At 47.1% G+C, this 71,438-nt stretch overlaps 2 protein-coding genes across 2 annotated transcripts in view; both read left to right on the forward strand.

Moving 5' to 3' along the window:
• The window catches only part of LOC146349076 (BPI fold-containing family B member 3-like), a 19,888-nt gene extending 10,818 nt beyond the window's left edge, over positions 1–9,070 (forward strand). The window contains exons 8-13 of the mRNA XM_084851826.1: positions 1–156; positions 1,160–1,227; positions 5,317–5,359; positions 7,070–7,133; positions 7,246–7,322; positions 8,789–9,070. The exon at positions 1–156 is cut by the window's left edge and continues 12 nt beyond it. Of these exons, the coding sequence (XP_084707952.1) occupies positions 1–156; positions 1,160–1,227; positions 5,317–5,359; positions 7,070–7,133; positions 7,246–7,322; positions 8,789–8,827 (447 nt within the window). The 3' untranslated portion in view covers positions 8,828–9,070. The remainder of the gene's footprint in view (positions 157–1,159; positions 1,228–5,316; positions 5,360–7,069; positions 7,134–7,245; positions 7,323–8,788) is intronic.
• A 10,133-nt stretch (positions 9,071–19,203) lies between these two features.
• On the forward strand, positions 19,204–44,943 carry LOC146349077 (BPI fold-containing family B member 4-like). The gene is made up of 15 exons (XM_084851827.1): positions 19,204–19,315; positions 21,327–21,813; positions 23,334–23,438; positions 26,411–26,554; positions 28,084–28,144; positions 29,653–29,713; positions 31,033–31,124; positions 33,247–33,459; positions 33,876–33,929; positions 35,507–35,677; positions 38,845–38,912; positions 39,491–39,533; positions 40,314–40,377; positions 43,341–43,417; positions 44,581–44,943. Exons 1-15 carry the CDS (start codon positions 19,204–19,206, stop codon positions 44,602–44,604), a joined length of 1,776 nt encoding a protein of 591 aa, XP_084707953.1. The 3' UTR covers positions 44,605–44,943.
• The last annotated feature ends 26,495 nt before the right edge of the window (positions 44,944–71,438 follow it).

The raw sequence follows: 71,438 nt of genomic DNA on the forward strand, positions 1-71,438 counted from the left end.
GTACCATCAGATCTGCCCCTGGTGGTCAGGATTAGAATTAGTGATGTTCCAGCAGTGTCTTTGCACAATGGGAAGGCCACTGTGATCCTTGTGGCCACGCTTGAAGTGCTAGCTCCTACAGAATCTGCTTTCATGCCCCTCTTTGCGCTGGATGCTGTAAGTAGCAAATGAGAGAATCGGGGTCATTGCTTACACATTCTCCACTATCGACTCTTTGTTGACTCATGTACTTGGCTCCTCTCTTCTAATCCTCCAACTTCCTTGTCCATAGTTATCATCTTTATCTGGACAGAGCCACTGTCACAGCAAATGGATCTTCAGTGGTTCAGAAGCTAGGCACTTTATCAGCACATCTTCTCTTAGTCAGACAGAACAGCAGGCCCATAACAATTGTGATTACAACCAGTGCCAGAATCTAGAGACGCGTTCATGCCTACACTCTTGAACTGTAGTAGTTCATTGCATAGCTGTCAAGCCCTTCACTTCTGTATTATCCTACTGCCAACCCAGTTTACTTCCTGCTGAGCTGGCAGCATGGACAGGAGAGAAGCAAAGTACTTTACTACTGCTGCAATACACCACTTGTGTTTGAGAATACGTGGGCAGTAGTGAAGGAAATATGGGTACACTACCACTTGTTGGGAGTGTAGATGTGAATAGCTCTTAAATTAGGATATGGGAATCTGCTGAAGACACCGATGGTTGTCATAAGGTCAGAAAGTCGGAAACAGTTAAATGCATTGACATCCAATCTCCTCCCCACCACCATGAGATGGGATTATCCATGCACCCTCCCCCACGCCTGCAACTTACGCACTGCAGAAGGTGATGGCAGACAAAAAGATCCCAGTGGTTTAAGTGAGTGAGCAACGGCAGTCTCCCCACCCTGAATATCTAGAAAATTAGGTCTGGATGAGAATTTCTTCCTGGCCCCAGGTATGTTGACCAGACAGAGAGCAAAACTCTCCCACTTAGTCTTCCCAAAGGAAATTTGGATTGCCTGTTGCTGAAAGCCACTAGATTCCCCAAGATCACATGTGTGGTGAAGAATCACCCATCCTGACCATGATGAGACACACGATGCTAGAATAGTAGAGGTGGGTTTCCAAAGGCATCAGAGAAGGAATTGGTCTCATGCATGATGATCTTGTGATTGCAGAATATCAGCCTGAATGGAGCCCTCACCATTACAGGAACAAAGCTGGGCATCTCCTTATCCTTGCAGAGGTAAATGGATCCTTAATGCGTAAGATATCATTCATCCTGCCCTACGGAATAACAAAGGGCAGACAATGTCCTCTGGTGATGAGTATTTATTGATATGCTGTATCTTTCAACAGCACACCTTATGCAGAGATTCCATACATTCCAATCAGGCTTATACAGGAGAACCTCCATTGGACCATGCCTTGTTTCTAGAGTCCAAGGTCCAATGTGCTTTGGGTGTGTCCTATTGCTTCTAGAAGCTTCTTAGAGTGGATTGGTGAGAGGTGTGGAGCCGCCTTGCACTGAAGATCCCCGGGGAAGGAACCCTGTTTTGCAACTGGGCTCCTTGCATGTTGGCAGTGAGTCAACCTACAACATTTCCTGGAACATTTCTAAGGCTGCATCCTTGAAGTGATTAACTGGATAAAATAATCAGTTAAAATCTTTCTAATCATCTTAAAAGGCATCCCAATTAATTTGGCTTTTAAAAGAAAATTAAACATTAAACATTAGAACATGTTTATTGGCCATGCTTGCTGGGGATGATGGGAGTTGCAGTCCAACAAAATCTGGAGGGCCATGCATTCCCCACCCCTGATCTAACTGCATGGGAAAATGCTTTCTCCCCCGTCCCCCACAAAAATGTATAGATTTTGTCATTTGCCAATTGATACAGATACAATCAATTACTGATTTGATTAGTGCTTAATTAATTGTAGATACTGCAGCATGAGTGTAATGTACTCCCAGTGAAGTATCACATGTGTCATCATCACTCACCATCTTCTCCTACAGCAGTTGCAGACTCCAAACAGTAATCGAGATAAAGTATGCATCTATTTAACTCAACAAAAATTTGAACATTTTAAAACATTTTGTTATTTATTCATTATTTATTTATTTACAATATCTATATACCACTCCACATCAAAAGATTTTGCAGCAGTGAACAGCAAAGATAAAAGAAGAAAACACCATGTTAAAACAATTCAAAAATTTTAAAAGAAACAAATTCTGAATCTAATAAACCTTGGCTTGTCACTCAAGGAAGGCCTCTCGAAATAACAATGTCTTCAGGAGGTGCCGGAAGCAACCTAATGTTGGCACCTGCCTGACCTCCAAAGGCAGGGAGTTCCACAGGAAGGGGCCACCACACTGAAGGCTCTTTTCCTGGTGGACTCCAGCCGGGCCATGGATATATGTGGAACCACCAGGGACATGCCTTCAGATGACCTCAGGTTAGTAAGGGAGAAGGAGCTCTTTCAGTTATCTTGGTCCCAAGTTGTTTAGGGCTTTGTACACTAGTACTAATACCTTAAACCTGGCCCGGTAGTGAATAGGCAGCCATTGCAGTTCCCTCAAAGGAGTTGCATGCTGAAAAGTGGAAGCTCCTGACAACAGCCAAGCTGCTGCATTTTGCACTAGCTCCAGCTTCCGGACCAGCCTTAAGGGCAGCCCCACATAGATCGCATTGCAGTAATCCAGTCTTGAGGTTATTAATGCCTGTACCACTGTGGCAAAGCTATCCCTGTTCAGGAGAGGACGTAGCTTGCAAAGGAGCTGATGCTGGTAAAAGCCACTTGGGCCTCCAGCAACAATGATAGATCTAGGAGTACCCCCAGACTACGAACCTGATCTTTCAGAGGAAGTGCGACCCCATCCAGAACAGGCAATGAGCCTGTCTCCTGAACCCAGGAACCACTTACCCAGAGGGCTTCCATCTTGCCAGGATTCAGCTTCAGTTTATTGGCCCTCATCCTGACCATTACTGAGTCTAGGCATTGATCCAGGACTGGCACAGCCTCTCCCAATTCAGATGTCACAGGGAGACAGAGCTATGTGTCATCAGCATACTGATGGCATTTAGCTCCAAATCCCCTAATGACTGCTCCCAGCGGCTTCATATAGATGTTAAACAACACTGGGGACAAGATGGTACCCGGCAGCACCCCATAGCTCAACTGCCAAGGGGCTGAGGAATAGTCACCCAATGTTACTCTCCGAAATTGGCCCCGCAGGTAAAATCAGAACCACTGCAACACAGTGCCTCTGATACCCATCCCACAGAGTCAATCCAGGATGATACCATGGTCGATAGTATCAAAAGCCAATGAGAGGTTGAGCATAATTAACAGGGTTGCACTCCCCCTGTCCCTCTTTCAATAAAGGGTGACCAAGGCTGATTCAGTCCCATAACCAGGATGAAACCCAGATGGAAATAGGTCTAGATACTCAGCATCCTCCAAGGGTGCCTGCAGTTGCTCCACCATGGCCCTCTGAAGTACCTTGCCTAGAAAAGGGGCATTTGCAACTGGGCAGTAGTTGTCTAATACCGTTGGGTCCAGAGTGGGCTTCTTCCGGAGTGGCTGCACTACTGCTTCCTTAAGGACACCAGGGACCACCCCTTCCTGCAGGGAAGCATTTATCACTCCCTGGACCCACCCAGTTATACCCCCTCAGCTAGCTTTTATTAGCCAAGAAGGGCAGGGATCGAGAGGGCATGTGGCTGGTCACATTGCTGCAAGCACCTTGTCCACATCATCAGGCTGCAGTAACTGAAACTGATCCCACAGAATCAGGCAGATGGTGGCATCAGACACCTCAACAGGAACTGCATTCAGCATTGTTGCTGCAATCTGTCAAGAAGGTTGACTAGAGAGTCCAGCTCCTCTACTTCTGATGCCTTGCAGTATTCATTGTCCTAATCCCTTTTTAATCTCTTTGGCCTGCTATGGAGTCTCTCTAGCCCAGATGTGTCGCCTATAAGGAATGATTTTGTCAAGTTCACCTCTAGGAGAGTGATTCCTATCCCCAGTATTTAGATAACATGAAGTTATCAGCTAATTGATATACATTCTCCTATGAAGAAAGTATAGCTTGTCTTTATTGTGGGTCTAGTAAGCATTTGTATTAAATCAAAGGTTTGAGATACAGTCTTTATTAAAAAAAAAGCCTAACTACTTCAAACTATATAGCAATACTTATATCGGGACAAGATATGGTATATGTGAACACAGAACATATGCAAAAATACAAAGTGGTAGATGAAATAATCAAAACACATTTCAAAAAGCTTTCTAAGGAGCATGCCTCTATCCAAAAAAGTGTAAAAATGTCTTACCCACTACGGTATTCCTGAGCTCTTTCAAAAGGAGGTAAAGATGAGGACCAATGTTCTCATCATGAAATCTCACAGGTCTGCCCCTTTATATGATTCCTGATGCACTTGTACATGATGGGCCAACAAAGAAAAGAACTTAAAACTCAGCATTTTTTTAATTAATTCTACCAAAATTTCCACCTATGGGCAGGAAGTAATATCTTTATTTCATATTTTGGTCCGCACTTCTGAAAACAAGGGCCTTGACTTTGGGTCATATCTGAGTTTACTTCTTTTGACCAACTATTGTCTTTAGGCTAGCTTAACCATGAACTGGTTTGGATTCTATTCACTACTTAAAATGTTTCATCTTATCTTCACTCATTTACGTCAAAAGCAGAAAATATTAACAATGCTATCTTTATTATCTAACCAGCTAGCCATGTCCTGAACTCCTTATCTGATCCATGAGTTATTTTTTCCTGGGTTTAGTTGGAAAAAAAATCAGCCTTGTCTGTTGCTTGGTGCTTAGGTAAACAATGACTAAGGGTGCAATCCTATGTATGTTTAGCTATGCTAGCTGGGGAATGCTGGTAGTTGTAGGACTTATTTCTTTCTAAACATGCTTAGGATTGCTCTCTAGGAGGCTAAGAGATCCAAGGTGAAAAATGCTGTGAAAAGTTACAGTGGGAGTCAAACTGAATGAATACATCTGCTAGAATCAGAATGCTTTCAGTTTAATAGATGAGGTTATCATATTTTTATACTTCCTTTAATATCCTTTATAAGATGTAGAGAACAATAAAAAGGTAAAGATGATTAGTGAACATGTTTCACAGAATGCAAGAATCTTATGAAGTTCAAGAAGACACAAAGTGCCAGAATAAAAATATTTAAACTACAGTGCAAAGATTCTGGGACAAAAATAAATATAAGAAAAACAGAAAGTAAAAATGAGTCCATATTTCCTCTGATGTCAATGACACTTTGATTTTCATTCTTTTTCACAGCATCTCCCTCAGAGTGTCTTCTTCACAAATCGGGTCTTTTGATGTAAGTTAATGTCTTCCACAAAATGTAAAATACAGACTGCACAGCACCCAGTATACATGTATGACAGAAGCCATATTTCATTGATCCATGGACCTGAAAGTCGGTTGTGTGCTTTTGGCCATCTTTGAGTTTACATCTTACATTGATACACAGATGAACTAGCAGGGCTGCGCTTGCATACCACTTTGGTCCAAAGCCCAAATAACACGTCAAAGCGGGCTGCTTTGGAGGTGCCTCTGCATGATATGAGGTGGAGCAGAACAGTAATGAGGTGCCCCAAAGCGAAGCGGCTTGTGTACAAAGCACCTCGTCTGATGCGGTGATTCGTTCTGAGCAGCCCAGACAGCCTGGTACCAAAAGTATCAACTTGAAAAAGTCCAGCGAGGGGTTGAAGGGGAGGGAGGGGGTAAGGGATGAGGAAGAGAAGGAGGAGGGAGGGAGAGAACTTTGGCGAATGGAAACTCCAGCTGCCAAATCAGGGCTGAACATAACCCATCAATCTCCAATCAGTGACAGTGGTGGAGAAGGAGCGGAAGACTGAATAACTGGAGAAAAAGTCTGCATTTCAGAGACAGAGATCATTCTGGTGGTGTTACTTAGGGATGTGAGAACCTGCCCCTGTCTGTGTTCTCCAGATGCCCACCCACCCAACCCCTGCTCCACTTGCCGGTCCCTCCTCCACAATCGCCATGTGCACTCTTCCCTGACACATTTTTATGCTTTAGTCTATGGGAGGAAAGTGTGCATTTGGGGTGCATGCTTGGAAAAGTGTGCATTTTTCATGTGTGAAAATGTGCACTTTTCCTGTTGGGGAAAAAAAGAAGACTCTTATGTTCAGGACCAAGAATGAGATGAGCACTGAGGTGGAAAACAGAGAACCTTAACAAGCTCAGAGTAAACTCGTTCTCCTCTCATCCTCAGGTACTTAGGTGTGTAATTGCTTTTGTCAGTCTTAAGAACAGGATAATGAGGAGTTGTCTCAGTGTTTGCTTGAAAGTTGATTTTATGCAGCAGTGAGAGAGTGGAGATGTCTTTTCCAACTGAGATTCTTTTAAATATCTTCCAATTATTGAAAATGCCCCAGACGTTGCTACTTTTTTCTCTATGTATCAGTTACCAGTCTCTAATGATAACAAAACAGGATGTCTGTCTGTCTCTGTCAGCACCAAGACCATGAAACCTAGGCACCCTAAGGGAGTGGCTTTGTGAGGAATCCCTGAGGGACAAATTTGGCCCTGGGGCCTGAGCTTCTGCACCCCGCATTGTAGATTATTATTTATCTGTGCATGTCTTCTCCTGTTTTACTGCTTTATTGGTTTAGGACTGTATGATGGTATTGTTTTATTGGTGTTGTACCCTACTTAGGGATCATTTTGTAGTGAAAAATGGGTATTGGATTTTATAAATACAGACAGACAGACATATTTTAACAGTTAACACTCCTAAAACATCAGGATCCTTGTTGCTGAGCTTCTGCCCTTCCTCTGAGCTATAGCCCCTCCCCAAATAGGAAAGCTACCTGGTGTAGAACCCAGGCCCCTGTTCAAGACAGAAATCACGTAGCCACATGAACACTTGAATGTTTGTGGTACTAATGGTGAAGTCACATCATAACAGTGGGCAACATTGCAAAAATATTTCAGATGAAACCAATGGGACAGCGCTTCTTCTCTCCACCTGATTTACCACAACCTTCTCGCTTTGTTGCAGGTTGATGCCCTCAAAAACTGGATCATGAACATTCTACAAATTGGATATCTGCCTGTGATAAATGGTAGGCAACCATATTTCTACTGTTATGTGTATAGTATCAGTGTCAAAGTTCTACATTTGGGATAGAACAACCATGTAACATGTCTAACACTGGTTCTTTGGTTTTATTTCAGGTGCCCTGGATATAGGAATCCCGCTCCCTAACCTCTTCAGTTTGAACTTTGCCAGTGGTGTTGTGAACACTACTGAAGTAAGAACCCAGTTGTTCATTTCTTGAAAACTATTGTTTAATAGTTTGCCTGGAGGTGACGGACTCAACCTTGGGGGAGCTGGGGGTGGTGACAGCCAACAGGAAGCTCTGGCGTGAGCTGGTCCATGAAGTCACGAAGAGTCGGAAGCGACTGAACAAATAAACAACAAATAGTTTGCCAGCCATTATCTTGAATTGGACACCTGAATATATCTGCAATGAGCTTCAAAATCCACACAGGACTACTGGAAGAGTAGATGCTACCCTTGTACAACTTCCCAAAATAAATTCACTTGCATTTTTCAAATCCCAGAATTTAAATTTGGAGACTTGAAAAGGTCCGTCCAGATGACCTGAACATTCAGAGTTTTAAAATGTTTCAGAATTTAAATTTTTCACCCCAGAATCTATTTCTGCATCCAAAAGTCAATCCCTTCATTCCCCAAACAGTATCTGAAGAAGAAAGTAATCATCTCTAGAATCTGAGGCCCAGTCCTGACTTCTGAATGGGGTGTGTGTCAGGGGTCCCTATGTGTTCCCTCTACAACTTCACCCTTCCCAGTTGATGAACCGCAAAACAGAACACAATGAAAAGATGTGTCTCTTGTTCGCCTGTGTGTGGGGATCCCAACTGCCTGAGCCAATGTGACATTGCAAAGCAGTCACATAACATCTAACTGCTGAGGAGGGAGGAATCCATCACCAAGGTCTTGAAACCAGTGCAGTTACTGTGAAGGAAGTGGAAGCCCGTTCGGCTGGTGGGGGAAAAATTGCACAGGGCCAAGAGGCGAGAAGTGCACACGTGGAACTGGCAGGAAGGGGAAGAAAGATGGTCTGAGCAGGGGAGGCAACGTCCCTGAGGGGAGTTGGACCTAGAGAGAGGAACGTCACCAGGAGTGGAGGCTGGTGGCTCCAGTGTCAGTGGGGTGGTGAATCCACTCTGCGTTTCAGTCAGAACCGGTCAGAACGCTAAAGGAGCTCTCCAAGTTGCTTGGATAGGTCCTTTAGAGTTCTGACTGGTTCTCACAGAAACTTGGAGCAGATGCACCGCCCCACTGGCATTGGAGCCACCAGCATCCGCTGGTCACAAGTTCTATGAGGAGGCAGTTGAACAGGGATGGAATGGGCAGCTTCTCGCAAAGCAGGGGCCTCTCGTGCTCACATCAACAGTGACTTGAGCAGGACTGACGGCTTGTTCCATGAAGCCCATCCTCCAACCTGGTACCCTCTAGATGTGTTGGACTGCAACTCCCATGCTGGCTACAAATGATGGGAATTGCAGTCCAACACATTGGGGGAGCACCAGGTTGGGAAAGGATGAAGTAAAGAGCATCCTTTACCTTTAGGTTATAAGAGGCAACCGAGTGAGACATGGAATGAACAGGAGAGAAAAAAGAGCCGGATCGATTTTATTCCAGAAAGGGGAGCTGACTGCATCTTGACCATGTCACTTTTGTTCTTGACAGAACACAGTCATGGTAAATATGACTCCTAAACTTCTCTAGAGAAGATAGCTGTGGAATGAGCTCTGAGGCAGAAGAAGACACCTCACTTCCTGCTGTTCCCAGTGACATCTTGGCTCAAGGCTTGGACTGCAGAAGAAGCATCGTCTGATCCGACTGTAGCTTCTCATTCAGTTGCAGACCTGCTTCAGGTCCCACCTCCAGAACTGTAGAGCTCTTTTGTACCATCTGACACACACAGCTAACTTAACTTGTTCAGTAAAAGATGTCACCTTTTCAGCATTTATAATGTGTGTGTGTGTGTGTTTGTTCCCTCTACTTTAATCCATTTTGAATATGCTCAAGGGATGTAGATGCTTTGCCCATGGAAAACCTCAGCGAGTTGAAACACATCCATAAAATAATATTGTCGGATGAGCTGATGGCTCCTTGAGAACCGCTGGTGAAACCGTCGAAACGTATGCACATTCTTGCCCCCTCAGTGTAAAACTGGCAGCTTGGGTTTTTTCATAAAAGGCCTTTTACATAAATGGCAGCTGTAAAGGGGCCGTTTATGCAACATTACAGATGTGGATGGACCATTCACACCTGCAATCTTGTGTAAATGGCTGCTTTATGGCTGCATTTACGTAAAAGGCCTTTTATGGAAAAAACCAAGCTGCTTGTTCTACACAAAATGGAGGATTGCTGTTGGGGGGGTGGCTGGCCACATGCCATGCACCGGGCACCTGCGGACCATGCAGCAGCTCATCCAGGGAGCTGAGCAGGGGCAGGTAAGTGGTGCTGTCCACAGACTGGAATTTGAAAGGCCGGGGGGGGGGGGAGTCCACTGGACCCCTCCCCCGTCTCAGACTCCTGCAACATCCCTACCTGGCATCTCCTCCTTCACAAAATTATCCTTTCACCAGATGAAAACAAATGCTTGAACGGGGTAGTGTTATGTGCTCTCTGTCTTCTCCTGGTGTGCTGTGGGTCGCTGGCCCATTTCAGTAGTTGTACTGCTGTAACTAAAGTCAGCACCCACTAGCATTTCTCATAGGGCGGGCTATGGTGTGGTTTTACAGAGGAGAGATTATGTTGTTTTTCTCCTTTTAACTGAGGAAAATGAGCTGATGGCATTTGAAATTGCTTCTGTTTGGGAAGGTTACATCCCTTATTGCATAACACTTGTTCAAGTGGGGATTTAATTGCAGATTTTATCTTGCCAGGGTATTAACTGTTTAGTTTATTAGGATAAAAGTGCCATTGTGATCGGATGGCAAGTTTAATCTGTACCTGACATTAATCTTAGCACCTTTCTGAGAAAGGCTCCAAAGTGTCAACATGGAACGTCCATCAGTTCTACTTCAGTTGGGTGGACATCATGGATCTTTTCAGAATAATCTCAGGAAAAGCTGGTCAGTCTAAGAGACAGACTATCCCAGAAATGTGACACTTCACAGTGGACCAGTGTGGATAGCGTAGTCTGGAAAGAGCTTTTATTGGCCCCAAGTTAATATCCTTATTATTTTGGAATCCTTCCATATTACCTAATTTTTTCTCTTCAATTGCTCTGAGTTGATTCTACAAACCTTTTCATCCTCCCACTATCCCTGTGTAGTAGAACATTTCAGAGGCAACTTTTTCAAGGCTCAGTTCAGTTACCTTATGAGGAGAGTGATCTAGAGACTGGTAAGTGTTTGTGTAATATCTGTTTACTTACAAATATATACAGTGAGCAGATCATGGAGGAAAACAGACAATGCTAATGTTTTAAAGCACCATCATTTCCCCCAAAGCAACAGCCAATCTTTGCAATGAGCCAATACTCTTTCTTGCCTGCAAACCCCCAAAGTTTTGTCTCCTTCACGGGGTATATTTTTTCCTCAGCCCCCTACCCAAGCCGGCAGGGTGTGTTCAATAGTAGCCACCAGCCATCAAAGGCCACTAGGCAAGATGTTTTAGGCAGTAAACTATACAGAGGTCTTAAAAGAAAGGCATTTTGCATATCCAAAGAGGATAACTGCAACAAAATTTAATGCACTTTTAAAGGCAGCATATCAAAAAGGCAGTCAGCCAACAGGGCTGCTCCATGCTTATATGACAACTGTGGCTTCAACAATACTGTTTGCTGCAGTAAATATATAGTGTATGGAAGGGAGACACAGAGCTCCAAGCTGTGAACAGTGCCAGGGAATCACATAATGTGTGACGAGGCAATTTGTTATCCTGTGTAAAAAGCATCTTGTGCTTTCTGATCCTGAGGTACATTTTGACTAAGATCCGACTCACACAAAACTCGGCACAGATAGCCAAGACTGACTCTGGGCCGCCTGAAAGCCAAATGTCACAGGTAACATCCTCTTTTTGTTACTCAAACTAAAAATCAATCCCACATACATTTTTTTTAATCCTCAGGAATGGAAGTAAAGGCAGACCTATGAGCATCCTTCTCCCTAACCCCTTCTTTCTTGGGTGAGCAAATAGCCTTTTATATACCTTCTCCAGCTCCACACCCTCACCCAAGTATGGCGTCAGCAACCTTTTTGGGCTACGGGCACATTTGGCAATTTCTGGGCACTACCACAATATGGCTGCCATTTCCTGGGCACCACCACAATATGGCTGCCATTTCCTGGGCACCACCACAATATGGCTGCCATTTCCTGGGCACCACCACAAAATGACTGCCATAGAAGGCATGGCAAAGGACATGTCACTTGCCCAGAAGACTGACTACAAGGCAGAGGTGGGGGTCTGACCCCCAGCATACTAAACAACTCCTTTGAATCCACAGTTTTCAGCACCAACAGAAACCTATTTCAGAGCAATCCTAGCTGCCAGTAAGAAAATGTGCTAATTTTAAAAACAAAAAGAGGGAGGGCAGGGCACCTTGGTGAGAACCAATAAAGGTGTCCAGGGGCACATTAATGCACATGGGCAGCATGTTGCATACCATTGCCTGTTACATGAAAAAAAATGTGAGCAAAAAGGAACCTTAAACATGGGCGCACTTGCAATGCTGCAGACATTTAACTAATAAACACAGTTCACCAGACACACTGAACACTGTTGAATAGGCAATAGTGTCTCCCATGGAGCCTGGATGCCCTGGTATTAGGAGCACATTCATGAAAAAAAATAAAAATAAAGAACAACTGACAACCCTATGAACAACAAAAATGCATTTATTAGGAGAAATGCGCAGCAAAATGCATCCTGATTTTCATGTGAATATTTTAAAAAGTAACACTTGGAATGCGTCCTTGCAGCATTGTGTGAAATGTTGTGAATTGTTGGGTAAGGGCAACATGAAAATGTCCTGAACACTGAGATGAAAGAGATGTGGAGCTCCAAAACACAGGACCAGCCCTACCATTAGGCAGAGTGAGGCAGCTGCCTCAGGCAGCAGCTGCCACTGCCAGGAAGCAGGGATGGTGGTAATGTGTTGGGGGACAGAGCTGTCTGTGCCACCCAGCTTGCCCTCTACCCCCTAAGCGGGTCCGAATAGCCCTGAGGCAGTCCGAAGTGAAGTGGGTCACCCGTGAAATGCCTCGGTGCGACTCGGAGATTCAGAGCTATTTTGAAGCCATTCTGAAGCCCAGACAGCCTGACTCTAAAATGTATCAGCCTGTGAAAGATCAGGGAGGGGGCAAGGAGGAGAAGGGAGGGGAGAAAGAGCGAGCCTTGGCGAATGGCAACACCAGTTGCCAGATTAGGGCTGAACTTAACCCAGCAGTCTCCGATCGGTGACAGTGGTGGAGGAGGGCAAAGGCGGGAATGCTGACTATAACTGGAGATCTGTCTGCTTTCATTTCTCTGTGAGAGAGAGCTGGTTACGAAGAGAGTTGGCCAGCGAGATCTGTGTGGCGTCTGTGTTCTGCTGCAGCTTCACCTGTCGATCTTCTTCCTTCCCACCCAGCCCTTCCCAATTCCGCTGTTCCCATTAGTCTTCCTTTTCTTTCTTTTCTAGATTCTTTATTTACCCCCCAAAATTAAAATTCCTTGACTTGTTCTTCAGCTCCCCCCTCCCAATTCCTGGATTCCTTCCCTTCCCATTTCACCTCTTACATATACATAGAACCATAGACTCATAGAATAGTAGGCTTGGAAGGGGCCGACAAGGCCATCGAGTCCAACCCCCTGCTCAGTGCAGGAATCCAAGTCAGAGCATCCCTGACAGATGGCTGTCCAGCCTCGTCTTGGATGCCTCCAGCGTGGGAGAGCCCACCGCCTCCCTAGGTCATTGGTTCCGTTGTCGTATTGCTCTCACAGTCAGGAAGGTTTCCTGATGTTCAGCCGGAATCTGGCTTCCTGGAACTTGAGCCCGTTATTCCTAGGGATGTCAGAGAATTCCGCGACGGATCTCGGTGATCTCCCCCGAAATCCGTCGCGGAACGAAGCCCCCACCCCCCCACCCACGAAAGATGCACTGGACGAAGTCCCCACCGCCCCCACCCCACGAAAGGCACGCGAAACGGAGCACTTACCTGCTCCCGTCCGCACTGCTTTGCGAATGGCGGCCGTCCTGCAGCCGCCATTCTCTTCCTCCTCTTCATAGCCATGATAGGCTATGTAAATACTTACGTAGCCTATCACGTCTGACTTTAAAAAAAAAAAGTGTGTACGCAAATGGCGTAGACGCTACGCTATTTGCGTTCCCCTTATTTTCGCCGTCTTAGTCTATGTAAATCTTGACGTAGACTAAGACGTACCAAAATAAGGAACGCAAATGGCGGCGGCCGTGGCCACCGCTATTTGCGTACGCGCGTTGTTGTTGTTGTTGTTTTAAGTCACATTTACGTAGCCAATCACGTTATTTATTTATTTATTTATTTATTATTAAATTTATTAATCGCCCATCTGGCTGGTCACCCAGCCACTCTGGGCGATGTACAACATACAATAAAAACAGTTTAAAACAATAAAATTCTACAATAAAAACATTTTCTAAAATACCCTAACCCACCCCAAATGCCTGCTTGAACAACAGCGTTTTTAATGCACGACGGAAGCTCATTAAAGAGGGGGCATGACAGAGTTCCCTAGGGAGGGAGTTCCACAGAGTGGGGGCCACCACAGAAAAGGCCCTCTCCCTCGTCCCCACCAGTCTAGCTGTCCTGGCTGATGGGACAGAGAGAAGGCCATCCGAGGCTGATCTTGTTACGCGGCCTGTCTGGTGCTGCTGGAGGCGCTCCTTAAGATAGGCTGGGCCGGAACCATATAGGGTTTTAAAGGTCAAAACCAACACCTTGAATGTGGCCTGGAAAACAACTGGTAACCAGTGCAACTCCTTCAGCACTGGAGTGATGTGATCTCGCCGGCGGCTGCCTTTAATCAGGCAAGATTTTTTTTAAAAAACTTAGCCGTGATAGGCTACGTAAATCTTCACGTAGCCTATCACGTTTTGTTTTTTTTTTTAACTGGAAATGGTGATGGTGGCAGCCAGTCGGAAGACCGGCCGCCACAGCCGCCACCGCCGAACCGCCGCCGGAGCCGCCGCCGGAGCTGCCGCCGGACCTGCCACCGCCGCTGCCGCCGCCGCCAGAAAGATCCGCCCCCGGTAAGTATTGTCCCGGGGAGGGACGGGGGGGCAGACTGTTCCACCACCGATTTCAGGGGGCTGATTGCGCTGGCATTCGGCCTCCCCAAGATCCATGGCGGAATTCTCTGACATCCCTAATATTTACGTAGCCTATCATGGCTCAATACAGGGACGCAAATGGCAGTGGCTAAGACAGCCGCCATTTGCGTCCCTGCAGGGCAGCCCAGTGGCTGGATGTCCGGCTGCGGGCGGCCGGAGCTGGCTGGCGGCTCTGCGGCTTGGCCGCGGAGCAGAGCCAGCCAGGCAGGATTCCGGGGGGAGGGATGGAGTGCCTCCCCCTTGTCGAGGATTCCGGGGGGAGGGATGGAGCGCCTCCTCCACACCGCGGATTGCCCGGCGCGGAGCCAGGTAGGTGTTTCGTACATCCCTATGGACTAAAATGACCTCGGATTTCTAAGAGTCCGTCCTGAGAAATCTGCTGCAGAGCGATCCCCTCAAGCAGCACAAGTTTCTGCTGAGGAAACATTAGATGGAATGGGGGACAATACGCTAAATATTACGTACTAAGGTAAATTATGTAAATACTTATGTAAACAGGTACATAATTACGTGCGTATATTTCCATACAATGAAAAAAAAATTGCCTCTGTCAGTGGGCGGATGGCAGAATAAAAGGCATCTGACAATCCACGAAACACAGACAGAGCACAGTGTACACAGTGTGTACATCCCTAGTCATTGAATCATAGAATCATAGAAAAGTAGGGTTGGAAGGGGCCATCGAGTCCAACCCCCTGCTCAGTGCAGGAATCCAAGTCAAAGCATCCCTGACAAGTGGCTGTCTAGCCTCATCTTTCAACCTTTCAAGCACTTGAAGAGCGCTGGCCTATCTCCCCTCAGTCTTCTCTTCTCAAGGCTAAACATGCCCAGTTCTTTCAGTCTCTCTCATAGGGCTTTGTTTCCCGTCCCCTGATCCTCTTCGTTGCCCTCCTCTGAACCCTCTCCAGCTTGTCTGCATCTTTCTTGAAGTGTGGTGCCCAGAACCGGACACGGTATTCCAGATGAGGCCTAGCCAGTGCTGAGTAGAGGGGAACTAGTACTTCCCGGGATTTGGAACCTATGCTTCTATTAATGCAGCCCAAAAGAGCATTTGCCTTTTTTGCAGCCACATCACATGGTTGGCTTATATTCAGCTTGCGATCTATAACAATTCCAAGATTTTTCTCGCTTGTAGTATTGTTGAGGCAAGTATCACCCATCTTGTAACAGTGCATTTCATTTCTTTTTCCTCGGTGCAGAACTTGGCATTTATTCCTATTAATTTTCATTCTGTTGTTTTCTTCCCAGTGCTCCAGCCTATCAAGATCACGTTGAATTTTGTTTTTGTCTTCTAGGGTATTAGCTATCCCGCCCAATCTTTTATCATCTGCAAATCTGACAAGCATTCCCTGCACCGCCTCACCCAAGTCATTAATAAAAATGTTGAAGAGCACTGGGCCCAGGACTGGGCCTAGCAGTACCCCACTTATTACCTATCCCCAGTTTGAGAAGATCCCATTGATAAGCACTCTTTGAGTCCGGTTCTGTAGCCAACTGTGGATCCACATGATCGTTGTTTCCTCTAGCCCACTTTGAGTTAGTTTGCTCATCAGGATATCATGAGGCACTTTGTTGAAAGCTTTGCTGAAGTCGAGGTATATTATGTCTACAGCATTCCCACAGTCCACAAGGGAGGTTACCTGATCAAAAAATAAGATCAGATTCATCTGGCAGGATTTGTTCTTGACAAATCCATGTTGGCTTCGAGTAATCCCTGCATTGTTTGCAAGGTGCTTACAGATGGATTGCTTTATCATCTGCTTCAGAATTTTCCCAGGGATTGGTGTAAAATTGACTGGTCTGTAGTTCCCAGGTTCCTCCTTTTTGCCCTTTTTTGCAGATAGGGACAACATTAGCCCTCCTCCAGTCATCTGGCACGTCTCCCATCCTCCATGATTTCTCAAAGATAATAGACAGTAGTTCTGAGAGTTCTTCTGCCAGTTCCTTTATTACTCTAGGAGACAGTTCATCTGACCCTGGGGATGTGAACTCATTCAAAGTAATGAGGTGTTCCTTGACCGTATGCCTATCGATCTCAAGCTGCAATCCTGCCTCTTCAGCCTGTACTTCGCCTTTGCCAGGGTTCTCATAGACCCTCTTTCGGGAGAAGACTGAGCCAAAGCAGGAACTGAGCACTTCTGCCTTTTCCTTGTCATCTGCTATCATTTTGCCATCCTTATTTAATAGTTGAACCACCATTTCTTTCCTCTGTCTTTTACTGTGCACATATCTGAAGAAAGCCTTTTTGATGCTTTTAGCATCCCTCGCTAACCTCAGCTCGTTCTCAGCTTTAGCCTTCCTGATGCCATCCCTGCAATTCTGTGCTACCTGCCTGTACTCTTCCTTTGTTGCTTGACCTTCTTTCCACTTCCTGTATCCTTTTTTGTTTTCAGGTCATCTCTAAGCTTTTTGTGAAGCCACATTGGCTTCTTCTGTTGTCTTCCACTTTTCTTCTTCTTGGAATGGTTTGTAACTGTGCCTTTAGAATTTCCTTTTTTAAAACCCCCACCTGTCTTGGACTCCTTTTCTCTTTAGAGTAACTTACCATGGGACCTTACTTATCATTGTTCTGAGTTTATTAAAATCAGCTTTCTTAAAATCCAGGGTATGCATTTGGCTACACTCGGCCTTTGTTTCCTTCAGAACCAAGAACTCAAGTATAACATGATCACTTTCCTCCAGAGTTCCTGTAACTGCTACTTGATCCACTAAGTCATCTCTGTTGGTTAGGATCAAATCAAGGACAGCCAATCCTCTAGTTCACGGGTTCCCAACCCCCGGGCTGTGGACAAGTACTGGTCTGTGGCCTGTTAGGAACTGCGCTGTAGGGGCCCACGGGGGGGAGGTGATCTGTCCCTCCCCCCTGGAATCCTCGCTAGCGTGGCCGGCTCCACTCTGTGGCGAGTCTGCGGAGCTGCCAGCCAGCTCTGGCTGCTGGTGGACGTCCAGCTGCTGGGACTCAAATGGCGTCCGCTATGCGGACGCCAATTGCATCCCTGTTCTTCAAGTAATAGGCTACGTAAATCTTTACGTAGCCTATTATTGCAAAGAACAGGGATGCCATTCACGTCCCAGTGGTTGGAAGTCCACCAGCAAAACCATCCCCCCCCCCCCCGGTCCATGGAAAAATTGTCTTCCACGAAACCAGTCCCTGGTGCCAAAAAAGTTGGGGACCGCTGCTCTAGTTCCTTCCTCTACTTTCTGTAGGAGGAAATTATCAGCAACATAAGTCAGGAATCTCTTGGAGGGGCCATGTTTTGCAGAATTTGCCTCCCCACAGATATCGAGGAAATTAAAGTCCCCCATTACTACTACATCATGCTTCCTTGAAACATTGGTTTTTTGCTTTTCAAAAGTTTCATCCTCATCTTATCCTTGATTAGGTGGCCGGTAGTAGACTCTGACCACCATGTTCCTTTTATGCTTTGCTCCATTTATTTTAACCCAGATGTTCTTGATGGATCTACCAAGCTCCTCCTCCTGTATTTCTGTGCAGAGATAGGTATTTTTAACATATAGTGCAACCCCGCCTCCCTTTCTGTTCCTCCTGTTCTTTTTGAACAAGTTATATCCTTCAATTGCTGTATTCCACTCATGGGAGTCATCCCACCAAGTTTCAGTTACACCTATCAAGTCATAATGTCCCTCCTGTATTAAGAGTTCAAGTTCGTTCTGTTTGTTTCCCATGCTCTGGGCATTAGTATGTAGACATCAAGGACCATGTGCTTTGTAGTCTGGCTTTCTTCCTACACGTTTTTGAAGACTATTATTCAGTGCTATTAGAGCTGTTCTCTCTGTTGCAGTGCATGAGCCTTCGTCCATTGTTACCCCGCACTTTACGTCTTCCTACCCCGTAGTATTCAGTTTGAAGCTCTCCTTCTGTGGCCAAACACATTCTTCCCAGCCCTTGTGAGGTGCAACCCGTCCCTTACCAACAGTCCATCTTCCAGGAAGTATAGCCCGTGGTCCCAGAATCCAAATCTCTAGTGTCAGCACCACCTTCGTGGTGCTGACAGTCATTCACCCGGAGTGTTTTTCTTTCTTTTTCTTGGGCCGGCCCTGCCAAAACAGTGCTCCTAATCTCCTAATCAGATCCATCTGGATAAGTTCTGAAAGGTGATAGGCGTTTGCACATGTAGTGTTCATAAGAGAAAGAGGATGCACGATCTGAGACCCAGGGAAGCATTCTTTTTGGATGATAAATCTTTCCCCCACTCCATCCCTCCTGCCAAGTGCAAGGAAAGGCATATCAGCATTCTGAAACCCGGAGTGCATTTGATATCTCTTGCTTAACACCAATTCCAGATTTACAAATAATTATTCACACTGCAATATGGAAGATACTTTGAAAACAACAACAGGACAACACTGAGCCCATTATCTCGATCTTCTTGGCACCAAGTTCTTGTCCTCCCACCACTCGCCACTGATATAAATGGCTGTTGCCACCTCCCCATTGGCAGAGCCAGAAGAAGGCAAGAGCAAGGAGGCTATGGAGAACTCCAAACACTCCCACTGATCGAGAATTAACTAAAACAAAGCCAAGCTACTCTTTTACCAATCAACCTCCGGAGGAAACACGCAGGTAAAACAGAGTAGGCTCTCCATATATGGGGTGAACTCCTTCTGCAGAGCACTCTGGATGGTGGTTTTCTTTTCTTTTATTACTGATCATTTCTGAGGTGCTTGAAATCCTACCATTCACACTAACCTCCCCCAATCTTACTATTGCCTGAGGAAAGTCTATTGGTGGTAAGAATTATGTTCCATCTCAGCAGGTGGAGGCCCTGTCAAGATGTTAGCAGTCCTGAGCGTCTCCATCTTCTGTGGTTTGCTGGCCCCATCGCAAAGCCAGTTGCTCCCAACAGATGCCGTCATCAGGGTCAATCAGGGTGTATTGCATAATGGTAAGTCAAAATGTACGAGCACTGGAAGGGACTACAGACTAAGGTCATCTAGTCTGATTTCCAAGTGAAGGCACCATCATTGTGCAAAACTCTGCAGACCAGTGTGTGCTGGTCTTATCAAAACTGTCTTTTCTTCCTTCAGAATCCCTTGGATGTTTTACCCAAGCAGGAATTTCCTAAGGAAAGAAAATTGTTCAGTGGCATCTTGAGACTAACATTTTAATTATACATGGCATGTATGTATACTAATCTGGAACTCAGTTCCAACTCAGCATTTGATGAAGTAGGTTGTTGTCCATGAAAGCTTATGCCATTTCATAATAAAAAGTTAGTCTCAAGGTGCTGTTGAACAAATGTCTTACATTTTATTATAGAAGACCAAGGCTTCAATCCTTTGCACACTTACTGGGTGTAAATCTACTGAATTCAATGGGATTTTCCTCTGAGTAGACATGTCTAGGATTGCATTGTGACACAGCGTTCATAATATAGCAATTTCCAGGTTTGCCATGAGATTTCACGTGGTGGTAGCTCCAAGGAAGACCATAAGCCGATCCACCACTCCTAAACTGGCATGTGGTTTGGATCGCAAATTCTACCACAAAAAAGGAATAGATTTACAGTGACAAGGAGCCTGCAAAAGAAAGAACTCTAGATGATTCACACAAGTGAGGCCAACCTAGGGCTTTGCATCTGGAACTTTATTGAGAATTCTTGAGGCGTCATCCAGTTTCAGATTGCCTCAAAACAATTTTCTCTAAAGTGAAATCTGGGAGAAACCTGGACCCTGTTCAGGTAATATTCACTGAGCAGCAGTCACAAGCCGTCTGTATGCCACACAGAGAATCAGCTGCATTCAGACTGTGCATGGAGGCATCCCCGAGCCAAGAGATGCTTGCCGCAGTCCAGTGAACCTGCTGGTACAACTGACTGTGCCAGAGCATGCAAGTTCACAGGGGGTTCATCCATGCTGGGTATTCCCATGTCATGCCATTTCTGATTTAAAAGGAATAAGTAGAATCGCCACTTACATTATTATTTTTTTACTGCATGAATACTGTATTGCATGGCTGGCAGAAATTCACTAGGGAAAACTTTTCCCACTGCTGAATCTCCAGTTCGGGAATGGCTGCTTTCAGACTGAATTTCTGCTTGCCAAGGAGAAAGCCTGGGGAAAAAACTAAGATCCTGAAATGCAGCTGCCTGTCTAAGGGCGCAATCCTATGCATGTTTAGACAGAGAAAAGGCCGACAACTCCCAGCATTCCCCAGCCCGCAAAGCGGGCTGGGGCATGCTGGGAGTTGTCGGCCTTTTCTCTGTCTAAACATGCATAGGATTGTGCCCTAAGACTCTGAGTAGGCAGTGCTGGGCTAGACACCCCAATGGTCTGACTCCGTGTAATATACTTAGGTGCCTCATATTGATCCCCACTGCCCCACAGAATTAGTCTGCGCAGGATCTTTTCTCTACTTATCCCGTCATCCTTTCTTCCCTTTGTTCAGAACACCTTACAATTCTGAGGTGCGTTTTACCTTTGTACCATAGCTGTTATATCCCTTCCAATTCACTTCTCTCCCTTCACCTTTCACACCCCATTGGCCCGTTTAGCTGAGTGTTGCTGTCTACACGGACTGGCAGAGACACCCCAGGGTTTCAGACCAGGGTCTCTGGCTGGCCACTGTGGGTGGCCCTTCCATTTGATCCGGCAGGGTTCTGCTTGTGCTCTTATGCTGTGTTAAGTGAGATGTTACGAGGCAGAACAACACAGACCTGAAGCCGCAGCCCCGGCCGCCGCAGCTCTGTGTCTCTTGCAACACCCAGTCCTGTGTGCAGCTATGAAGCATGCATTCAGCCTGCCATGCCCGAAAAAGCTCTGCTGGAGATAGATAGATAGATAGATAGATAGATAGATAGATAGATAGATAGATATACACACAAGGATATATATACAAGGATATATACCTTGTCCCCGTATATATCTACACTCACTTCTTGTGATTTGCTTTTGCAGCTGTCTCCAACTCGATGGCACAAAGCAACGCCCTCCAAGGCGCAATGAAAGAGCTGCCACTCGGCAACAGAGGTGGTGGTGATGGTGGTCTAGTAGGAGGCCTCCTTGGTGGTGGCGGAGGCCTCCTGGGAGGTGGGGGGGGAGGCCTTCTGGGGGGGGTCACTGCAGGTCTCCTTGGTGGCGGTGGCGGAGGCCTTCTGGGTGGCGTGCTTGGAGGAGGAGGAGGTGTTGCTTATGGTGGAGGGCAGGCTGCCTATGGTGCTGGTGACAACGGTGGTGGTCCAGGGGCTGGCGGCCTGCTGGGTCAGGGAGGCCTGCTGGGGAATGGAGGTCTGCTTGGCACCGCAGGAGTTCTTGGTGGTGGTCAAGGTGGTGGTCTCCTTGGTAATGGAGGCCTGCTGGGCAATGGAGGCCTACTTGGAGGAGGAGGCATCCTTGGCATCCTCGGAGAAGGAGGTTTACTCAGCACAGTCCAAGGACTCACAGGGTAAGGGAGCTCTGAGTTTCTCTCTCAATACTTGAGGCAATTAATCTGCAGACTGTATGTGAGCGGCCCCAGTTTAGAAGGACTTGTTAATGCAAAAGTTACCTGGGAAAGTTTCAAAAGCTCCTGCTACATGAATATGCGTTGGGTGTGTGTGTGTGTGTGTGTAGTGAGTGGCAGACCCTATGTATTTATTTATTTATTACATTTCTGATTTGCCCAATAATGAATGTTCTTTGGGTGGATTAGAAGCAATTAAAAGACTCAAATGCCACAGAACCGTTAAAAATATAAAATGCAATGCAATGATGGTTCCCCTGCTTTTTAGGCACATTTAGGCACGTTGGTCAGATGCAGAGCCCACTGCCACTGGCCTTTTCCCCGCCCCCATTTGTCTTTGTTGTCAGCACTTTGAATGTCTAGAAAAGACTAAAAAAGCAAGGAATCCAACCATGCAAGAGCCCTCTGTGCCTGCAGCTACCTGTGGGCAGGGGGATGGGGAGCTTTGTTCAGGCATTCTTATGAATGCAGGTGGGTCGGGGGCTGAGGATGCTGCTGCAATGCTGTACCCTGCCCCACATACACCGAGGTGTCTATTCTACATGTCGAGAACATCTGAAAGAGTCTTTTGTGTATACACAGCTTGAGGTAAAACTTGCGGGTGCATCTCCTAAGCAGTTTTCTTCACTACTCACACACGGTGGCTTCATTTGTCCCTGTCCCATCCACTAACGCATCTCAGGCAAAGAGAGCCAGTATGAGAAAATTCCAGCCACAAAATCATCGGAAAATGAAATATTATCTGTAGCAACTTCACAGCACCCAACATCCTGCCTCTAAGATCAGAAGTTGTAGTTAGGATTATAGGAGATACACGTTGCTGCTGCTGAAAATGGCAGCCCTGCATCTCCTCCTCCTTCAGAAGAGAGGGAGGGAAGAAGGCCTGGTGCTGCTGTTTTCAGTGGCAGTGATGCTTGTGCTGTAATAGCTTATTCTGGCTGAAGTGTGCCACTCAATAAATCAGGGATGGGGAACGTTTGGCCCTCCAAATGTTGTTGGATTGCAGCTCCCATCACCCCTCATCATTGGCTATGCTAGGTAGGGCTGATGGGAGTTGCAGTCCAACAACATCTGGAGGGCCATATGTTCCCCTCCATCCTAAATAATAAATGAGTGGGGGAATCCTTTTTGACCCAGATGGTCAGCAAATACCTGCAGCATCAGAAAAGGAGAAAGCACACAACATGTATTATAAATAGTAGAGATTCTATCTTGAACCCAGGCAGCAGAGTTTTGTCTACACAAGGTCCCAATCCCAGACGTTTGACTCAATCTACATGTATAAAAGCTGGTTGCCATTATTCTGTCATAATGAACAGAAGTCAGGATTTGACTGTGCAGAGAAGAGTGAGGTTTTTTCCTGATCTCCAGCTTAAATGGGTTCATGTCCAGTTTGTATCCACTGGTAGGTTGTAAGATATGGACTTCTCTGGGTGAGCTCACCTCCTGCTTGTTCCCCTCAGGCTACGGATTGTGGAGCTGACTCTTCCCAGGATCAACCTGAGACTCTTACCTGGAATTGGGATCCACCTGGATTTATATACCAGGGTTGCGCTCAAAGGGAAGAGGTAAGCAGGACAACTTGGCTCCTCCAACTCATGCAGCTGGAGCTTCTTCACTTCGGCTCGAGGTGCTGCTCCGACAATGGCTTCCCGAGGGTTACATTTGCCCAAAGCCTGGCTGCTTATTTACCATACAATCCAAGCCTCAGGAGGAGATACACCCTGTCAGCTGCTTGTGAAGGTGGCCAGAGTTTTATGTTTGGTGGCCTGCACCTTCTGAGCAGCCCTGCTCTTCATTCTGGGCTCACTCTGAGAAACGAGGAAGGCTGTCCTGGGACACAGTGGATCCCAGGGTCAGATTAAAGTTCAGTTTAATCTAGACCAAGAAATCCAGCTCCATGAGACCTTTTCCAGAGTGGATGCTCTGTACCCCAGGCATCCCAGCACTGACAGCTACTGCTTTTAGGATATAAAAAGATTATCTCTTGATGAGGACCAAACTCAATATGGTGTTAAATCCATCTTTACATTTGATGTTCATGGATTTATTTATTTTTTGCAAGTAGAAGCCATGGATTGGGGGGGAGGGGGAGTGGTAACTATTGGGACCGAAGCTGTGGGGGAGGAGGGTTTAACCCTTTCCTTCTCTGCTGTGATCCTGATGAACATTGCTCCTCCTGCTGTGCCATTTGATTTGAATAGAGAGGAAAGCCAATGGGGGATCTCTTCCCAGCGCAAATAGCAGCTTTAGAGGTTCAGAGGCAAAGGATTTCAGGGACATCTGAGACTCGGCACACTGAGGGCACAGTAGGGATGTTGGAGAAATCCACAACAGAACCAAATATAAATCCAGCCTGTGGATTCTGCAGCAGACTGGCTTTACCTCTGTTGGGCGGATTCTGCAGACTTGTGGGCCGTTTTTCTAATCTTTGGGAATTTTGTGCAAATTTCATCATTGAAAAATATGGGAAAAAAACCTGGCGGAAAATGCACATTTCTCCTATGGGCTAAAGTGTGAAAATCCATATTTGGGGGGGATTTGTGCATTTTGTAGAAATTTACACAAATTTGTATTTGTGCAAATTTGTGCAAATTGTGCAAATTTGTGCAAATTCAGAAATTAAAAAAAAACCCAATTCCATTGATGGACAGATGACGGAATGAAATGCACCTGACAACCTGCAAAACACAGATGGAACAGATTTTGCACAATCTGTACATCCTTAGTGCACACTGAATGTTTTTACAGGTTACCCAAGGCAGTGGCAGTGCTTGTTATTCTCTCAAGGTCCAGAGACAACTCTGCAAGGAGCAAGTATCTGGGACTTTTATAAGTAGGAATAAAGCAGGTGGGGTGGTATGATAGAGGTTTAGGGCACAATCCTATGGGGATAGGCGGCCACCTCCGAACTCGGAGGCGGCCGCCTATCCAATGCAGGGCAGGAGAAGCAGGGAGGGGATCATTCCCTCCCGCTTCTCCTGCCCTGCATTTGCGGCTAGGCGAAGGCAGAGTGGGGGAGGAGGCTGCTGGATGACACATAGCATGTGTCTTACTGGCATTTCCGCCTTCCCCACCCCGGAACACCTCCCGGAGCGCCCTGTTTTGGGTGCTCCATGCTTCTCTTCTGAGCACGGAGCACGGGGCTGTTCTGCGGAGTGCTCAGCTCCAAGGTCAGTTCTCCAGAAAACCACATATCCTATGGCCATCTAGCTGCTGACTAGCACCCATAGCATTGCTCCCTCATAAAATTATTAGTAAGGAAGTGGATAAAGAGAAGTTCCTCCCTGTTTCGTAATACTAAACTTCTAATGAACTTGGTTGGCAGTAGATTTGGAAGAGACAACAGAAAGTCATAGAATCATAGAATAGTAGGGTGGGAAGGGGCCTACAAGGCCATCGAGTCCAACCCCCTGCTCAAGGCAGGAATCCAAGTCAGAGCATCCCCGACAAATGGCTGTCCAGCCTCGTCTTGAAGGCCTCCAGTGTGGGAGAGCCCGCCACCTCCCTCGGGAATGGGTTCCACTGTCATACTGCTCTTAACAGTCAGGCAGTTTTTCCTGATGTTCAGCCGGAGTCCTCCTCACAGTCCTCCTCACAGAGTGCGTAATGAACCTATGGAACTTGCTGCCACAAGATGTGATGATGGCCAGTTAATGAGATGGTTTTAAAAATGAATGCATTCATGGACCACCCATTAGTGGCCATTGCTCAAGGTGGTTGCATAGACACATTGACATTTTCAAAGGCAGCATGCTGCCAAGCCTTGCTGGGGAGCCGGAGCGGGAGAGGGCCATTACCTTCATGTCCTGCCTGCTTGTCTTCCAGAAGCATCTGGCTGGCCACTATTGTAAACAGGATACTGGACATAGGGAAGGGGGAGAAATTAGTTCAGTTTGCATTATAATGTGATTTTGCCTACTTTTGCACTTTCAGACCAATATGTGAACTGAAAGTTTTCCTTCAAAATTCACAGTACTCCAAATTTTGCAATGGAGTTCTCCAGTCAAAATAAGCATACAAAAGTTTGTAGGGAAATGTGAACAGAAAAATTCATATATTAGTGAAAATAACATTAAAATGCATTATATTAGGAAGCTTGCTTGCAAAAATGTGTATGTCAGGGAAAATCATGTACAAAGATGCATGTATTAGGAGAAATGCACACAAAAAACTCATGGAAATTTTCAGGAGAGGTTTTCTTTAAAAAAAAATTCTTAAAATTTGGCATGACCCAAACTTAAGACTGGAAAATTAGAAACTGAGAGAAACCGAAACTGACAGTTTCATCCATCCCTAGCTGGACTTGGTTTCATCTGGCAGAGCTCTTATTAGGCTCGTCTGTTATCACTCGAGCAGTTTGCACACATGTATGATAAGAGGGGCTGAATGTAAAGCAGGAGAGGGCCAACTTGAATCTACACTAGTTTAGCCAATGTAGGTAATACACTCAACATACCAATGTGGGAAATGCAAAAACCCAACTTAAAAGCATCGTGAAAACCGTTCCATTGGACTTTTCCTTTTCTTTCTAATGCAGCCTCCTTGGTTTGCTTGACGTTGCGGTGGAGGTGAACATCACAGCAATTGTCCGGCTGACGATGGATGGCACAAGCTACCCCAAGCTGGTGATCGATCATTGTGATACCCTTCTCGGAGGCATTAAAATCAGACTCCTCAGAGGGTGAGCATTGTCCGCTTAAGCAGACTGGCCACAATTCCCAAGGCTTGCTGTATGGCCTTGGGAATGCTTTCTGCACTTGGTCTCCATATCTTCTTGGGTGTACATGTAGCTGGCGGGCTCACCATCTTCCTCTGATAGGATATGGCCCAAGGGATGCAAGCAACCAACAGTTTTGTGTCTTCCAAAGAAGTTTCCCTTTTCAGTGGTCTTGTACCATCTGGACTTTGACCTGTTTCTCAGGGCCATGCACCATTTGGATTTATTGTTTAATGAGACCATTTGTAATCCATTTTCAATCAGGATTCTCTCAGTAAGGTATACAAATTCAACAAAACTCAATGAAAAATATAAAGTAAAAAAAAAAAAAGAGGAGGGGAAAATTAAAATCATAGTGCCTGCATTAAAACTACAACGAAGAACAGTCTTAACTAGAGGTTAAGACTTACCTAAAGGGGGCAGACCCCCGAATCTGCCAGTCCCAGATCTGCAGATCTTCAAAAAACTTCCTTCACCACACCAATCGAATAGATGGAGGAAGCACCAAAAGATTCTCAATGACTCCTCTTGAAGAGTCTGGGCCAGGAGTGTCCTGGCCCAGAACATAAAAGGTTATAAAGGTAAGCAATGCACCAGCACCTTGAAACAAATCAACCAGCATTGTAGCTCAGTCAACACAGATGTTCTAGGCAGCTCATGCCAGAAATTAATCCATCTGCCACGTTCTGAACCAGTTGCAGTTTCTGAATCGCCTTCAAGAACAGGGTTCTCTTTTGGTCCATGCCCTGCCCCTGCATATATTTCCTGATTCACACCCTAGCATCCTCTACAGCAGAGGCAGGCAACCTGGTGCCCTCCAGATGTTTTGGACTACATCTCCCATCAGCCCCACTCAGCATGGCCAGTGGTCAGGGATGATGGGAGTTGTAGTCCAAAACACCTACAGGCCACAAAATTGCTTCTCCTGCTGTACAGCATTGAAAGGGATCCTGGATTGAAACTCTTGGGTTATTCAAGGCTGCTTCATTGGTGCCTGAAAAAGTCTTGCAACGCCCCCTCCTACACAAGAGTTGTTGGATGATGGACCTTAATGTCTCCAGACTTTGGAATGTGCTGCCCATCAGTATTTAGGGGAGGATCAGAGAGACAACTGGAAGCATTTTGCAGTTGGAAATTGGACACAGGTAAATTTTGACAGAGGCAGAAAGTTCACTGTTTTTAGGTAGAGTTGGTTAAATCTGGGGTTCAGCCCTGGGAGGCTGCAAGCTGAATCGGGGGGAATATGAAGGAGTGTCATCTGCTGTGCTGATAGATTGCTCCCAAAGTGCTCTGCTTGCCTTGCATTCTTGGAAATCCACAGATACCATCCATATGTCTTCAGAACAATCTGGTCAGAAGGAAATGCTGCCCTGGCCTTCTCCCTGCTCAGGGGAGTGGGAAGCACAACTCAGTTGGAGATGTAAGTGGAGTTTCTGGCCACTCACTCCCCTCCTCAATCCTTTGTCATTGTTGTCTTTCCCTTCTCTCCCCAGCCTGCTTCCAATTGTGGATAATTTATTGGCACGTGTCCTTAACAAGCTCCTCCCTGACCTGGTAAGTGTTGTGATCAGCCAAGATATGTCTAGCCATAAATGCAACAGGCTCTACTCATGACAGCAAAGGCCATATCTGGAAGACACACAGGTAACTCCCTCTTGCCAAAACCCTCACAGAACTACGGCATATCCTGCTGCCTTTCTCTCTCTCTCTTTAAATAATTCAAAGCTTCTTAAACCTTCTTAACACCTTTTCATTTTAATAATTAGTATAATATACATCATGATCCAGTAACCTGCATCAAATACAAAGGAGGTTCTGTAGATTCTATTGAACACTGTGCAATCTTCACCATTCATAATTTCCACCTAAAAAGCCAATATTACCAAAGGTATATTCTCATTAAACACATCAATTTCAAAACTTAATAAACAAATTCACATTTATCTATCAGTTCTTTACTCTTTAGCCCTTCTCATCCTCAGGAAAATGTACCATCTGTCTGTGTTTTACTATAGATAGATAGATAGATAGATAGATAGATGTGTGCGCACGTGAGCGAGCATGTGTGTAGCATTCTAAACTCTAGTTAACAACTCAGATATATATATAAAAAAGGCCCTGAACGTTTCCCCATTTTGTAGCTATCTCAGTTTGGGTACCTATTTAGCCATTTATTTTCCCATTTAAAAGTGTTACTTTTTTTATCTTGGCCAACTTTGGATGATTTTTCTCAGCATCCTAAACCATATTCCTCCTGCCCTCTCCTTGTACACTCACCTCAATAATTTCCTGGCTTGTATTAAGCTGGAGTTCCCCTTTACATCCTGACTTCTTATCATGTTAGATCCTGTTTACTATCTTAGGGAGCAATCCCATGCATGTTTAGACAGAAAAAAGTCCTACAGCTCCCAGCATTCCCCAGCCAGCACAAGAGTTTTAGGACCTTTTTCTGCCTAAACATGCATAGGATTCTGCCCTTAGTTTGTTAACTGACATTAAGCCAGAGTTTCCCGCTTAATACAAGCCAATCCATGCATTCATTTAAATATTTCTACACTGCCCTTCTGTCTTCTTCTGAAACTGCAAAGGTAGTTAACAACCCTTCTGTGATTTCATCAAGGCCTCAGTTTGGCTGGCTAACACATGGCACCAAAGGAAGTAAGAGAGTGAATTCGTCCAAACTATCAATCTGATGGGCCCCGAGCCAGTTTCATGCCTGGTGGAATAGCTCCTTCCTTCTCTCCCTCCCCTGCAATTGAAAACATTTGGAATTAAGCTTTGGGCCCTCCTGTTTTGCTGTATCAGGGCACAATCCACCAGGATGTTTTCCTGCACCGCCCCCATAGAAATCATTCAAGGCTTGCACACATGGGTTATGCCCTTAACTGGCTGTAGTTCTGGCTTGGACACGATGCTTCCCCCATGACATAACCTTTGATGAACCTTTTAAAAAGGCAAGGAGGGAACAGGAATAAGTGTTCGCACAATTGCTCTATTTGCTTTGCAAATTAGCTTCTTGACATTTTGCCACAAACGTCTCATTGGAATGTTGCATTTTCCAGCTTTGTCCAGTCCTCGATGTTGTCCTAGGTCTTGTCAATGAACAGCTGGGACTTGTGAACTGTAAGTTTCTGTTGCTGCTTCTGTCTGCCCACTCTTCAAAATCTCTCCTCACTTGAAGCACTATAACTGGCCTAAGGATGCCTCCCTAGCAGAAACAGAGACCAGTGGATAGGGATGTTGGAGAATTCCACCACGGACTCCAGTGAGGCCAGATTCTTTAGAATCCAGCCCCCTGGAGTCCGTGGTGGAACGGAGCAATCCCCCCCCCCCGCCACCCTGCGAAATTTCCCCAGGACGGACCCTACTTTTTGTCGGCCATCCGCTGCCCTTGTCTGCGGCCGCGAATGGCTGCCCCGGTCTGCGGCCGCCATTTCCCTCTCTACTTTAGCTGTGATAGGCTACATAAGTAAGTAAAATGGCTGCTACGCCATTTGCGTCCCTGCATTAGCCGTGATAGGCTACCTATATGTTTATCACATTTGCGGCCACAGCCAGGCAGCGGATGGAGGTCCGGCTGCAGGTGGTCCCAGCTGGCGGCTCTGCAGACTTGCCACGGAGTGGAGACAGCCAGGGAGGATTCCGGGGGGAGGAAGGGATCGCCTCCCCCCACCACAAAAGCCCTGGACCGGAATGGGGCTAGTAATCCGTACACCCCTACCAGTGGAAGGTCGCTGTCCCTCTTTCTGGCCCTGCAGCACACATGCCTGGGTGTGCGCCGTCTTGGTCTTCGCAGCGATAGATTTGAGTCAACGTTGCAGGGCACTGGCTGCAAGTAAGAATAGCCAAGTGGTAGTTCAGCTGAGGGAAGAGATGAGGGAAAGACTTGTAACGTCTTTGCACTTTGAAGGTGCTCTGTCAATGATTAATGATGACGTGACTGCATCTTCCATCCCCATCCAGCCTCTGGGACATAATTCCATACTGCAAAGGAGCTGGTTGACCCCCCGCATCCCCGCACGTCCACCACCACCTATCATAACATTTCATATTTATTACTCTCATCACATACGGATGAGGAGAATACGGGGGACTGAATTGCCACCTATCGATCCATTTTGAGTGAGGTAGTTTCAAAACTCATAGAATTTTTTGTAGACACAGAATTTACTTGGTCTGAATTTTGATCTTCTGGAGGTTTGCTGTGTGGTTTTGGGAAGCACGAGGTGGCATTCTGAAGAGGCTCCAGTTCCAGGGCTGGTACTTATGCAGACAAATGTCCTGGTGGGCTGTATCCTGCAAGGGCCTGCTCTGTCTGCACCCAGCCCACTGCTGCTCTTCATGGCACCCAGGATCTGGCTATCAGGGTGTGAAGAGCTAGCAGTGAACAGAAGCACGGGAACCCCTAAGTTCTCTCTTGTTGCCCTTCTCCCTTCCTACAGCTCTGGTCCCTCTGGGCATATTGGGGAGTGTCCAGTACACGGTCTCCAGCCTTCCACTAGTCACCGGACACTTCCTGGAAGTTGACTTAAATGTAAGTCCAAGTTTGCTGAAGGGACCTTGAGAGTGCAGCGGGCCTTGCATGGATTTGCTCCTGCTCCTTTCTCACTTCCGGGAGAGAGGAAAGTCAGTTTTTGCTGTCTGTGGATCCTACCTTGACTGTGGGAGTGGGCTTTGAATCTAGCTTTTCTAGGTCTATTCTGCCTGAACTCACTGGGGAGGGTGTTGAGTGGAGAGGACTGGGCTCTTTCTTATTCTGGTTTCCTAGCGTGGGGGGTGGGGGTGGGAGCAAAATATGAGAGAATGGAAACAGGCTGCAGGAAATGTGCACACACCGGGTCCAGGTCTTTGAGGGCCCCTGGGCAAGCCACCCTCCAGGGGCCCCCTCCCTCAGTTGGAGGGATGTAGGAGAAATCTGTTTGGGCCGTGGGGTTCAATTCATTTTCCTAGGCTAACATCCCGGACTTTGGGTTCCATTCCAGTGCTTGACTCCATCTGCAGTGAGTCGGGCCAGTTCGTGTATTTTCCAGGAATTTTGTACTTGGGGGGAGGGTTCTGCCATTTGCGCACATTTCTGAGCAATTTTTTAAATTACGGCTGAATTTGCACAAATTATGCAAATTACAGCCAAATCAATGTAATCTGCATAGATTTGGGTGTGATTTTCACAAATCTGGCTGTGATTTGCACGAAACTGGACATAATGTGTGAAAATTTGAGAACTTCCCAAAAATGCACAAAAAAGTTACTGGAGTTCGGGGAACAGCCCACAGCTCATCTCACAGACGCAGAGCGAGTCGTGCGTGCCACGGAACTCGGCCAAGCCAAAAAAGAACTGGATTTCCCCGTGACAGACATCCCTACCCTCAGGGAGCCTCCCTTCTCACTGCCATTCTCACCAGCTGCTGCCGCTCTGCATCCTCTTTTTCATCACTGCTCCCACTTGCTTGCCTGGCAGGCAGAGAGTCCATCAGCAAGCAGGCAGGGGCAACCCCTGCTCCTTCCACGCACCACCACATCCTCTGGCCCAGAGCGAGAGGGAGGTGAACAAGCTCTGTCCTCCAGCACCTTGCCACTCATTACCTGTTACCATCTGCTGCCTGTGGCAGCTGCCTCACTAAGCCTACTGGTAGGGCCGGCCCTATCAACCAGGTGTACCCCTGATGCAGGCCCTAATTGGGTGTGATGAGCAGGAACAATTTAGGGTAGAGATTCCCAGTCTCTAAACTTTCCTAAATGAAGAATGGCAGGTCTGACTCTGACCTCATCCCAGGTACCATGCATCCCAGCCTAGATGCACTCCATGGCATACTTTGGCTTGGGGTTTTCCACACTGCCCTTCCCCCAGGAGCAACAGGGGCTTCCTTCTGGCGAAAGGGGAAGCATGGAGCACTGCTGGAAGAGGGCAGTCATAGGCCAGAGCCACAGAGAGGTCAGATGATGCCAAATTATTCCACATGTTGAAAAACCCAAACAGGCTGTGAAGAGCTCCAAAAACATCTCTCCAAACTGGGCTAATGGGCAAGAAAAATGGCCATTCCGGCCCGCTTAGGGAGCAGGAGAAGCATTGCTTGCACACGGTTGATACGAGGGAGAAAATGGGATTTGGGGGCCGTCATGGATTGGGGCAAGGGCTCATTTTTCTACGAAAGGGGTGCAAGAGAGAGTTCTGCATCTCAGCTGGGAGCTGTCAGTGGAGCTCATCGCACTCTGGCCACTGGGGCAACCCCAGGGCTGGCTGGGAGCATCTTTGACGCCCCAAGAGGTTGTGTGGCCTGATCACAGGGCCTGTCACGCCCGAGGATGCTGACAGGAAGTGCCTGGCTGCATTCAGCTGCATGGGAGCCTCCGCATTTCTGCAGAGGGTGATGGGATGCACCTCTCAGATAATCCATGACCTCATTTGTGCCCTTAAATTTTGGCAGCTCCAGCCAAAAGCTTGGGTTGACTGTGCAGCTGGGCCAGCCCGGGAAATTCCATTCTCAGTATTATGAGATGAGTGCTTCCTGCCATCTTTATAAGATTGCCTTCGAACCCATCCTCAGAACAATGATTCCATCACTAAACTAGTGGAGTTCAAGGAGACAACAAAATGAAACTGCTGGAATTTGCTGGTATTTGCTGGAAGCAGCAACTGTCTTGTCCCTTTCTTCTAGACTGTAGTTGGGCAGGTGGCTGGACCCCTCCTTGACTACCCACTGGGCAAGCCAGAAGCTGTCCCCTTGCCACCACGGGTGCCCATGCCTCCAATGCCTCCAATGGCCGATACAACCAACTCCCAGCTGGGGCTCTCCGTGAACTTCCTCAGCTCTGTCATTGCTGTCCTGCAAAAACAAGAGGCTCTGAACATTGACATCTCAGATGGAATGGTGAGTTGGGAGGTTGATGCTCAGTGGAGGATCCCGGATACCTTTGTAGCCTCCAAGCCAAGATGGGAAGCTGAAGGCACAGGGGCAAATGAGAGCCTTCAGCATGTCGGACAACCGCATCCTTCATTTCCAAATAGAGATGCTCACACCAGAGCTACCCTCTGACCTGGAAATGACTGTGCCGAACTCCAAATGTATCATGTCTGACTGTGGTTTCAGAATTAAGGGCACTCTCTATAGGCACTCTCTTATTCGCAGTTGCCAGGCTGAGTCCTGGCACTGAAAACAGGCCCTGAGGCTAAACCCTGGAGAGCCCTTGTTCAGATGAAGTCTGATGTAGCCAAGGAATAAAGAATGACCAGCTGGAATGTCCATGCTTATGTTTTGTGCGTTTTCTTTTTTTCTTTCTTTACCAGTTCCCTGAACTCCCTCCTCTGACGACCTCAACTCTCGGGGCTTTGATTCCTGCGGTGAGTCCGCTCCACTGAGTCTGGGTCTGAGCCAGTACTTTGCACAACTCCGTTGGGCACGGCTGCAAACAGCTGCTGCACAGGCAGTTCGGTGTGCTGCATTATAGTTTTGCCTCTGCAGCTGAGCTTGCAAATCGAGGCAGGCAAAGGTGCGGAAAAGTCGGGAAATGAATGGTGTACGAATTCCATGAGCACTGAGCAATAAGGCGGTTTTAAAAACGAATGCAGGATTTCTCCTTGCTCCTGCATGAATATAAATAACAATTGCAACAGCAAGCATAGACAATGAAATGAAAAAAAAAAACCAAAACCTGCTTTGCCCCAAGGGTCCATGTCAAAAAATGACTATACAGACCAATAAGGGAACCCCACCAAATATCCCATGATATAACGAATGTCAAGCAAAGAATACGCCAGCCTTTCCCAACCTGGTGCTCTCTAGATGTGTTGGACTACACCTCCCATCATTCCCCAGCCACCATGGCAAATGGTCCAACACATCTGGAGGGCACCAGGTTGCTAGTGGGGTGGGCTTGCAAAAAGCAATAAGCAAGCCCACTCACCAGCAACCCAGCCCAACATGAATACTTTCAATTCAGCATCATGCTCGTATCCACTTAAGAGATATCTACACTCGCACTAGTTTAGCAGTCATTTCCCCTTCCTAGAAATACCTGGAATTATAGTTCCCAGGAGGAAGAATTAGGGGCCTGTAAGAGAATTCTCAGCCCTGTCACCAAACTACAATTCCCAGGATTGCCTGGGTGAAGCCATGACAATGTGAAAGAAAACATCCATAGGATTATGGCATGGATGAATATCTGAAGCTGCCATTGGTCCATGTAGCCCAGTATTGCCTACTCTGATTGGCAGCAGAAGATCAAGACCTTGGGAAGGGATGTGCAATGTGCTCCTAAGCACATGAGCTCAGGAGTAGGTCCAACTGAGCTCCTTGACACTTACTCCCTAGTAAGTGTGCTTTAGATTTCTGGCTCAGTTAGTTATTTACAGCATTTCAACGGCACCTTTCAACCGTGTGGTTCTCAAGGTGGCTGGGACACTGCCGTTGCTCTGATGCATCTGAGAAGTGAACCTGGGGCATTGCTAGGAGCTGACCTTCAGCCTGCAAGGCGTGTGCTCTCCATCAAGCAATTGCCCCACATGCCCTTCGCTGCACTCACAAGCTTGCATCCCTGTTGTGTCCATATGAGATGGGTCTAGTCCAGCCTCTTCTCTCCCATAGTGTCCAACCAGATGCTTGCAGGAAGTCAGCAAGGAGGGCGTGAACTCAACAGGCCTCTCATGCAGTCAGTCCCTCAGCACCTGGTCTCCAGATTGCAGCAAATGCTGCCTCTGAATCTGAAGGTCCCATTTCACCATCATGGCTGATAGCAATGTATCTCCCTCTCCTTGCCCATGAATTTGGGACCCAGATGCATTTGCCCCCGAAAGGGAGTGCCTGGGGTTCACAATGGGCTGGAGAGACATGCCAATGTGGCCCATAGGATTCAGACTAGCAGGTCCCTGATGCGGGCCAACACTGCATTCTCCACATCTTTCCTCTGGACGATCCACAGGTGTTCCAGATGTTTCCGGAGCCACGGTCCCTCCTTCTGAAGGTGTCTGTCCCTGAGGTTCCATCTGTGAAACTGCAGAAAGACAAGGGCCTGATCCACCTTATGGCTACTTCTGAAGTGCTGGCATCCCAGCCAAACAATGCCTACCAATCCCTCTGTGTCCTAAACATTGTGAGTATTGAGAAACAGCCATGGAATTACAGAATCTCTCCCTTTCATGTGGCCCTCTTGATCTGAGTGTGTTGCCGGAGGGGTGTGTTTCCTGATTGTAAAAATCTCTCGCAGTCCTTTATCATCCGATTCGCTGAGCAAAGGGAACACCGGCTGGGTCAGATGACGTTTCAGAGCTCCAGTCTGGCCCTTTTTGTGGAGTTGTTGTGCTGGTCTTGCCTCCTCCCTCTGTGCAGGGTCTGTACATACGTGGCCAGTTCCCAAGATGAAGTCCAGGGAAGCCTCTACATGTAGGACCTGATGCACATTGGCTGATATGCCATCCTCACATGGTGGGTGGAGGCGGAGCTGGCACATCGGCTCCACAGATGGGCCCAGACCTCTGAAGCAACATCCAAACCTATATGTTTGGGACACGTATCGTCTGGGATACAAGCTCTGTGCTTCGGACTCCAGCTGAGAAACGTAGCTGTGGTGCCATTGTAATCGTGGCTATTGGCTATTTATTTAATTAGACCATTGGATGGGAAGCAAAGTGAACTGGTCACTGCCAGGGAGGCCATGCATTTCACGTTAGATGGGCAGTGCAAGTCTGGTCAAGGAGTGACTCCTGAGTCCATGAGTCTGAGTTAGTGGGCCCAGACTAGGGATGCTGGAGAAATCTGCAGTGGACTCAAATGAGGCTGGATTCCAAAGAATCCGACCTCCAGGGCACAGCGGACCAGCCGGACTCACCTCCATGTCCACAAGAATTCCCATGGGGTGGTTCTCCAGCTTTCTAAAAATCATGATGGGCTACTGGCAGCTGCCATTAGCTTACTGCAGGAAAATTATAGCCATAAATAGCGTATTGTATCATGCCATTTGCAGCCGAAAAGCACTTACTTTTACCGAAATACAGCTGTAAACAGCTGCAATTTATGTAAGTGCTTTACAGCTACAAATGGCCATTCACGACTGTAATTTTCCCGCGATAGGCGAATGGCAGCTGCCATTAGCCTATTGCATCTTTTAGAAAGCTGGAGAGCCACTCCACCCACTCCAGTGGATGCGGCAGGGCTCCGGAGAACTCTGCAGGGCCCCAACCAGCCCAAAATCCTAAAAGATGATGCTGTTAAAGTGCTGCATTCAATATGCCAACAAATCTGGAACACTCAACAGTGGCCACAAGACTGGAAAAGGTCAGTTTACATTCCAATTCCAAAGAAGGGCAACGCCAAAGAGTGTTCAAACTACCGCACCATTGCGCTCATTTCACATGCCAGCAAGGTGATGCTCAAAATCCTACAAGCTAGGCTTCAGCAGTATGCGAACCGAGAACTACCGGAAGTACAAGCTGGGTTTAGAAGAGGCAGAGGAACTAGAGATCAAATCGCCAACATTCGCTGCATCATGGAGAAAGCAAGAGAATTCCAGAAAAACGTCTATTTCTGCTTCACTGACTACGCTAAAGCCTTTGATTGTGTGGATCACAACAAACTGTGGCAAATTCTTAAAGTGATGGGAGTACCAGACCACCTTACCTGTCTCCTGAGAAACCTGTACGAGGGTCAAGAAGCAACAGTAAGAACCAGACATGGAACAACCGATTGGTTCAAAATTGGGAAAGGAGTACGACAAGGCTGCATATTGTCACCCTGCTTATTTAACTTATATGCAGAGTACATCATGAGAAATGCCGGGTTGGATGAATCACAGGTCGGAATTAAGATTGCTCGGAGAATTATCAACAACCTCCGATATGCAGACGATACCACCCTAATGGCAGAAAGCGAAGAGGATCTAAAGAGCCTCTTGTTGAGGGTGAAAGAAAAGAGTGCAAAAGCTGGTTTGAAACTCAACATTAAAAAAACTAAGATCATGGCATCTGGCCCCATCACTTCCTGGCATATAGAAGGGGAAGAAATGGAAGCAGTGACAGATTTTACTTTCTTGGGCTCCAAGATCACCGCAGACGGTGACTGTAGCCATGAAATTAAAAGACGCTTGCTCCTTGGGAGGAAAGCTATGGCCAACCTAGACAGCATAGTAAGAAGCAGAGACATCACCTTGCCGACAAAGGTCCGTCTAATCAAAGCTATGGTTTTCCCAGTAGTAATGTATGGCTGTGAGAGCTGGACTATAAGGAAGGCTGAGCGCCGAAGAATTGATGCTTTCGAACTGTGGTGCTGGAGAAGTCTCTTACGAGTCCCCTGGACTGCAAGGAGGTCAAATCAGTCCATCCTAAAGGAAATCAACCCTGAGTGCTCATTGGAAGGACAGATAATGAAGCTGAAGCTCCAATATTTTGGCCACCTAATGCGAAGAGAAAACTCCCTGGAAAAGACCCTGATGCTGGGAAAGACTGAAGGCAAAAGGAGAAGGGGACGGCAGAGGATGAGATGGCTAGATAGCATCATGGATGCAATGAATATGAACTTGAGCACGCTCCGGGAGAGAGCGCAGGACAGGAAGGCCTGGCGTCCTATGGTCCATGGGGTCACAAAGAGTCGGACACTACTGAACGACTGAACAACAACAACAACAACAGACCCCCCACCCCGGACTAGACATGGGGGATTTGCCCATCCCTGGCCTGGACTCTCTTGAGGCTTGGGGTGGGGGTAGGGATGTACGAAAGTCTAAAATACGTCTACGCTATTTGTGTTCCCCTTATTTTTGCCGTAGTCTACGTAAATGTTTACGTCGACTAGACGTGCCAAAATAAGGAACGCAAATGGCGGCGCCCATGGGTGCCGCCATTTGCGTACGTGCAGTGTTTTGTTTTGTTTTTTTACTCAGCTGTGATAGGCTACATAAACATTTACGTAGCCTATCACGGTATTTTTTTAAAATCTAGCCATGATAGGCTACGTAAATCTTTACGTAGCCTATCACGTTGTTTTTTGTGTTTTTTTTAAACTCGGAAATGGCGGCGGCGGCGGCTGCTGAACTGCCGCCGAACTGCCGCCGGAGCCGCCGCCAGGGAGATTCGCCCAAGGTTAGTCCCGTCCTGGGGGGGGGGCGGGGGCCAGACCGTTTCGCCACTGATTTCGGGGGGGCGAATGCGCTGGCATTCGGCCTCCCCAAGATTCGTGGCGAAATTCTCTGACATCCCTAGGTGGGGGGGAGAAATCCAGCAGTGGTGTGATTAAAGGAATGACTGGATGAGCCCTTTTTCATTATAGGAGAGTACTTTGTTTGCCAAGTTTTCTGTTGAAGACAACAAGCTGAAAATTAGTGTCGAACTTGAGAAGTAAGTAAAGCTTCTCTTAACTTAAAAGTTTCATTCTTTGGCTCATACATTTGCCTAACGGAGATTGGTGGGGGGAGGCAATGAAGAAGGATCATTTCTTTAGGTGAACGTTTATTATCTCCTGCCTTTCCATTGCAACAGAAATAGCCAAGGCTACTTGCATCAAAGTTTAAACTATCAATCTAAAGCACCAAACCAAAACAAAAATCTCAAACCCCCAATCCCGCCCCCAAATTAGTCACAAACCCAAGTCAGTGAGGGAAAATGAAACTGGACATCAGCCAGACCAAAGGCACTGATTGCCCCCATGCATAGGTGTGCTGGGAAAGCTCTCCCCTTCTTCCGACACTCCTCTGAAAAGATGCTCAACAGCAGGGGAGGAATTCCTGGACTGTGTTCCCTCTCCAGGAGAGAGAAAGCTGGGAGAGGCCTTTTGCATGTGACCCTGTTCAAGGCCCCCAGTTCTGAATATTTCTGTGTGTGGATCATCCCTCATTGGAGCCAGATGAGGTCACTGATAGAAAGAAACCTGTAGGTTTACTCTGATTCCCCTTTGATTATTTTCTTTATTTCTGCAGGACCCACCTCTCACTGGCTTCTACGAACGTTGGGAAATTTGATGTAAGAATATGGCTTGGTTGAGCAGTCGGGTGAGGGAAAGGGGAGGTCTGCCTTCAGGGTGAGATGGGTCGCTGACAACCAAGTCATACCATGTGCCCAAAGAACATCTCTTCCTGCTTCCTCCCATGCTAATGCAGTGGAAGCAGAAGGTGCAGGCAAGAGGCGCAGAAGCCAGCAGTACGAGGCAAGTCGCTAAAGGCGTAAGCACATGTTAAGCAGACATGAGTCCAGGTTTTCCACCAACTGTACATTTGACATGGAATTGCAGCCTATCTTGGCTCTCTAGTGCATCTGTTTGATGCTGTGATGGATGCATTTCCAAACATGTGTTTGCCTCATTACCACATTACATTGTTAGGTGTACATGTCTGCCAAATGTAATGTGTGAAACCACGTGAGGTTTTACAAGCACGTCGTTCAGTTAACAGTGCACATGTCACATGCAGTGGCTTGCCTTTCATCATGTCTAAAACACCTGACACCATACTGCAAGTTCAGAGGGATATTTAGCATCAGTCTTAGAATTCTTTTCTCTGTGGCCAAGGAAGATAAAGCACATCTGGATAGTAGGGAAGATTTGCGACCAACTGTAATTCTTGGGGTTCACTTCAAGTGCAGACATTTGTAGCCAAGAGGGAATGCCAAGCAGAGTGATTTAGAGTCTGTCAGGTTTAGAGTAAAGACATAATTAAATCCAGAGAAACCCCATGATGGGGCCCTTGCCTGTTTTTCAACCTTGAAGAAGCCAGGGCTGTTAAACCCCTTTTCTTGTTGATGCAGGTCTTGCTCATGGAGGGATTAGTTAGCAAGATTTTTGATGTTGCATTCCTTCCAGCAATGAATGGTAAGGACATTCAAAAATTACTATTTAACACTCCGGCCACTTTCTTTCATGCCCCAAATGAAACTGCATGAAAGTAGGGATGGCCATTTGCAAGCCCAGCAGTGGGCTTTTTCCTGGAATCTGGGAACTTTCCTTGGATTTCTTTTCCCTTGTGGATTCAATTTGAATAACGTGCACAAATTTCAGCCACAATTTGCATAATTTGTACAAACTGCAGCCTTAATATGCTTATTTGCATAAAAATGCAGGTGCAATTTGCACAAATTAAGCATATTATGGCCGCAATTTGCACAAATCACACAAATTGCAGCTGAAATTTGCCATTTCATAATTCAAAAACTTATGCCATTTTCGTAAATCTTGGTTAAGGGGGGAAACTCTTGAAAATTCACGAGCTGGCCCAACTCAATCTGCATCAAGTTGGGCCAGCTCACAGGTAAGCAAGTCAAAGTCCAGGGGGCTGAGCTGCTAAAAGCTCAGCAAAATCTACCCCCTGGATAGAATCATAGAATCATAGAATAGTAGGGTTGGAAGGGGCCTACAAGGCCATCGAGTCCAACCCCCTGCTCAATGCAGGAATCCAAGTCAGAGCATCCCTGACAGATGGCTGTCCAGCCTCGTCTTGAATGCCTCCAGTGTGGGAGAGCCCACCACCTCCCCAGGTAATTGGTTCCATCGTCGTATTGCTCTTACAGTCAGGAAGTTTTTCCTGATGTTCAGCCGGAATCTGGCTTCCTGTAACTTGAGCCCATTATTCCGTGTCCTGCACTCTGGGATGATCAAGAAGAGATCCTGGCCTTCTTTGTGACAACCTTTCAAGTACTTGAAGAGTGTTATCATATCTCCCCTCCGTCTTCTCAAGGGTAAACAGGCCCAACTCTTTCAGTCTCTCCTCACAGGGCTTTGTTTCCAGTCCCCTGATCATCTTTGTTGCCCTCCTCTGAACCCTCTCCAGGTTGTCTGCATCCTTCTTGAAGTGTGGTGCCCAGAACTGGACACAGTACTCCAGATGAGGCCTAAATGGATGTCGGAGGATGGATTCCTCCAACATCCCTACATGAAAGTTCAGGGCAACCCCAATTAGGGATGTACAAGAATTCATTCCTTTCCACAAATCATGCTAACATGTCCCGTGTGCAATTCCAGATACGAACATGAGCAGGAGCACTTTTTATTGAGAAATGCTTGCAAATTCCTCAATTTGTGATTGCATTAGAAAAATGTGTATTAAAAAAAAAATGTGCTCTTTGAAATGCATTCCTCCTGCCCCCAAATAAGCATTTTCACACTTTTGTCAATGGGGAAAAGTGCACACTTCTAAAATAATATGCAAGAAATGCAGAGTTTCCCCATCTGAACAAGCTGAAAAATGGGCCAAAAACAAGGGATGCGAGCCGAAACAAGGTTCAAAGTGAATTTTGGAGGCAAAAATCCCTAGCTCTCCTATCCCTAGCCTCAATTCCTGATGGAACACCTCTCCTGACATGAAGCTACCCAGACACTAAGATCAACATCTGGGGCCTTCCTTCACGTGCCTCCTCTGAGTGGTGGCCCCCTGACTGTGGATTGAGCTCCCCACTGAGGCCTGCCTGGCACCAACGCTGCCATCTTTTTTGGCGCCAGGTTAAGACCGCCCTCTGCACCCAGGCATTGAATGGCACTTAATGACATATGATGGGGTGCTTCTGTTGGCTGTCTGAACACGTCTGTTACTGAAATTTTAAACTGAATTGTTTTTAACTATTTAATTAAATTTTGCATTTTAAAAACATTAGATCAACTGCCACTGCCCAAATATTTGAAATCGGATGGAAATGAGGCAGAATGGTGGGGATGTTATAGATAACCTTGATAGTCAATTCCAGAAGACTAATGGCTTATTTGAAGTGATGGAACCGCACCACCAATGAGAGAAGTGGAAAAATAAAATAAGAAGTGGATTGTTGCGCAAGATGTTTAGAAATGCAAAAAACAAGATTGGTTTTGCTTTGGGCAAAATTGGGTGGCAGAGACCAGAACAAGAGATACGTGGGGCTGCCTTTGAAAACTTTGAAAACAAGAGATACATGGGTCTGGAAACTTCAGCTGGTCCAAAATAGGGTAGCAAGATTGTTAACAGGGACTGGCCTGCGAGCTCATATTGCACCAGTACCTTTTCAGCTGCACTGGCTGCCAGTCCATTTCCGGGCCCGACTCAAAGTGCTGGTATTAACATTCAAAGCCCTTAACGGCTTGGGGCCAAGTTATCTGAAGGATCGCCTCCTCCCATATGTGCCTGCCCAGACCTTAAGATCATCCTCAGCGGCCCTTCTCCGTGAGCCCCTGCCAAAAGAAGGGAGGTGGGTGGCTACTGGAAGGAGGACGTTTTCTGCTGTGGCACCCCGGCTGTGGAATGAGCTCCCTAGTGAGGTTCGCCTGGCGCCTACACTGTATTCTTTCCGGCGCCAGGTGAAGACCTTTTTATTTTCCCAGGCATTTTAGCATTTTAGCTTTCTAGACTTTTAGCTTTGCTGATTTAAATCTGTATTTTAATCTCCTGCACTGCTGCTAGGTTTTATTCTGGTTTTATTCTGTTTGTACTGTTTACTGTGGTTTTAATGTTCTATATGTTTTATATTGTTTTATTGTGTGCTGTTTGGCTTTAATTTTTGTGAGCCGCCTGGAGAGCTTCGGCTATTGGGCGGTATAGAAATGAAATAAATAAAATAAATAAGGGGGGAAATTATCCAGTTACATCTCCCAACCCCAACCCCAAATCCACTGCCTAGCATGTGTATATGCCAGTTTAAGATTAACACTTCATGCATCTGATGAAGTGGACCGTGCCGGGATAAACCTGTTAGTCTTTAAGGTACGGCAAGGCTCACTGTTGTTTTTACTGCAACAGACTAACACAGCTACCCTTCTGGAAACAGTTTCCTCTTGAAGCCAGAAGATTAATCCTATTTTCTTTCTGACCACAGCTGTGTTAGGCGGGGGCGTCCCCCTCCCCAAGCTGCTGAACATAGACTTCAACAACGCTGATATTGATGTCATTGAAGTAAGTGCCCCAAGTCTGAACGTACGGTATTCACTCGCACAACCTATGTCACTGCAGCTTCAAGCTGGCTCACACAGAAACATTTGCCATTTAATGACTCCACCGTTGCTTTATAGCTGTGCATTCCCACGAGTGCTTTTTGGCAGAAAAGCAATCAATGGTTTTAGAGGTAATCAAGTGATGACGACACACATGTGTCAAGGGGCAATTGCAGGCTTACACTGCTGACAGGGCTGTCATATCACGTCAAATGGAATGCAATTCAGTGGTATCAGTTCACAAGTTCAAGCTCATTTCAAACATTCAGTGAATGCCCAGGAGGGAGCAAGATCACATGTGTGGTCCCATTTCCTTCCTTCCTTCCTTCCTTCCTTCCTCACATTCACTGTTGGTCCAAAAGGGGCTTCCATTTTCAGTCATCAAGCGTGCAGTAATCGCGTGTGGAGGGTTGCATATACATGTGTGAACCAGTCTTTTCTCTTCTGTTGCCAGAGCTGAGTTTGGAAAATGGAATTAAAAAAGCACGTTGGGCACAGAGACTTTAGGAACTGAGAGAGGAATTAAGGGACAGTGTATGCACATGTCCGGAGTCCTCATGCCTGGAAGATCTGACTGGAATGGGGCTGTTCGGCATTGGTGCATTAGCACAATTGTGTGATCAAAAGCAGTAAGCCAGATCCAGACTTAGCTTTACTCAAAGAAGACCCATTGAAATCAATGGGACAAGTTAGTCATGCCTAACTTAATTCCCATTGATTTCAGCAGGTCTGCTCTAAGCATGAGTAAGTTTGGATCCAACGCAGTAACTTCAATGCTCTAAACACATATTTTCATAAAATAAATAAAATCCACTCCTCTGTAGTTAGGCACAATTTTTTTGACATTTGTTGCGCTTGCACCATTAAAAGTTATATGGACATTACTAGGTAGGGCTCTTCAAAGCAGTGAGGGTTTAATCTAAGGCACGAGTATCCCAAGATCTCAGTCCCAGAGCCGCTTTCTCAGTGACATGCCTTTTGAACATGCTGGAACATCATGAGACGAGTGGGCCGTGTTGTGGGACTACACTGACATGGGTGCCAGGCAAAACTGGATTGTCAAAGAAATAGAGACTAAAGCTCCTGAATGAAGCCCTCCTGGTTCTTTCTCCTTTTTTTTGTCAGGATCTGCTTGTGTTGTCTGCATGAGTCATTGAAGAGGTGCAAAGTGGAGCACAAGGAGAAAGCGTCTGGAGCACCATCCTCCACCACATCGCCCTCCAGACTGAATATATTGGAAGTGAGCCTTGCTCCTTCCAGGCAAACACAAACCTGATTTCAGCTGCAGGTTGATTCAGACAGGAGTTTGTTTCCCATAATTGATTCAGCTGTGGCATTTTCTGTGTGCAGTAAGCTTCACTGTCGCTTTGTGACTTTCCAGAGGGTGGGCCTGCAGATTCCTGCACATGTGCACATGCACGCGCACACGCACACACACATCGCATTTCTTGTCTTATCCTTTTTAATAAACATTTCTGCTTCCACTGCATTTGGAGTGACTTGAGTCTCGTTAGATTTGGCTGCAAAAAACATCTGGTAGTTAAGAGAGGAGAAGGCGGAGGAGGAGGAATGAATGAATGAATGAATGAATGTGTATTATGTCTGTTGAGAAGACGATCAACGGGCCGATCAGAGCTCCTGATGGAGCTCAGGTGTAGAGACACAAATCAAAGCCACACCTTGCGCTTTTGCCTGTCCTTGGGACTGTGTAATGCCTTGGTACTGGACCCAAGGAGAATGCTCAATTGCAGGGCTGCTGTCCCTTTGTTGTGCAAAAATTGCTTGTAGTGACGCAGGAAAATGTCTAAGGTTTGGGAGATTTTAGGCGAATTCAGCTATCTCACAGAACTGACATTTTGGGATCAGGCTTTGAGTCGTGAGAGGTGAGCTCCCACCAGCCCAATACATTGCTGGCTTGGCATTTCTTGGGATTCTTCAGAAATGCTTGGAAAAATCTGGCTTTCTTTTCCTTTGGGGAGGGGAGAGGGAGGGGGTTCTCTTGAAGCAGACAAGCCCGGGAGATCTCACTGCTGGTTCCTCCACTTCCCCCAAATATAGCCTTATGAAAGGAGGGGAATTGGTGGCCACAAGGACAGGTAGAAAGGGCTGAGATTAGCAGGGCAGGCAGCAGTAGCAGAGACTTTATCTTTACAGCCTGGATGCTCCAGTATTACCAAGTTTAAGGCAAAGGACACTTATGGGCCTCTGGAGGCCATGGGGAATGCAGTTTGCAAGCTCTCCCAGCTGAATCCATTGAGTCAAGTGGCACTGGAAAACCATATTCCACATGCCCCTTGGCATTAGTGGATTCTCTACACAGGCTTGTTGTTGTTCAGTCGTTAAGTCATGTCCGGCTCTTCGTGACCCCACGGACCATAGCACGCCAGGCCTTCCTGTCCTGCGCTCTCTCCCGGAGCGTATCTGTCCTTCCAATGCGCAGTCAGGGTCGATTTCCTTTAGGATGGACTGATTTGACCTCCTTGCAGTCCAGGGGACTCGTAAGAGTCTTCTCCAGCACCACAGTTCGAAAGCATCAATTCTTCGGCTCAGCCTTCCTTATAGTCCAGCTCTCACAGCCATACATTACTACGGGGAAAACCATAGATTTGATTAGACGGACCTTTATCGGCAAGGTGATGTCTCTGCTTCTTACTATGCTGTCTAGGTTGGCCATAGCTTTCCTCCCAAGGAGCAAGTGTCTTTTAATTTCATGGCTACAGTCACCATCTGCCGTGATCTTGGAGCCCAAGAAAATAAAATCTGTCACTGCTTCCATTTCTTCCCCTTCTATATGCCAGGAAGTGATGGGGCCAGATGCCATAATCTTCGTTTTTGTAATGTTGAGTTTCAGACCAGTTTTGCACTCTCCTCTTTCACCCTCAACAAGAGGCTCTTTAGATCCTCTTCGCTTTCTGCCATGAGGTTGTTGATAATTCTCCCGGCAATCTTAATTCCGACCTGTGATTCATCCAACCCTGCGTTTCTCATGATGTACTCTGCATATAAGTTAAATAAGCAGGGTGACAATATGCAGCCTTGTCGTACTCCTTTCCCAGTTTTGAACCAATCGGTTGTTCCATCTCTGGTTCTTACTGTTGCTTCTTGACCCTCGTACAGGTTTCTCAGGAGACAGGTAAGGTGGTCTGGTACTCTCATCACTTTAAGAATTTGCCGCAGTTTGTTGTGATCCACACAATCAAAGGCTTTAGCGTAGTCAATGAAGCAGAAATAGACATTTCTCTGGAATTCTCTTGCTTTCTCCATGATGCAGCGAATGTTGGCGATTTGATCTCTAGTTCCTCTGCCTCTTCGAAACCCAGCTTGTACTTCCGGTAGTTCTCGGTTCGCATACTGCTGAAGCCTAGCTTGTAGGATTTTGAGCATCACCTTGCTGGCATGTGAAATGAGCGCAATTGTACGGTAGTTTGAACACTCTTTGGCGTTGCCCTTCTTTGGAATTGGAATGTAAACTGACCTTTTCCAGTCTTGTGGCCACTGTTGAGTGTTTCAGATTTGTTGGCATATTGAATGCAGCACTTTAACAGCATCATCTTTTAGGATTTTAAATAGCTCCGCTGGAATACTGTCATCTCCGCTAGCTTTGTTGTTAGTAATGCTTCCTAAGGCCCACTTGACTTCACTCTCGAGGATGTCCAGCTCAAGTTCAGTGACCGCACTAACATGGCTATCAGGGACATTCAGATCTTTCCTGTATAGTTCTTCTGTGTATCCTTTCCACCTCTTCTTAATCTCATCTGCTTCTGTTAGGTCCCTGCCTTCTTTGTCCTTTATCATGCCCATCTTTGCACAAAACATTCCCTTGAGATCTCCGATTTTCTTGAAGAGATCTCTAGTCTTTCCCATTCTGTTGTTTTCCTTGATTTCTTTGCATTGTTCATTTAAGAAGGCCTTCTTGTCTCTCCTTGCTATTCTGTGGAACTCTGCATTCAATTGGGTATATCTTCCCCTTTCTCCCTTGCTTTTTGCTTCCCTTCTTTCCTCAGCTACTTGTAAAGCCTCATCAGACAGCCACTTGGCTTTCTTGCATTTCTTTTTCTTTGGGATGGATTGAGTTGCTGCCTCCTGAACAATGTTACGGACCTCTGTCCATAGTTCCTCAGGCACTCTGTCTATCAGGTCTAATCCCTTAAAATCTATTCCTCACCTCCACTGTATATTCATAAGGGATATGATTTAGGTCATACCTGAATGGTTTAGTGGTTTTCCCTACGTTCTTCAATTTAAGCCGAAATTTTGCAACAACAAGCTCATGACCTGAGTCACAGTCAGATCCAGGTCTTGTTTTTACTGACTATGGAGCTTCTCCATCTTTGGCTGCAAAGGACATAATCAATCTGATTTCAATATTGACCATCTGGTGATGTCCATGTGTGGAGTCGCCTCTTGTGCTGTTGGAAAAGCGTGTTTGCTATGATCAGCGTGTTCTCTTGGCAAAACTCTATTAGCCTTTGTCCTGCTTCATTTTGTACACCAAGGCCATGCTTGCCTGTTATCCCGGTGATTTCTTGACTTCCTACTTTAGCATTCCAATCCCCTGTGATGAAGAAGACGTCTTTTTTGGGTGTTAGTTCTAGAAGGTGTTGTAGGTCTTCACAGAACCGATCAACCTCAGCTTCTTCGGCATCAGTGGTTGGGGCAGAGACTTGAATTACTGTGATGTTGAATGGTTTGCCTCGGATTCATACTGAGATCATTCTATCGTTTTTGAGATTGTACCCCAGTACTGCTTTTCCCACCCTTTTGTTGACTATGAGTGCTACTCCATTTCTTCTAAGGGATTCTTGCCCACAGTAGTAGATATGATGGTCACCTGAATTAAATTCGCCCATGCTTGTCCATTTTAGTTTGCTGATTCCCAAGATATCGATGTTCAATCTTGCCATCTCATGTTTGACCACCTCCAGCTTACCTTGATTCATTGATCTGACATTCCAGGTTCCTAAACAATATTGTTCTTTACAGCATCGGATTTTCTTTTCACCACCAGACACATCCACAGCTGAGTGGTGTTTCAGCTTTGGCCCAGCCGCTTCACTCTTTCTGGCGCTACTTGGAAATACCCTCTGCTCTTCCCCAGTAGCATATTGGACACCTTCCGACCTGAGGGGCTCATCTTCCGGCGTCATCTCTTTTAGCCTTGTGATGCGTTCCATGGGGTTTTCTTGGCAAGAATACTGGAGTGGGTTGCCATTTCCTTCTCCAGTGGACCACATTTTGTCAGAACTCCCCGCCATGACCTGTCCGTCTTGGGTGGCCCTGCACGGCACAGCTTATGGCTTCACTGAGTTACGCAAGCCCCTTCGCCACAACAAGGCAGTGATCCATGGAGGGGAAGAGGACAATAGAGGATACCAATTTGCATAAAGTTCATATATTTGTATAAATACAAATTTGGAAGTAATTTTAATAATTTAAATATAAATGCAGTGCATCTCACCACAGCGTGGAAGACTGTGACCCGGTGACCTGTGTGCCTTGCTCAGTCTGCTGCTGATGGGCAGCTTCAAGGCCCCTTAACTCTCCCTTATGATGGTTCTTGATCTTTAAGCCAGACGTGGACTGGGCAGCCCTCCAGAGGTAGGACAGCTTCAGCACAGGAGACAGTCCCCTGGCAGAGGCAGAGGGCTGTCCTCCGTAGAAGAGGAGGCCTGGCCACTCTATGCCACCGGGGCAGGGTGTGAAAGAAAGCAACCACTCTGCAATGAAAAACGGCTGCTGTCTCACATTTTAGTTCACTCTGCTGGTGTTCCCCTAGAACTTTCCCTCCTTCCACCCACTCAAGTAACACATCATGGGTTCCTCCTATAGCGATGTTCCTCCCATCAGGCTAGGTGATATTCAGCCTGTTCTGGAGGGGGTTGCACTCCCCCTAAAGGATCAGGTTCGTAGTTTGGGGGTGCTCTTGGATCCAGAACTGTCACTTGAGGCACAGGTGAACTCAGTGGCACGGAGCACTTTTTATCAGCTTAGGCTGATATACCAACTACGCCCTTATCTGGACAGCGATAGCCTTGCTACAGTTATCCATGCTCTGATAACTTCTCGTCTGGATTACTGCAATGCGTTATACGTGGGGCTGCCTTTGAAAACGGTCCGGAAGCTTCAGCTGGTCCAAAATAGGGCAGCAGGATTGTTAACAGGGACTGGCCTGCGAGCTCATATTACGCCAGTACTTTTCCAGCTGCACTGGCTGCCAGTCCATGTCCGGGCCCGATTCAAAGTGCTGGTGTTAACATTCAAAGCCCTTAACGGCTTGGGGCCAGGTTACCTGAAGGATCGCCTCCTCCCATATGTGCCTGCCCGGACCTTGAGATCATCCTCAGTGGCCCTTCTCCATGAGCCCCTGCCAAAGGAAGTGAGGCGGATGCCTACTAGGAGGAGGGCTTTTTCTGCTGTGGCACCCCGGCTCTGGAATGAGCTCCCTAGTGAGGTTCGCCTGGCACATACATTGTATTCCTTTCGGTGCCAGGTGAAGACCTTTTTATTTTCCCAGGCATTTTAGCATTTTAGCTTTCTAAATTTTAGCTTTGCTGTTTTAAATCTGTATTTTAATCTCCTGCACTGCTGCTAGGTTTTATTGTGCTTGTATTGTTATATTGTGGTTTTAATGTTCTATATATTTTAAATTGTTTTATTGTGTGTTGTTTGGCTTTAAGTTTTGTGAACTGCCCAGAGAGCTTCGGCTATTGGGTGGTATAGAAATGAAATGAAATGAAATGAAAGAATAAATAAATAAATAAATAAATAAAATGCACTGAGCTTCCCTGGCCCACTCCACATCATCTGGGCAAGTGCAAATCCACATGCTTGAAGAATGGATGTGCCAAAGGGGAGGCCCAGCCCATGCCCTGCCTGGTCCCACACAGAATTAGGCAATGGGAGGAGAGGCTGAAAGCCACCTTGGGGCAAATCCACATGGATGCCTGACACTGCTATCATTCCCATGCAAAACATGCAGGCACTCTAAGTCTGGGAACGAAGTTCTCTCTGGTTCAGCACTGCCTGACAATCTTGATATGCTGACCGGAGCAAGGATCAAGCCTTGCATGGGGCAGAAGATTCCAAAGAGGAACTCCTCACATCCAGCCAAGTGCGTTCTGAGTGTTGCTTTTGGGCAGCATCGCCTCCTTTCCACACCAGGATTCTTCGGGTGCAGCTCTCGAAGTTGTTTCGAAGTGGCGCTTAGGCATCTGCCCCCAAACCACCTTGATCTAGAGCAACTAGTAGCTGAAGCTGTTCAAGATGGCCTGCAAGTAAATTCCCTGGCAGAAGACCACAGTGCAGAGGGAGCACGCCTGCTTTGCATGCAGAAGGCCCAGCAATCCCTCTTTGGCCTCTCCAGATAAAAGGATCGAGTAGCAGGTGATGGGAAGTCCCTTGCCCTCTGTGCGAGACCCTGGAGAGCCACTGCCAGTCAGAGCAGATGGACTAATAGCCTGAGCTGGCATAAGGCAGCATCTTCTGTTCTTATTATCACCCCTTCTAATAGCAAACTCAGGCGCCAGGTGCCCATGGCCACATGGCCACTGAGAAACGAGAGGGGGGTCTCAGAACCCTCCCGCAGGTGACTGCTTGACTAAGCCATGAGCACAGACTGACCCGACCCGAGGTTCCGCCTACCGTGGTTCCTGCCATTCTACACAGTGCACAGGGACTAGCACAGTCTGTGCTTACAAGTCCAGTCTCTCCATCTGATTTCATACACTCGTGATGCACTAAACGTGCAGCTTCTCTCCCTTCATGCGTCTCACCTCAGATCTGGCCCTTAATGAGCTGAGCCCCTCAATCATTTAAATTCTTTTTTCCAGGATCTTCTTTATAGCAGCTGTGGGTTGTTGTGGCACTCATAAAATACACACGCCACTGCAGGTCAGGTGGAGGCCAATGGCTGCCTCGCGAAAAGTGAAAAATGGGTCCAGCTCCCTGCAATTTTCAGTTCTGAGATCACACGTAGCCATTTTGAGCCACCTAAGGAACTGCACTGACATTTCTGCACATGCACTAGTGTGTGGAGGGGGTGAAATGAATAGCACACCCCCTAGATCACCTTCGGCTTGCTGTCATAGACTATCGTCCTTGTTTGTCATGACAACGAGGCACAAGCTCAGCAGACCAGGATCGACCATTATGGTATCTTGCACACTAACGCTGCATCATGAACCCAAGAGCCCAGTTCTGCACTTTCCACGTGCCCCTAAGCCTGTCTCGAAGACGGCTGCAGCAATATTTTGTTGGCTGATCAGTACTTTGTAAAGATATAAACGTTAAGCGGAGATGCTCAGCCAAAAACCACTCGGTTAACTGGAATGAATATGTGAAATTGAGCCCCCCTTCCCTCTGCACACCGCTTCCCTCTAACAGCACACGCAGCTTAGGTCCTGGGTGAGGGTCTCCCTGACCTGTCTTCTTCTGAGGCTTACCAGGCCCTTCTCTCCCTCACCCAGCCTTAGTGCAGCCCCAGTCCCCCTAAGCCTCACTGCCGCATGCGGTGTTGCCTGCTCCAAGTCCCTCCCTGCGTGACATGTCCCCACCTGTCCAAGTAAGGCCCCTTTTCCTCAGAGCAGCCACACCACTCTGCAGCATTCCAGGTCTGATCCTTCCCTCTCAGCAACCTGTGGCCATTCCGTGACATGACGGAACCTGGGTGGAGCTGGAAGAGAAGCAACAGAAACACACTTCCCCCCAAGAATTAAGCCTCAAAACTGAGTCTGGCTTAGGTTTTCGTCTTGGAGAGGGCAGAGATGGCGATCTTTGAAAGATGGACACGACAACCTTTAGGTAACGCTGGAATGTTTCCATCAGGATTGTCTTGACCGCCTTGTGATTGCTCATGTGGTCGCCAGGGGGGAGCCATGAGAGTTCCCCCCACCCACTCACCGGCCTCTTTGTCCAATAGGGGGGAAAAAGTTCTGCAGATGTGTTAGACTACAGCACCCATCATCCCCAGCTAGCATGGTCGCTGGACACAGGGAACTGAGGACGATGGGAGTTGCAGTCCAACACATCCAGAAGGTTGAGGAAGCCTGAGACATAGCACACCGCACTGGCCTTCCCCCGGCAAGCCACACGAGGGCACTCCTGCTCTCTGACGCTCTCTTTGGTGTGCATGTGCCGAACGGGAAGGGCTGGTTTGCTGGTTTGTCTAAAAAATGTATTAAATTAGTACTTTTAAAAAAACAAATATTTTGAATCGATGTTCATGTCCTCTGGAACTTGTGATAAGACTTTGCACCTCATTTAATTTGTTTGATTGAATTAATTGTCTGTTGGAACAAAGTTGGGTTATGACTCTTTTAAAACCAGGTCGTTGGTTTAAGACGAAATTAATTCAGGCAAAAGTTTGCATTTTGGAAAAGACAGGGCTGTGGCATGGAGGGGAAGCAAGTAAGAAGCAAACAAAGAGAAGCTCCTCTTGCCGACCTGAAAGATCTTACTACAACCAGCCACTAGTGCAGTGGCAAATCCAGAGGTGCAGGGTCCCGTGGTGACAGTCACAGCCTAGGATTGTACAACCTCGTACGATATACGGCCTTCAACTGGGATCCAGACTCACTCACTCACACACAAACATTTTAGGTTTTCGAAATATGATACTGTATGGAAGCTTCACCCTCTCAACTCAGCCCTCACGGGCAGACCCCTTCTCATTGAAACAGCCCCTTGCACACTCCCTTAGTGACCCAATGTTACCCATCAGCCTTCCCTAAGCTCCTTCATTATATCTCCCCCCTCCCGCAACAGAAACGACCACACACCCAGCTGGATTGGAACACACACACACACCTTCTTTCTCCCCTCCCCGCAACTGATTTTTTTCTGTTTCCCTCCCCTCCGCCAGGGCTTGTTTGCCCAGGTACATGCCAACCTTGTACCAAAAAGTGTAGCTGACAGTCAGAGCAGGTTGCATTTGGCATTTCTGCTGGCTGCAGAAATTAATGTTCAAGAATTAACAGTGCGCTCCAATGGGTGTTTATTTCGAATTAAATGTACGGAGATCTTCGGAAGGCAGCTAAGGCTGCAGTCCTAGGCACACTTACCTGGGAGAATGCCCAATTGGCAACTGAACATAGTGGGACTGGCTTCTGAGTAAACATGCATAGGGTTGTGTGATAAATCCCAAAAACTGGCACAAACCAGCCACCTGCCCTGCCCCATAAGTAAATAATGGTGTCAGCACCCCCCCCCCCTCCTGCTGCTGCCGTGGCCAGCAGCAGCCCTGAACGGGTGGCCGGTGTTGCAGGAGACGAGGGCAGCACTGGGCACGCAAGAATGGAGCAGGGACAGGTGGAGAAGCCAAGAGCTGGGGGGGAGAAGGGGGGCGAGAGGCGGCTGCAGAGCTCCCACGGGCTCCCTCTCTTGCTCACTCGCTCCCATTGTCTGGCCAGCAGCCAAGAGGCAGCCGCCCGCACTCCCTCTGCTCCCTCCTCCTTCTCTAGCAGACTGCGACCCGGCTGGGGGCTGGCTTCAAAAAAAGTGCCAGAGTGACGCCCCGGTGCAACTCGCCACCACTACACTGCTGCAACCAGCCTATGAAGTGGTGTCAAGTCCTTTTGCTAAGAGGGTGGGTGGACTAGCACATTTTTGGACCATTTGCCAGTAAAAATAAAATGAGTGGGGGGTGCAGCCCTGCTTGGTCTCATAGTATGCCCTAATTCAGGCTCCACGTCTAGTTTTTGTCCAAAGAAAGGCAGATCTGCACTGAGGAAAGAGCCGTGGAGCGCATGTTTTTCATGCAAAAGGTCCCAGGTTTAGCCCCTTGAAGCCAAAGGCTGAACAAAAATCACCTCCTAACCCCCCCCCCCTTTGCAGGCAGTGAAATGGCAGTGTGGGGGGGGGTGCCAAATTTTCTCCAGAGATGGTGATGGAGTTCTCCCACAATTTGGTGGCGCCTTGAAGAAAAAAACATCTTCTGAGGAATGTAGCTTCATTAATACTAAATGAAATTCCATTGATAGTTCTTAGTGATGGATGAAGGAAACACTGGGCTAGGAGAGGAGGATTAGAAGGAGGAGGCTCCAAGCTTGTTTCTTCCATCAACAGTATTAAAATAATATTTAAAATCTTAAAGCTGGGTCTGTAGCTACACCCAAAATCCCCTGCCCTAATCGCAGGTGGCAAAATGTGTGTGTGGCTGTGTGCATGTGGGGGGGATATTTTGCCAAATATTCTCCAACAGTTCAGAATAGTCCTGTTCCAAAAAGCTAGGTCAATGCTTCTTTGGCCATTTGCAGGCTGCGGGGGACAAAAAAACAAGCCATCCCTGAACAATTTGGGAGAGGGGAGAATTTCAGGGACATTTCGGGGTGACCTTCCTTGATTTTTTTTAAATCCTCGTGCAATACTACACAGCCAGCTTCCCTGGTACTGAACATCCTGGAATAAAAGGAACTCCTTTTAACTTTGAAAAGGAAAAAAAAAAAAACCACACACCCCTTGGGGCATTCCAGGAAGTGTGCTATTTGGGGTGGGTGGCTGCAGGGCACTGCACAAAGATTTCTTTTTTAAAAGTTACAAATTTTCCCAAAATTCTGCTGTGCCCCCAGAGAGGCAGAAAAACACATGCCTCTTTTGTGGGGGAAGGGAGAGCTTTGCAGAAATGGTAAGTGGGGTTCAGCTCAGCGTTAGTCTCAGGAACTGAAAACAAGATCCTAAGAAACTGACCCAGCTCGACTCCAGGTAGGGTTGGCAAAGACTGAACCCCTGGAGAATGGCTGCCAGTCAGTTCAGATCAGACTTTCCCAGCTTTTGAGTCCCCAGATTGGATTACAGTGCCATCCTAACCTTTGGCCACGTTGGCTGGGGATGACTGAGTCTGTAGTCCAACACATCCGTAGGGCACCAGGTTGAGGAAGGCTGAACTAGAGAACTGAAATGACTTTGCTCCCTCATGTATGCCTAGAATTTCTCCATTGCAAATTTGGATGCTGAATGATCTTCTGAAGATATTCTCTGAATGTTGGCTAAATATTCACAGAATTTTTTGCAGCAGCGTTTGCCACCCTGTGATGTTTTATTTCAGTATGGTATTTAGTGTTAGTACTGCTATGCACTGAGATAGCTGAGAGGTTTGAGGCAAGGCTTCCCATGCTGACTGGCCCGTCAAAGAGCCCCATCTCTGCTCCGCTGAATCCCTGCACGTGGCAAAGCACACTCAGTGCTCCTGTGGCACTGTTGGGCCTCACCATAAGAATGGAAGGCCAAGAGCCCATCCAGCCCAGCATCCCGTCTCTGACAGGGCCAACCACATGCCCCAATGGGGAGCTTGTAAGCAGGACCTGAATGCAACAGCACCTTCTTGCTCATGTCCTCCGGTAACTGCCATGCAGAGGCATACTGCTGCTGATACGAGAGGTAGTGTGCCTTAGTTACATCCCGTTTGGATTAACACGCGCTACCTGAGGCTGCCTCCAAAGAGTGTTCGGAAACTTCAGCTGGTTCAAAGAGCTGCTGCCAGAGTGTTGACTGGGGCTGGCTACAGGGAGCATACAACTCCCCTGCTAAAACAGCTTCACTGGCTCCCAGTCTGTTTCCGGGCACAATTCAAAGTGCTGGTCATGACCTACAAAGCCCTTTACGGCTCGGGTCCAGGTTATCTGAAAGACCATATTCTCCCCTATGAGCCTTCTCGTGCCCTAAGATCTTCAGGGGAGGCCCGTCTCGCGGTCCCGCCACCATCACAGTCTCGCCTGGTGGGAACGCGGGAGAGAGCCTTCTTGGTGGCTGCCCCAAGGCTCTGGAACTCCCTTCTCAGGGAGGCAAGAGTGGCGCCCTTCTTGGTATGCTTTAAAAACTTTTTTGTTCTGACAGGCCTTTGGGAATAGCTAGTCTGGACCTGTGAGAATATGATGGATGGATACCATGGTTTATATTTCTTGTTGTCTTTTAAAATTTTGATATTTTATATAATTTTAATATTATTGATGATTTATATTTTTAACTTTTGTATATTTCTATTTATAGGTTTTAACTGTACAAGTTTTTAATGTTGTAAAGCCGCCTTGAGTCCCACTATTGGGAAAAGGGCAGGAAACAATAATAACAACAACAACAGCAATATAGCCATCATGACTATTTATTTCAGAACATTTCTGAGCCGCTTTTCATTTTAAAAAACGAACAAACACAAAGCTGTTCACAAAGTAGAATCATAATAAAATACAAACAATCCAATCAATAAAACAGTTAGACAGTAATAAAATGATAACATGTCACATTAAAATAACCCAAATGAGCTCCATTAGTCGGCAAGCCCTCTCCCTCAGGAAGTAGAGACCAGGGTGGCCTATACAAGAGAAGGTGGTCTCTTGATAGCCATGGATAGCTTCATCCTCCATGAATTTGATTAACCCCCTTCTAAAGCCGTTCATGCTGGTGGCCATCACTACGTCTTGTGGTGGTAGCGAATTCCATAGCTTAACCGTGCGCTGTGTGAGGAAGGCCTTCCTTTTGTCGGTCCTGAATCCCCCACCAATCCGCTTCATGGGGTGACCCTGTTGGGCTCTAGTTATCCAACACCATGCATAATTGCACACAACGTTCCCTAATATATGCATTTTTGTACACAATGTTCTCTAATATATGCATTTTTACACAAGGTTTTTGAGCTGAGAACTGAACTGCAAAATTCAGAGAAGTGTAGAAGTCCAAAGGATACCAACTGCTGATGTGCAGTCAAGCCCAGGAAGTGTAAATTAGGCCAGTTTGCTTAAAACTGCAGACCAAATGAAATTCATGAATACGAGTGTGCGGGTGTTCTGTTTTGTTTTTAAATCTCCCACATACATCTCTTTGCACGTACCCGCAGTGCGATCTGCCATTCTGCTGCTTGTTCGCAGAGGGAATAAGTCTGAGTTGATGTTGATGAAAGGAGCACAGAGCCAGATTTCTCCTGCAAGTGATGAGGTGGGACTGGTTGGGGATTTTGATTCCTCCGAGGCAACAGATCTTCTGATTCTCCTTACGCATCCCAAATCTGGGTTCAGAGTGTACGAGCTGGTAGTCTCAAGAGGAGCTGATAGTTGAGCTCAAAAGCAGGGGGTTGGTAAGCAGCTTGCTTGTTTATGTGTGAATTCTGCATCTCACTTTCCCACCAAGTGGTGCTCAAGGCGCTAAGGGGGTAAGAAGTGACTGGGGAGGGCCCCTTGGAGGGCCAAAATAGACGTGGCTGTGCGCACGTGTCTTGACATGCAAGCGGCATCTGCTGTTGGGGGCTGGTAATGACCGGGATCACAGCAGAGGGGGAGGAAAGCAAGAGCTTTCCTCCAAACGCCCATAGCAGCTTCAGAAAAGTAGTTTTTGGCAGAACCGCAGCAATGGAAGAAAGGGTTAAACTCTCCCTCCCTGCCTGCCGCAATCTCTGCAGTTATCAACTCCTCCCCCACAGCTGCTGTGTGTGCGTGTGCATGTACACGGTGCACCATAAATGTAAAGGCGCATTCAGCATCACGCCTCCTTTGGCCCTCAGAAACAAGTCGCCCAGCAGGAGAAGCCAGGCCAGAGGCAGGAACTATATAGGACCAGGTGGAACCCTATTGGCTTCACTGTGTCACCCGACCCCTGCTGAGCCGGGCAGCACCCTACTGCCCTCTGGCCATCCACAGTGGTGGTGCTGGTGGGCACCAGAGGGCAGGACTCAGCTCCCTCCCTCCTGAGCTGCAGTGGTGGTGCTGAGCATTCAGGTGCCTCGGCTGAGTGCTGTTGCCAGATTCACCGGGTCAACAAGATCCACGGGGCCTCCCCTCCCCAGAGTGGCTACTCCATACCTCCAGGAAGTAAAGGCCAGGGTGACAGAGGCGTCCCAGAGTGCCTCTAGATAGTGCAGGACCCACAGCCACAGGGGCCTTCCGTTTGCTTTGGCAGGTGGTCCAATGATGAGTGGTCTTTGAGACCATGGACTCCCAGCCATCGCTGCCACTCGGCCCCTGGGAGTCTGAATCCACACTCCGATCACATTCTCCCAACACAGTGGGGCTTGGAGGGGCTGCAGAGCTCTGGTCCTGCGAATACCTGCATTGGATCGAATGTGTGTCTGTTTGGGAGATGTGGGCCAATGGGTTTCTGAAGGTGGAGATACAGCAGCTTCACCCGCTACCCTTCTGCAGGCCAGGCTTCCGCTAATGGCAGCGGGCTGATGAAAAATTCCCCGCCACGCACACCCATACTCACACCCATACTCACGAGTCCATGTTACTCTGCTGTTGCTAATTTAGGGCTAGCTGGCCATGGAATGTGGAGGTGTAGAAGCTGCATTTTGCTCCTCCTGAGGGACCAGGGGCGATCCTTCCAAGTGTCATCCTTTTGAACCCTCTTATTTGCCTTCCACCTGCCCTTGGGCTTGGATATATAAGGTCTCGTGTGCCACAGCAGCAAGAGATAAGAGAGCCCTGGAGATCTGTTTGCAAACTTCAAAGCATCCCAGGTAAGAGCCGTAAAACTCTTCTTCCCCCTCTGCTAAGCAGCATTTTGCTCTGAACGGGCACGTAAGGGAGCAAATGGCAGTTTGCTCTGGAATATCTAAATTGAATCCGTGGGGGAAATTTATATTCAAGCCAGCTCTGAAGGTCTAATGGGGCAACGCGGCAGTGCCCTTGGTCGTTTGCTTTGCCTTTCAGAGTCGTGGAGGCTGCGATGGTTTAAACCTGTGTGCTGCAAAAACAAAAGCTAAAATAAAATAAACAGTCAAAAAGTCAGAGTACTAAAAAACAGTTTTTGGAGCATTCCAAAGAGAGAGCAGATGAAAAAGGCTGTTTCAGCTTTGATCAGGAGTTTGTTAGCTTTGATCATGACAGCATTTGAATTTTCAGCTCTTTAAGTCACATTTTCATAAAATACGATTTTACAAATGTGCGTGTTAATATGGAGCTACTGTGCTGATTCACAAGCTTCCCTGCTACACACAGATGAATGTGCTGGTATTTTTAATGGTATTTTTAAAGTGGGGGCACATATGTGATGAAGCTTTTAAATGCCAAGCATGAGTTGTTTTCTTTTGCCTACTTAATTTTTTTAAAAAATAAACTAACTGCCTGTTAGATATGCTGGTGAAAATGAGGGAAGATTTTAGATCATCTATCTGGTCTGGGGTGATTAAAAAGCCCCCCCCCCCATCACCCATCTCTTTCAACACCTTTTGTGCCATCATCTGGCTTTTTAAGCATTATGTCCAGAATCTCAGACTCAGAGCCTTTCAGACAGGTGGTGATCAGGGTATGAGGGGATGCAGCTTTCTGGGTATTGTAGCTAAAGGCACACAATATTCTGAAGGAAGCATTGGAGCAAAGATACACGCTTGAATAGGAGGCTGGTTTTGGTACGAATCCCTGTGATTAAACCCAACTGAAATTTCAGACACAAGAGCTACTAAAAATGTACATCACGCCAATAGGTATTAGGCACTGTACAGAAAAAAGAAATGGGGGGGGGGGCTGCTCAGACTTTACAATCCACACCCCATAGAACTCATATGACTTATGGCCCTGTTTTTAAAGTTTTGCCCATTGTTCCACACTGTGGCATCCCCAGCTTTGGTCCCCTGATCAAGGCTGCTTTTCCTCTTAGGGCATAACAAGTAGATGCCCTTTCTTTCAAACATTACCATTTTGGAGTTTCAAATACTTTTAGAAACTTGATTTACGTGTGTGCATGCCCTCACACACATTACTGTCTTGTCTGGTAGTAAGACATAAAAAGGGGAACTGAAACAAAAACTTGTAGCATATTCTTCGGTGCTTCTATTCAAGGTCCCAGCCAGCCAGCTGGGTAGGTAGGTAGGTAGCCATGCTCTCCTCCAGGAAACTCATGAGCTTATGCAGGCCAGTTCACTTCCCCACTGTGCTGCCACCATTTTCTGTTTTTCTTTTCTGACTCGCACAATATTACCTGGCTCCTGGAGGCCGCTGGGCATGCTCGGTTCTGAGAGATTTTTGCCCCATTTTAACCTGTGGGTTTGGGTTCCACCCTCAGGAGCAATCGAAAACTAATTTGCTCCATTTTGGCATCTGGCTGCCTTTCAGAGGTTTCTTTCTCAGGGGCCCCATTTTGGCCCCAATCATTTTGGCACCCAACCACTTGGGTTCAGTACTAGACAGCCTGATAGGTGTGCTAGTTCGCTGAAAAGATCCATCCTGCTGATGGAAATTTAGCAGAAAGTTGACTTGATTCTCAGTCCACTTAAATCAGCACACCTGCCTTTTCTGCACCATCTCGGAAGCCTGGGTCTGCTCACCCAGTCCATAGCTGTGATGGAGGTTGTTGTTGGGTTTTTGTTTTCTTGTTTTACGGTTTAAAGCCTTCTGTTTGTCAGTGCTGATTTCTACACCAAATACCTTCACGTCTTCTCCACAAATGCAGGCAGGCTTAAAAGATTTTAAAGGCTGTAGCGAATTCTCATGCTGTGTGTGTCTCTGAAAGAGATGCCAGCAAATCCCTTTGATTTTATTTGCCATAATTCCCAATCGAAGGCTGCTCACATCCTGAGCTTTCTCTCCTTTTCAATAATCCTGAGGACTGAAGCCTGGCACTGAGCCCTGCTACGTGTTGATCAAAGGGAGAAGGAAAAAGACCTTCTAGCAAATTAAAATCTCATTTAATTGTGCTACAAACTGTCATAAAGGGGGATCGTCGTCGTATGACCTGAATCATTTGTTCTGCAGGGTTGAAAGTTTGAGACATGCTTCATCTCATTCTTTGGTTCATAATCAAGAGAATGAAAAGATAACTTTGCAGAGACTATTGAAAATGTTCCCATATACATATCCCAATTTCTCATCCAAACAGATTTTTTTAGTCTGGAAGGAAGCTGTGTTCTATCCAGTCAGAATACTGGTCCATTCGCTATGGCATTGTATACACCAGGGTTTCAGACTGCGCACTTTCCCAGCCCTACTGGGAGATGCAGGGAATTTCTTAGGGGCCGCATGCTGGTGATGGATGGGGCTGGAGCCCCATCACCAACAAACACATTTTTTCGTTCTCTTTCTCTCCCACTGGGTCCAGACATACTCGTAAATCCTCCAGGTGAGAGCTAGGTGGTTCTAGATGGGGTTATAAAGGATTCCTGCGTGGGAGCCAGCCAGGATGAGAAGGAAGCACACATCTAGGGTGAGGGACCAGCTGGCAGGGCCAGGCATGCTGTCCCTAGGGAGACCTCTTAGACACCTTCTCTTCCCACTTTTAGGTTAGCATTTACAACCCACTTTAATATTTTATTCTGTTTTGAATGTTTCTAATTGGTTGATGTCCTGTGTTTTTATCAGCATTTTGCTAATCAGTAAATCACTGTGAATATAAATTCAGAGCTGATCCAAACATTCTCTTTGTTCTTGCTGTTGACACATTCTTTTCTTTGAGAGATGTTGTTTGAGAGATGAATTCAGAAGGGAATCTGGGTACAAGGGAAGGAACATGGAGAGTCTGCTTTTTTCTTTCTCTTTTTTAATGATTCAGTGGCAGTGAAGGTTGCGGCGATTCTATGGTGGTGGGGCAAATGCATTCTGCACATGCTCAAAGGCACCCCTTCTCTTTAACATTCTTTGCTCTAATGTTACTCTTTAACATTAATAGTAGTAGGATTGCACTGTAAGTGAGTCAATAAATAAGCATCCTGCATGAGCAACAGTTTTTCCCCCAACCTGCATCTCAAATCAATCAGTTCATATCTGCTGTCCATATCAAACCCCACAGTTTCTTTTATGTCATGTATCTCTTATGAGTATTTTGCTCTGCCTTTCAAAAGGGAGCATGCTGTGTGTGAATTCCACAGGGACAGTCGTTTGGAGGCAAGGGTTTCGCGTGCTGTCCTGCCACCAATGGCAGTTCAGGCCACACCAGGCTCGTTCCCTTCCTTTTTAGAGGAGTGGCTCCTAGGTCACTCGTGCTGCTTTTGCTCACTCTCGTTCAGCAGATACCAGGACGGTGAAGACCTTGACCATGGCGGAGGCATGGCGTATCGCCATCTTCTGGGGCTTGTTGGTTCCATCGCAAAGTGTGCTTCCATTGGGTGGTCTGCTCGGTTCAGCCCCAGCAAGGCCTGGAGGTGGTGAGTTGAACCTCAGACGGATGACACCAGGGCCTGCTCAAGCATCAGTGCTGCCTCCCAACTTTTAATGGATCGTGTGCAGCGGCATTATGCATGACTAGTAAGCTGCATCCCCTCCCACTGCGAAATGGAGCTGGCTGCTTGGCGCATGACTATGCACTTTAGGAAGGGCTAAACAGGCAGACTGCTCATGAGCACCTCTTCTGGCCACGCATGAGCACATCTTCTGGCATGTGCTTTCCTGCAGCAGCTACCACACGGTGGGTGTGTGAGTACGATCTCACACACAAAGGCAGCCTTACCATAAGGTCAGGCAAGGCAGGCACATTAAGCCAGGGATTTTGTATGCTCTTTGGGGTGTCTCAGGTAGATCTGACCCATCACAGGCACTCTTCACCCAGGAGGTCTTCTGTTCAACCCACATTGAAATGCACAGCTCCTCTTTGTTTCAAAGAGCGTTGAACAGAAGGGCCTTCTGCCCCAAATTCATTTGCAGGGCTACCCTTCCCTGCAACTGCAACCTTAAAAAAAAAAACACTTTACCAATGGCAATTCACTCCCCACTGTTGCCAAGCACGCAGAGTGTGGCTGCACACATGTTTCTGGCATGTGACCCTGACATGTGAAGCATTCTTTTAAGTAATTAGCACTCCCAAAAACCTAAGGTTAACGGGAGCCGTAGATTAAAGATGACTTAACCAAGAATTAAATTACTGAGAAGAATTAAAATGTGCATTCAAAGGATTGAATTAAAGCTTATAATAAAAAGTGTTAACTAACAGCAGACGTCACATTTATAAAGGTAAAATTCATTCATATTGACAAATAGTTTTAACTACTATGGTAAATATATATATATATATAAGCAAGGGAGGGTTGTGTGACTGATGTGTCTGTGTGTATGTTTGTGGGGGGGGGGGAAGATTCTGGCAGTGGAGAGAAGGGGGAGGGAGACAGGGGCCAGGTTTGCACAAATCACCACAGCCCACTGTGGGTTATTTAAGCCATGGTGGGTTGCGGTGTGTGCTGGTGGTCGTTTTGAATATTAAACCCCACAACAGCTCATGGGTTGTTGTTGGAGGGTTGTTTCCCCCTCCAACAAGCCATGCCACCAGGGTTTGGATGACACAGCAAACCATGGTAACCCCCGCCGAGGGTTGAATATTCAAAATGGCCACTGGCACATGCGGCAACCCACCGTGACTTAAATAAGTCACAGTGGGCTGTGGTGATTGTGTGAACAGGGCCAGGGACTGAGATGGGCACAAATGGAGTCTAATGTTGGACAAGAGAAGGAGGGACATTTGCAAATATAGGAAGCTGAACAGGAGTCTGGGAGTTGTTTAAACAGGATTTGGGATACCCAGCCATCAGGGACTGCGGTGAGAGCGAGAAGGATGTTTTGGATAAGTGCAGTGGATTTCCTAGGCATGGAGAATGGCTTTGGAAGGAAGGAGGCTGGTCATGGGAGGAGGGGGGTAAGGCCAGAGAGATAGAGGGACACCGATGGGGTCCAATGACAGGAAAGGAGATGAAGATTCTTGAAAATGTGGGGAGACCAAGTGGGCTCTGGGTTACCCTTTTAGTGGGGCTTGTGGGTTTCTGGAAGGCGGAAATAATAGAGAAAAAGTAGGGGATTCTGCGACAATAGTAGATGAAGGAGATTATCAATAAACAACAAAGAGATTACTTTTCCAGATGGCATGAACATGCTGGAAATAGTCAGCCTACCCATCCCTCCCCTCCCCGCTGCATTTCAGCTCAGCTCCAGTGGGAACAGAGGGTCCACCAAACCTTTGCTGACTTTTGCCCACTGAAGTCCCAACAATAAAAAAATTAAGCATCACTTTCTCCAGCTTGGAAACTGAGTTCAAAATTCTGGGGATTGGGCTAGCGGTGGAAAGAGGAACTAGCATTTTTCCTGGCAAAGGAGAATAGAATCAGTAATGAAGATGTACTTGGCACAGGAGGTCTACTTGGCACAGGCATTGCTGGAGAAAAAGGCCTCCTGAGCACAGGTCTTCTTGCCAAAGATGGTCCTCATCATAATGGGAGTCTACCTGGTGTAGGCAGCGATTCCGGCAAAGGCGGCCTTCTTGGAGGCTTGCTCGGAGGAGGTGGTGATGGTGAAAGCGGCCTACTCGGTACTGCCAGTGGTGGAGGAAGTGGTCTGCTCGGTGGTGTTCTTGGCAACACAACTGGAGCTCTACTCAGCGGTGATGGCGGTGAAGCTGGGAGTGGTGGTCTGCTTGGTGGAGCCCTTGGCGGAGCCCTCGGTGGAGACGGGCTGCTTGGTGGTGAACTCCTTGGCAAAGGTGGCCTTCTCGGTGGTGAGAACGGTCTCCTCAGTGGGAACTTACTTGGTCTGGGAGGTCTCCTCGGCGGTGGACAATCCAAGGAGCCATTCAAACTGTGAGTTTATATGAACAGGATAGTAGCGCATAGGCCAAGCCCCCAACTGGCAAAGAAGGGTGCCGCTCCATCAGTACCCCTAGTGTGTACTGACTGTACTTGCATTACAGACCAATTCTGCCCTCCCGCTCACCTGAAGATCGCCTGTCTCCACACGTACCTACCTCGATCTAATCCCCATCCCTCCATATGTATCTACCAGATCTTCTGGGGTGCAGCAGGTGGCTATTGGAGCAAGGGCCTTCTCAGTGGTGGCGCCCAGGGGGTGGAATGCCTTCCCCAGAGAGGCTCACCTGGTGCCTACCTTGATGTCATTTTGGCACCAAAGACGTTTTTATTTTTCCAGGCCTTTGAATCTGCTCCAGGTCTCATCAGTTTTATCTTTGCCACTCGTTTTTATGCTGCCTTTATAGGTTTTACAAGTGGGAGCTGCTACAAAAGGGTGCAGTGTATCCTCCCTCCCCACTATTCAGCCAGCTTTTCTGTCCACTGCCCCGCTCCACCCATTCTATTTTTTCTTTTCTTTTCCAGCTTCCATTCTTCAAACCTTGGGGTTCCCTGAAGTACATCGATATACTTTCCTCTTGTCTTTCAGGTGTCCCCTTTGGTTACAGTCATGGTGACACTCGCCACCTGAGTTTGCTTTTAGAAGGAGTGATCCTTGACCTGTTATATTGTATGCATTTTAATTTGCTTAACCCTTACCCTGTTGTAAGTCATTACAGGGCAATGTCTAAGTGATGATGATGATAAATCAACCACCTTATTTTGTCACCCCTGCCTTGTGCCTACCCATATAAACCATGTTTGCTGGAGGTGAGGTTTCTAAGGAATCTAAATGGACCTTCAGTAATTAGCATATTGGCAGAGGTGATACAGGAGAAGGGCAGGAGAAGGACAGGAAAATAGTTTTCATGCATGGGACTGAGGGAGACCAAATTTTTGCAGTGATAGGGTATCCCTGCATCTGGGCTGTTCCAGTTTAGACTGCAGCAGGGGGGAGGGGGGAGAATAACTTCAGAGACTGCTCCTCCATTGAACCCCCCCTTCCCGATAGAAAACTAGATGTCGAGGAAACAGGCTCTAGCCAAGAAAGGATTGTAGATTCCATTCTGGATGTGGCAGTCTACTCTGGAGAACAGACAGAGCAGAATCTATGAACTCCTCCTGCTTTCTGCCAGACATTTTCAGAGCAGAACCATGTAGCTCTGCTCATCCCTAAACAACACAAACCATCTAAGTGCGGTGGTGATGTGGTAAACTCACCATGGGCTTGGGGGCACGTGGTGGGTGGGATCAACCTTATGATGCCCGGCATGTGTTGGGATTGTGTTTTTCATGTCCTGGCTCAATCCAGATGTTGATTATTGTGCAACATGGATAGGATGCAACGTGGAAAGCAGGGTGGATACTTGTCCAAAGATCAGTTCTTACCAGGCAAAATAAGTGAACTTGCAGGGGCTTCACTACAGCAGCACCAGATAAAGGAGACGGGGAAGGAGACAGGAATCAACCTGTAAAGCAAATGCATTTTTTCAAAAGCACTGGCCTTTCTGGAGTCACCAGAATGAGGCAGGGCCACAACGCAGTGGCAGAGCAGGTGCTTGGTGTGCAGAAGGTTCCAGGTTCAATCCCTGGCCTCCCCAGGTAGGGCTAGGAAGGAATCCTGCCTGAAACCCTGGACCGCCATGGCTGCCAGTCAGTGCTGACAATACAGGGCTAGATGGACCCATGGTTTTACAGTGTAGGGAAGCTTACTATCTCCCCATATTCCTACACTCTACTTCTTCATCCCCCTTTATGTTATTCACCCCACAGGTTTAATGCTTTGAATCTTGAGATTGTCCGAGGATCATGGAAGATCTTACGTGCATCTGAGTTAGTTCTCAACTTGCAGGCGAGAATCACTGTTAATTTACCAGGGTGAGTCACAACAAGTGAGCAGGATAGCTTCTTCCACATTTGACTTGTTCTGAACAGGGGTGAGAGGCCACAGCGTGTGGTCGAGCACATCTTTGACATGTGTACAATAGAATCAGTCTATATACAGTCCATTTCAGTTTCACATGTATTCAGTCATAAGTATGTTCCATCCAACTTCCGCATCATTGTGCCATTTTTTTCTTTAAAAACAGACACATTCACATTTAATTCCATACACAACATTCTCCCACATACACATTTTGTATGCCAGTGTGGTATAGTGGTTAGAGTGTTGCACTGAGACTGGGAAGACCTGGGTTCAAGTCCCCACTCGGGCCATGAAGCTCATTGGATGACTTTGGGCCAGTCATTGACTCTTAGCCTAACCTACCTAAGAACATAGGAACGGCCCTGCTGGGTCAGACCCAGGGTCCATCTAGTCCAGCATTCTGTTCACACAGTGGCCAACCAGTTGTCGACCGGGAACCCACAAGCAGGGCATGAGCGCAACAGTACCCTCCTGCCCATGTTCCCCAGCAACTGGTGTACATATGCTCACTGCCTCTTGTACTGGATGTACTAGAAGCACAGGGTTGTTGTGAGGATAAAATAGAGAGAAGGAGGAGGACTATATAAGCCGCCTTGGGCTTCTTGGAGGAAAAGGCAGGATGTAAATGTAACAAATAATAATATATATTTCCCTAATATATGCATCTTTGTACTCATCTTTCCCTAATACATGCATTTTGTCTACATACTTTTCCCCTAATATACACATTTTTGCATGTAATTCTGGAGTGGAGAACTGCATCACAAAATGCGGAGAGATGTGGAATCCAAAGGGTGACCATCTTCTGACCCACATGTTGCTCCAGGGAGTGCATATTAGGTCAGTTTGCTTAGGAAGCAGCCCAAACAAAATTCTCTGACCTCCCCAGTGTACAGTCCTCAGTTCAGTCTTCAGCATCTCCAGCTGAGAGGATCCGAAGTAGCCTGGCTGAGGAAGACCTCTGCTGAGGTCTTGGAAAGGCACCATCAGGCTGCACAAGGTGGGCAATACCCGGCTCCTTAATGGGCCAATTATCTAACGGGTTCTAAGGTAGCCCTTTATCATCATCATCACAAACCATAACGAGGAAGCATTGTCTGTGGCCAGTGCCTTTCTTTCCAAATTCCTTCAGGAATTCTCCCAAACTTCTCCCCGGCTGTTTCAGCTAGCTCTGGGCATCTCTGCAGCTAAGCCAAGGTCAGCCTGAAGGGCAACGATACGCCAGCTGTTATGCCCTGCGGTGACTTCGCCTTGCTCCTGGAGAGCCCCCGCCGCCTGCGCACTGTGAATATACCTGGAACGTACATCACTGCAGGATGGTTACACTCTGGGGTGCAGAGAAGGGTCTAAAATGCATGGTGTGGGTACATGGGATTTACTTCCACTTGCGCTACTGCGCATTAGTGCCAACATACATCGGTGCTAATGTACATCAGCTCCACTGCGTACATGGAGCATGGCCTCAGTCTAGTTGCGAAGCATTATTCTTCTTAGTGCTTTCTACATATAGACCTCTAGCGGTTTTCAAACTATGAACCAGACAATTCTCTGTAGCTGTTTGATAAAACCAGTAATGGTGGCCAGTTTCCCTGAAAGGCAAACTTGCCTACCACTGCTAGTCTGCCCCAATGATGCACAGCTGCAGGGGAGTGTTGAGCATAGGGATGTCAAAGAAATCCACAAAGGATTCAAATGAATTTGGACTACTGTGAGTCTGACCTGCAGATTTCTGGTTTTTTCAAGTTGCACAGATTCCTCACACTTTGGGGCTAGTTTTTTACTCTTGCGGGGGATTTGCACACATTTGCTCTTAAGCTAATGCACACTTGCACCAATGTGCATTAGTACTAATGTGCACTTGTGCTGATGTACATTAGCACTGATGCACGTTGGCGCTAATGTGCAGTAGTGCAAGTGGAAGTAAATTCTCATACGTCACTAAAAAAACCCTGATTCTATCAATGAGGGTACGATGAAATGAAAGATGCCTGGCAACCCAAGAAACATGGATAGAATGGACTGAACAAGATCTGTACATCCCTAGTGAAGTGTGTTCTAGGTTACACACTCAGTTCATGCAGGGCAACAGTACAAGGCCTAACACGCCTGCAGCTATTGCTCCACGTGAGCTGATGGCACACCCCAGAATATTCCCTGCCCCCTAAATACTTCCGTGTACAAGCGTTCTTCTGCAAACAAGTTGATATGGAAAGAGTTCCCTCAGTAAAGAAAGCCTTAAAACCATAGTATAAGGGCAAAGCTGCATGTAATACCAGGGATGTCTGTCATCCGAAAATCCAGCCCTTTGGGGGCCCAATGGATTCCTGCTACTCACCCAGCTCAGCTTGCATTCACGAGCTGAGCCACAGGTTTGTTCTGAAATCTGCGAACTAGCGGGGCGGGGGAGAGTTTCTCCTAAATAGAAACTGATGTAAATTGCTGTCACAATTTGTGTAGTTTGTGCAAATTGTGGTACGATTTGTGCAAATTTCACAAATTAGGGCTGTAATTTGCATAAATTAAGCAAATTACAGCCCAAATTTCTGCAGACTACTCAAACTGCGGCTGCAATTTGCAGAAATATCTATTTATGAAAAAAGCAACCCAGGAAAATACACGAGCTGGCCCAACTGAGTGCAGATTGAGTTGGGCGTGCACTCCTCGGGGACGCAAGCCGAAGTCCAGGGGGCTGAGCTGAAGGAAGCTCACCAAGCTCCACCCCCCAGACAGATTCCTCCGACATCCTTATATCGTGCCAGGAGATCCATGCCTGATCCCTTGGCATTGAAAAAAATATTATTTACAGAAATTCAGCAGTGACAGTCTGTGTGTGGATGTGTGGCTATGCAAGTGTTTGCGATTTCCTCCAGCACCATTTTCCATATCAAAATCACACACACATGCCAGCTACTGTTTGCAGGCACCTATATGTTTATTTCCTTTGTGGAGCAAGCAGCAGCTGTGTGTATGTATGTGTGTGTGTGGGGGGGGTGACTGGGGAAATGACATGGGGGAATTTCCCTGCCAGTTGTGTGCACAAATCCCCTCTCCAAAAGGGCAACCCCATTTCTGGGATGGGGGGTGGGGAGGTTGAGATATCCATCATAGATCTCCCACTGTACTTTTGCCCTTAGCAACAGTGATCTGCCCAGGGTGGTCAAGCCAGCTTTCAGAGCGGCCCTCTAATTTCTCCAGGCAACCTTTGGGATGCCATATCAGAAGTGTGCAAGAGGAGGAGCTGCAAGAGGTCAGGTTTTGGAGCTGGATTGCCCACACCCAGAGCTAGCACGGCACCTGCAGTGTCTCTTCCTTGGCGCAGCACTGAAGGGTTAATGGCCAGTTCAGTGCCCACCCAGAACGTCTCCTGCTATCTCAGCTACCAACAGCGGCCCTTCTGACAGTGCTCCAGCTGCCTTCCTGTGCGCAGGGGCCAAGCTGGGTGTGCCCTTAGTCCTGTGGTGGGGCCCGTGGCTTCTCTTCCGAATGCTGAAAGTGCACCACCCTTGTCTGCCTCAGTATGCTCCATTTCCTGAGTGGGACTTCTGTGGAGATGAACATCACCTCCGACCTGGCAGTCACCCAAGACAAACCTGGAGATCTCAAGCTGGTGCTCAAAAATTGCCCAGACCTTGTCGCGGGCTTCACCATCAAGCTGCCCAGCAGGTGAGTGAACAGTGCATTCGGGCTGATCTTGTCAGTTGAGGCCTGGGGAGCAGACCTCAAGATCCACGGAGACCTAGCGAGAAGGAGCCTTCTCTAGGACAGACGCTTGCCGACAAGGCCTTATCACAATGAACCTTTTCAGTCTAGTCCTGAAAGAGGGTGTATAATGTTCCTTTTCAGTTTCTTCCATTGGGCAACGATACGCAGGTCATTTTCTTTCTTATCAGGTCCACATCCCTTCACCTCAAACTTTTTTTACCTGTGCAGATTGCTGGCACACAAAGGGAAAGACCTGCCCCGTCCCCCATCCTCAACTTTTCTGAGGCCGTGGGATCAGGCAGCTTGCTGTGAAACCACCCCCCAACCACCCTGCACTGGGGACTATTCCTGCTTCACAGGGCCCATTGCCTCTTCAAGAACCACAGTCACTGTTTAAATGTGAGACTAGAACCACCGCTGTCTTATCTTCCGCACTTAGGATAGATTGGGTCCAGTTCCACCAAACGTCCACTTTGGATCCCCTTCATTCTTCCCTCTGTACTTTATTCAGGATTTTAGGGTTGCTTGTCTCCTCTTTAGAAGAAGAGGCGGGGGAGCAGAAATGGCCACCAGACACGCATGCAGCTTTATAATCCCCAGTGCACTTGGACCCCCAGATCAAGTCCAAAGTAGCCCTAAGCAATCATCATAATCAGGATGGAGGAAGATGCAAATCCCCCAAGGTCAGATGGCTTGGTGATAAGATCAGAAGACACATGTTGGAATTCTGAAATCCAAATCTGAACTGGGATTGTTTTGTACCTTTTTCTCCTTAGCCTGATTGCAAGCCTGATAAATGGTTTTATCAATACTGGTCTTCGTACCATCCTACCTACTATG

This window comes from Heloderma suspectum, chromosome 4 (assembly GCF_057233095.1).
Source record: "Heloderma suspectum isolate Gila_16-S chromosome 4, 16-S_ref, whole genome shotgun sequence".
NCBI classification, from domain to species: domain Eukaryota; kingdom Metazoa; phylum Chordata; class Lepidosauria; order Squamata; family Helodermatidae; genus Heloderma; species Heloderma suspectum.

Bases quoted from the DNA above. Each gene is read 5' to 3' on its own strand.
- LOC146349077 (XM_084851827.1), top strand. From the start codon at position 19,204: ATGTTAGCAGTCCTGAGCGTCTCCATCTTCTGTGGTTTGCTGGCCCCA. The intron at 26,555-28,083 runs GTGAGCATTGTC...TTCTCTCCCCAG, and splicing joins AAAATCAGACTCCTCAGAGG to CCTGCTTCCAATTGTGGATA. The intron at 33,930-35,506 runs GTGAGTCCGCTC...GACGATCCACAG, and splicing joins TCGGGGCTTTGATTCCTGCG to GTGTTCCAGATGTTTCCGGA.